Source organism: Dasypus novemcinctus, chromosome 8, assembly GCF_030445035.2.
Source record: "Dasypus novemcinctus isolate mDasNov1 chromosome 8, mDasNov1.1.hap2, whole genome shotgun sequence".
Lineage (NCBI taxonomy): Eukaryota > Metazoa > Chordata > Mammalia > Cingulata > Dasypodidae > Dasypus > Dasypus novemcinctus.
Genome location: NC_080680.1, coordinates 1,451,873 through 1,523,961, shown reverse-complemented (window position 1 = coordinate 1,523,961; position 72,089 = coordinate 1,451,873).

The following is a 72,089-nucleotide window of genomic DNA, read 5'->3' as shown; positions in this document are numbered from 1 at the left end:
TGTGATTTCCTTTTAAACGGTTAATTATTACACCCCCTTGCTAATGATAAGGGGATGGTCCCCAGGGGTTATCCCACCTGTGGTGGGGGTCAATGATGAGGACTTTTTTGAATATCCAGGGCCAAGGGAAGGTTCCGGAAAGAGAAACTGGGACCTCAAGGTTAAACTCAAGGTGCCAGCAAGGTCTTGCAGCCATGTTGTCTGCTGGCCATGTGGTCTGCCAGCCATGTGTCTGTCAGCCATGTTGTGGGTCATCTTCTCCTCTGTTACCCTGTACTAACCTGCCTCATTATGAATGAAAGAATGAATGAATGATTGGTATACTTTTTCTCCATGTTCTTCTACCTCAGAATTTCTGTAAGTTTACCTGATTACTTTGTTAACTAAATATTATCTTGGTATTTTGATTGGAATTGTATTAAATCTATAGGCAAGTTAGTAGTTAAGTCTTTATAACTTTGAGTGTTTCAATTCATAACATTTTTATGTCACTCCATTTATTCAGGTTTTGTTTAGATACCTTTACATTTTTGTTACATTAAAACCTAGCCATAGCTATGTGCTTTCTGTTTTGTAAAGTTCCCTTTTCTCATATAGTTTCTAGTTGTTATCACTAGTTACAAGAACACTATTGATACGTGTGCATTGATCTTGTAGCTAACAAACTGGGAGAACTCATATTATTTCTAATATCATGATTCTTTTTTGGATTTTATGTATAGACAAATGGTAGAGTCTCTACATTTTGAAAATTCTGACTCTTTCTTTTGAAACTTTTCTCACATTTCTTTTTCATGTCTTATTGCCAAAACTTCTTATACAGCATTCAGGAGGTGTGGTAACAGGCATTTTTGTTTTGCTCCAAGTTTGATGTTTATAGTGCTTTTTGGTAGATACTTCTTAGCACAAAAATCCTATTTAGTGCTTGGCAGGTGGCTTCATTGTTGTTATTGCTGTTGGTTGTTGCTTACTATACAAATTAGTACATATTGCACCAAATGTCTTTTTCTATATCAATTTGCATGCCAATTTTTTGTTAATGCTATTAACCAATAATTTATACCCTATATTAGTATTATTTGGAAAAATCCTGGCAATCTTGTGCTGAAACCTATATAATGAAAATTTATTCTTCTCTTAATACGTTGCTGAATCAGATTTGCCAATGTTTTAATGAGAATTTTTATATTTGTTTCTACAAAATGTGAAAAGTCTTCCATTTCATTTTCTTATACTATCCCTGTCTAGTTTTGGCATCAAATAAGGGGAGATGGGTACATATAAATCTAATTGGAAAATTATCCAATCATTAATATTGAGAAAATGCTTTTTGAACAGATTTAGTTTGTGAAGATTTAAGACAATCATTTGGCATAAAAGGATGTCAGAAGCATTGTGGCAGTTTGATATTATTCATGAATTCAAAAAAGAAATATTGGTTATGTTTGTAAACTGGTCTGTTCCTCTGGGCACGATACCCTTTGATTGTATTAGCTTCAGCTGAGATATCTGATTAATTATGTTAAGATTAGGGCTTTGATTCGACCACATCATTAGAGTGCAACTCAGCATTGCTTCTTTGCCCCTTTGGTGGGCTGTTAAAACAGACTACACACCAAAGTAGATACACAGAGAAGAACACAGAGGAAGAGAGGCAGCTCATTAGACAGGATCCTGCAGCCTGGGAAGAAATGAGTGCTGGGGAGAGAGATGAGACTTATGCCAGCCTATGGCTGAGACTGAAAGAAGCTGGGACCATGGAACCTTGAGAGAAAAGAGGAAGCTGAATCCTCACAGACATCATCTGCTATATTATGGAAACATGTGAAAACAGACTTTGGGTGAGAAAGTACCTCTTAAGTAACCTTGAGTTGGACTCTATATGGCCTTGTGACTGTAAACGTGCACCCCAAATAAATACCCTTTATAAAAACCACCAGATTTCTGGTACTTTGCATCAGCACCCCTTTGGCATATATATTATTATATATACATTATTATAATATACTTAAGTATATATATTATTTTATAGGACACATATATACACATAGTAAAAATCAAACAATGAAACCACCACACAATTAAACCTTGACCAGTCCATTGTAAGTTCATCAGTGTAAAAAACTTGGTTTCTATACTATGCCCCAAGTGACTCATATTTACTAGCTTTGTAAACCATTAAAAAGTGATTTATTTACAAGTAATGCATCATGCTATCACCAAAGAGTTAATTCAAATCAGATCAAATGTGTTGTCACTTAATCCCTTAACATTAGACCTGAAGCCAATGCTAGTGATATTTAGTCTTGGCTTGAGCTGATGGCTGCTTATTCAGGTCCATGCATATTCTCATGTATGTTCTGATTTTTGCCAAACATAATGTGGAGTGAGTTGCTGAATGGTCTGTCTTGGGAGTACAGGCTCAGGCACCACGGAAATCTTCAGCAAATGACAGTTTTATGACTTTGACAGCACGAAGGGTCCACAAGAGCAGGAGAAGAGAGCCCATCATGGGCAGTCTCCCTGGAAGGCCAGTTGCTTGGGCCAGGGTTGGTGGAGAGCAGTCCTGAAGGCCCCACTTGGTCTGAGAGGAGAGACCCTGTGCTGCACAAGTCTTAGGTATTTGTACAGCCCAGGGAGGGCTTATCAGAGTTCTTGCCCTGATAAACAGCTGAAACTGCTTATTCCCAGGTTCTGGGTTTAAGGTATGGTCAGACCTTTCCATTAGTGAGACCTACCATCTGCCCCGGGGCTGTGGAAGGGAAATACACTGAAACATCTGAACACTTTCAAAAATGAGGCGTGTGTAGATCAGGCTGAGAGATGGCCTCTAGGTGTGTCCCTAACTCCCCAAGAACATCGCCAGATGTATATTATATTAGCATACTTTCTAAAGCTAAAAGTTCAAATCAGGGGCTGTTGTCAGGTTTCTCTGATAATACACCTTTTTCTAGATGTTTTATATGTGCTAGAATAAGGAATTTATTAAAAATTCTTTGATTCTTCAAATCCAATTGTCAAAAAAGTGACATTACACATTAGCCTTTTCCCTGATAACAAAGAGCTTCTTTGCTAGTAGTTTCTTTTCAAATTATCTTTCAAGCAACTTCTACCTTACCCTTTGCTTTCCAGTCAATTATGAGGTGTGTCAAGGGACTTGAATATTTGAGAGATTAATATTCATTGTGGATTTTTAAAAGATTGCATTATAATTCTTATCCCTTGCATTGACATAATAACCTTTTTATCTTGCTTTGTGCAGCCCATCACAAACTTCATGCAGAGTATGGAAAATAGTTCAATTTATTTAAGGGAAATCTTGAAAATACATTTTGATTGAGTCTCTGTGGTGGGGTTGCTCTATGCATGCATATTCAGTATTTCAGAACTCCTTCTTCTACTAGAGTTGTGGTACCATCTAAAATCGCCATCAAACTCACTTTTATTTTTAAAGATTTATTTATTTATTTAATTTCCCCCCTCCCCCAGTTGTCTGTTCTCTGTGTCTGTTTGCTGTGTCTTGTTTCTTTGTTCGCTTCTGTTGTTGTCAGTGCATGGGAAGTGTGGGCAGCGCCATTCCTGGGCAGGCTGCACTTTCTTTCACACTGGGAGGCTCTCCTTACAGGGCGCACTCCTTGCACATGGGGCTCCCCTACGCAGGGACACCCCTGCGTGGCAGGGCACTCCTTGCGCTCGTCAGCACTGCTCATGGACCAGCTCCACACGAGTCAAGGAGGCCCGGGGTTTGAACCACAGACCTCCCATGTGGTAGACGGACGCCCTAACCACTGGGCCAAGTCTGTTTCCCAAACTCACCTTTTAAAGTGCAGTGACTGATAGCAGCTATTATAATGCAGATAATTTCAGAGAGGAGAAATACTTAAAGCTATTAGTAACCACTAAAGTCAAAGAGCAAAAGTTCCTAGGACGCACAGAAGGCATGATATGACCTTATAGATATTTAGGAAAAATCACCTGTATACCAGAAACTGATAGACATTTGCACTCAGTATTGCACAGGCATTGGTTAGTGGTGTTTGTTTTTCCCCTCCTTCCATCCTATTTTTGCCTTCTGGCATCTGAACTCGTTTAAAGCAGACACCAGCAAACTACTTAACTTTTTAGACCATATAGCACCAGTATTTCATTGAAAAATTTGAGCCATGTCATACTGAAAAAAATTTCCAGTGTCAATCTCATGAGCAAATGGATCAAGCAGTCAAAACTACAGTAGGGATCTTAAGGTTTTCTTACATTCTGTGACCATTTAATGGGACTCCTTCTATCTCTCTCTGTGCTGCACTCCTAATTGATTTTGTTTTAAAATCACTTCATGAGGCATGCACATCCTAATAGGAGAATAGATATCTAATAGGAGAGTGGATATATTACATTGGTGGGCACACAAGTCTAAGAGGAGTGAAGGCATCTATAATGAAGGGCAGAAATAACTAATTGGGGGGCATACATATTTAATAGGTGGGCAATTATATCTAATTGGAGGGCACACATTTATTTTGAGTGCATGCATATCTAATTGAAGGCCATGGGTATATATAATTGGTTGGCATACATATCTAATTGTGGCCATGAGTATTTAATTGGATCATATATATTTCTAATTAGGAAATAATGGTTTAAAAAAGTAACACTTAGGTACTGGGTGTGGAAGTTTCTATGAAAATAAGGATTATGTAGTTTCTTTATGTGGGACAGGGAGAGATAAAGATAAAATGACTGTCCTCAAGAAGCTTTCTTTATCACAGGATAATGTAATAATTAAAGCTATAAAGATTAGAAAGTTTATAAAAACTAATCTTCTCTATGTTTGTCCAATATATTTATCATTATATCTTGTTACAAAAGTAAACATTTTTTTACCATTTAGATCCTTTTGCTTTATAATAATTAAGCTGCTTAATTATTCCATAACTAAAATTATTTAGATTTTAGTAAATTAATATATCATCTCATGATTCAATCAATAAAAGCAATAAAGAGCTTTAGAAATCTAAATGATCAAGACATTTCTGATATATCAGTTGCAAATGCCTGTATCTATATTCTGGAATGGCTTTTCACCTATGTCTTAAAATGTGTCTGTTCATTTAAAAAATCTCATGATATCAAGGAACATTTAAAAATAATTGAAAAAAAAAATTGAACTGCCAATATACTTCAGAATATTCCTTGTAATAATGTGACTGTGCAGACAACAATATTATAAGTAGTTGAAAACTTTAAAGTTCATTGAAGTCAGGAGCCCTTCGGGCATTGAGAACTTGACTCTTTTCAGGTATTTTGTTTTTGTTTGTTTATTTCTTTGCTTGCTTTTGGGTGGCTCTCTTTTCTTTGGTTTTTGCTTTCCTCATTTAAAATTATAACAACATTTGAAATGATGTTTAGTTGCCCCCTATGATACTTTCCATTTGGGCATGTTCAAGCTCCTTTTTAAAAATTACCCTGGAGGACATGGTCCCATGGACTCTGAGATATATACTCACACGCTGAAAAGGGACTCAAACAAAAGGACTCTTACTTTGTCAGCTTTGATCAACACCTATTTTCTTCTATCAATATTTTAGGTTTTCAGGAGACATAATCATCAGTAGAAGAGCTTTTTGTTCATCGATGTATTCCAAGCATTTACAAGACAACCCAGCAAACATAAGCCTTGAATAAATATTTTTGTAGGGAAGGGAATGAGGGAGGGAAGAAGGAAGGAAGGGGGAGGGAAGGAGGAATTAGGAGGGAAGGAAGGGAAGATTAGGAAGGAAGGAAAAAAGGAATAATTTGAAAATATGTTTATGAATGTCTGTACTATTGATGTAAAATCAATAGAAGGAAAATTAAACATCTGTTTGGAATTATGACATCATGGATGATAAATTCACTTTTACCTAAACATATAAACAGTACACAGCTATTGTTTGCTTAAAATGTTTTAAATAGATTTTCAACATTTTAGATATGATTATATTGTATGCTTAAATTTGACAGAAAATTTTATTCTGTATCATATCCTAGAAAACGACTGGATTACCTACCATGAGTAAAAAATAAGAGTTTCCGTAACTTACAAAAACCAATGTTATCTATCAAGAACCATAAACAAGATGGTGAGCCTGAAAGTCACTGCAGATCACTGCTTCCACTGGAGCCTTCTGTGACATGCAATCTGTGATGTCAGTAGAGTAGCCGCTTACCTCATGTGGCCAGGGAGCACTTGAAATGTGGTCTACGTGACCAAAGGAGTGGGTTTTTCATTTCAGTGAACTGAAACCTCAGGTTAAGTGGTGATATGTGACTCGTGGCTGCTATATTGGACAACACAGCTCTAGATTAGGCAATGTGGCTCTAGATGGTTGATATGTCTTAGTGATATGGTTGATGTGCCTTAGAAAAATACCACTGTACACTGCAGATCAGACTCTAAATGAGCCCCACCTCCCAGTTTTCATGCTGTTGTGTGATTCCTTACCCTCTTAAGTGACTTGCTTCTAAACTATAGAGTATGGTAATGTTGATGGAAGGTACATGATTATGTGTACATGGTCACATGACATAAGACTGCAACTCATCATACTTAAAGACCCCCACACGCTCTCTCTCTGGCTTTGATGTAGCAGGCAGCCAGGTACCATGCTGGCGAGACCACATGGCCAAGGACTGGTGGTAGCCTCTAAGAATGGAAGGTGGCCTCCAGCCAACGGCCTGCAAATGCCCCCTGTTGTCAGTCAACAAGAAACTCAGGCCCTCAGTTCTGCAGTGACAAGGAACTGACTTCTGTCAACAAGTGTGAGCTTGGGATTGGATCCCTCCCGAGTCCAACAACCAGCTGAAATCTCATCTCTAGCCGGCATCTAGACTGCCGCCTGCCGAGGGCCCAGCGAAGCTTGCGTGGACTCCTGGCCCACAGAAACTGTGAGATGACAAATGTGCATTGTTTTCAGCCAGTAAGTGTGTGATGCACCAAGAGGTGATTGATGCAAATGTCCTCCAATATTTTCATCTAAGAGACAAGATGTCTTCGGTGTAACAAACCCTGTAATTATTCTCATTGAAACTTGTGGTAAACACATGATGAATTGCTAATAGAAGTTAGTCCACTCAGAGATTTGCTGGGTCTTTCTGTTTGTGCTTTGGCCTGTGCTCTTGGAGCGAGTGAGGCTGTCCTCTTATCTGGATGCATTGGCTTGTGACAGGGCAGCTCTCAACCTCTGCTCAGCTGAGACCCGAGAAGGGGGTCATAGATCATATCCCCTGTCATTGCTGTAATGTTAGTCTGAGGCCATTTCAAGTCAGCCAAGCCTTGTAAACTGAATTTTAGCTGAAATAAATGGAATGAAGTCTTTCTCTTATAAACAGAATCTAAACTATGATTTAATAAGTGTTAAACCAGACTGTCAGTTAACCTTCATATTAACATTCAGGAGATTAAAAATACTCCTTACTATTCATTTTATCATATGGAAGGGTTTTGTGGTTTGTGGTTTTTTGTATATATTTCATTCAACTTTTCAAAAAAGTTTGCTCATGTCCATTATTTGGGTTCTTCTCAACAATAAAAGCCCTTTATTGACTGAATGCAATGCTTAGGAATGGAATTGACCAAGCAGTTTAATTGCACAGGTACTTCCACATTGACTCTTTAGCTTGACTTAGCCCTGTGCTGGCAGGGGAAATGTTGAATACCAGGCTCACCACAAAGGAATCAAGGTCTACCCAGAAAACTGGTCTCTGTAGAGTTTCCTACATAGTTATAAAGTTTGACAGGCTCAGATATTTCTGGTCCATCAAATTGAAGGGAGCTTATCAAACCTTTACTGAACAATTCAAAACTATCCAACCATTTGATCCCTTTACTTTTCACCCATCACCAATTTGCAGGTTTATTTCTTACTTATTTTTGTGAAAGAAGTAAGAGATAGAGCAGCTATTATGGAAAAGTGATGTGAGAGCAACTAGAAAATCACATGAGTGAAGAAGGATATTTTAATCTTGCAGCCAGACAACTGGTTTAGGAACTGATGGGTTCCTAAACCAGAAAATCATTTAGAGATTAATACAATGGAATACTGTCATTTCAAAATCCCAAACAGCTCAGGTTTAGAAATTCAGTGAGGCTTAGACATGACTACCTGGTTATGAAACGCTTTGCTGTCCTGCTTAAATGTTTCCAGTTTAATTAAAACCATGTCTTGGAATAATAATCTTGGAAACACTGCTAGTATTGATGGCATACAGGCAGAAATTTGATTGATGCACTTACAATTACTTGTTTTGTAAAATATATATGTATTATGTATCTTAGAGAGAAAAAGTGGTAGGATTTCAGACAATTAATCATGTTGCTTCTGCAAAGATCACCATTCTTCTTATCAAGATTTATGCTCTCACTTGTTGGAATCCCACAAAATCAGTCCTACTCAAGCCTTTACCAGTGAAGGCTCTTTTCTAGCTCTTTGCCAGGGTAATGTCTGACCTAACTTCAGAGAAGAATTCCTTGAATATCGAAGTATTTTCTTTGATAGCATTTATCATATCTTGCAAATATATATTTATTTGTATAAATTACATTTTAATATATGAATTATAAGCTCCATGGGAGCAAGAAGTGTATCTGTTTTCACCCCTCTATCTGTGGTTTCTTGTACATAATTGGTGCTTGATGATTATTTGGTAAATTGATGAGCTGCTCATCAATTAAGTAAACCAGTGAAAGTCACCAGGAGCCTGGCCACTGCAGAAGTTCAAGAATGAAGAAACCTAGGGACCCTTAGAATAAGGAGAATGTGGCATTCCTCCTCCTGTAATTCATTATTGATTTTAAAATACCACATAATTTTAAATTTCAAATAATTTAAAAAGAAAATTGAGTTTAAATTCTATCAAAGCACTTCAATGATGATTATTGACTCAGCACAAAACATTTAAAAATATTCCTCATTGACTGTTGGGAATAAAAGAAACTGCCCAACATTTAGAAATGATTCTGGGAGGCATAGCTTGAAGCACATGAAGTTTTAAACAAGCCACAGAACGTTATAATTATTCTAATTATATGAACAAAAATATAAAGTAGATCAAAATGTTATGGCCTGTCAATGAACTCAAGTTCTAAAGGTGATTTGGAGAGCTTGGTAGACTTGGGAGGAGTGTTGGGGAATGCTTTATAAGAAAGAAACAGACCTTTGGAGGCAATTACAACAATTGAGAGTTAAATAGTATAGCAGAGATTAGTTTCCAGCAGCTTTGTTGAAGTGTAATTGATATAACAAATGGCACACATTTAAAGTATACAACTTGATAAGTTTTGACATACTTGTATATCCCAATCATGATAGCTCTTGCATTCATACTGGTAATAATTGCTCTCCTTTGGGTCCAAATTCCTCCCATGCTCCAAGAAAGATATAATTTTCATTGCATGGTAGGATGTAGTCCAAATTCCCAGGGGATCTGTCCAACTCCATTTTTATGAGGAATGGGAATTTCTCATGATGTCTCATCACCCCACAAGATGTGCCAGTCCAGGCTCTGTTCTGTGAGGGTACAGGTGTCCATTACTGTTGGCTCCTGAGCTGCTGATGGGACAGTGGGCAGTCTCCAGAGTCCCCTGTGTGTCATTTGAACTGGGTGTTCGTTAACTGATGGACTGACCACTGGAAGCTGGCATTGGCCTTGACAGGCAGGAGAACAAGCTCTGGACAAGGCATTGGTTTCCATCCAAGCTTTGGCATTCTGCAGAAGGACCTTGCCACAGGCCTGTACCCATAGCCTGCTGTGGTCAAATGTCCCCTGTGGGGTGTTTGCCTCCTCATTAGCCTACCGGAACCCCTCTTCTGATGTCCACTTAGCAAAAGGAGTTCACTGGGCCTCTGGCTGTGCTTCCATCCCTGACTTTTCATTTCTGTATCTTTCCTTATCTGTGGCGTTAACTCTTTTTTTGAGCCCAACTATGCCTTTTTGTTATTATCTTTAAATTTTTTTCTCATTTATAAACCCCCAACACTAAATGTCATACTCTGAACAGAGCAGGCACCTCATAGCTAATTGTTGGTTAAAAGAATGAATGAGCTCTGGAGTTCAAGGCCATGTCAGTTGACCCTACTTTGGAGTTTGTGTTCTTGAGTGTGATGGAGTTGGAATCAGATGTGACCTTTCTACACATGCCTCTTCTGTTACTTTTACTGGACCTGTGATTGGCATTTGGGTTGGTGTATACTCAGGAGACCTGAATCTCTGAACTGTCCATATGATGGCCAGGCCCTGGGCCTCAGCTGACTTGCAGCTCCTACCCTCTTGTTTCTTGGACTTACCCTGGCCAGCTGACAGGGAGGGAAAGAGGGTCAACCACCACATCAGGGAGCCAAGAGTGCCTACAGCTGCAAGCGGGAGAATTTCATCCATCATCCATGTGGAATCTAAACCCCCTCTTGATGTAGAGGGGAACTGGACATAGCCATCCTAGGTCCACAGGATGGAGGAATAGAGTATGGATTAGAGTGGACTTACTGGTGTTCTGCTGGGGAACTATTGTGATTAGTAAGGGAAGAAATTGTAGTAGTGATGTGGAGAGGGTGGCTGCTAATGGTTAGGAGAGGGAAGAAGAGATATGGTGTAGGGGCATTTTCAGGATTTGGGGTTGTCCTAGGTGATGCTGCAGGGACAGATGCTGGACGTTGTGTGTCCTGTCGTGGCCCACTGGGTGGACTGGTGGTGAGTGTGGACTACAATGTGGACCACTGTCCATGTGCTGTAGTGGTACTCCAGAATGTATTCGCCAGGTGCAGGGGATGCCACAATGATGGAAGAGTTTGTTGATGTGGGAGGGGTGGCATGGGTGGGGTGAGGGTATATGGGGACCTCATATTTTTTGAATGTAACATTTAAAAGAAACTAAAGAAGAAGAAGAAGAAAAAAAAGGATGAATGAGCTGCAGAGTCTTCAAAATATTCAAACCTCTGAAACTACCATGATATTTTTCTTTTGCAGCTTTTCACAATCAGACTTTTGTTGATGTTTTATATGGTAGTGTGAACATTTGCAACCAGGTAGTAGTGACTAATCCTTCCCTTTGGCCCAGCTCTACCATGAACACTTGAAGTGCATTTCTTCATTCAATTTAATCTGCACAACCACCCTGTATAAATTCTCTGTGTTCCTCCATCTATCACATTGGCAGGATAGAGTACCAACACTCCAAGTTCTTGACACGGCATTTAACAGTCAATTCACTGCTGCTATTATTCTTCAACAAACTTAGTCTGGAGTGAAAAAATAATTGCAAAGGGTGGTGGGGTGGTTATGAGATTAATTCAGTAAAGGTGTAGCCCAGCCCAAGGATGGGTCTTAATATTATGCCTGGAGTCCTTTAAAAGAGAATAAAATGTAGACACACAAGGAGGGAAAGCCACAGAGGGAGCAGCCAGAAGCTGAATATCAGCACAACCTGGAAAAGAAGGGAGAGGCCAGGAGAGGCCGCCATGTGCCTTGCCATGTGACAGGCTAAGGACCAAGAATCACCAGCAGCCAGACCTGAATGCCGCAGTCTCCAGGGAGAAAGCAACGTCTTGAGGATGCCTGGATCTGGGCTTTCTTTTAGCCTCACTCCATAAGCAAATACATTTCCATTCTTGAAGCTGAACCATTGCTAGTCTGTGATTTAGCAGCCCAGGAAACTAAAACAGGTGGCCTAGAGAATGTAAAATTCACCCATTTCTCTGGGTCCTCTAAGTCTCTTTTTCTATTAAGCCAGATGAAGGCTGACAATAAACAGGAACCACATCATTTTGGCCCTGTCAGAGATGATTTTCTGAAACTCGCTTTTGTTTTCTTGCCAGGGCCTGACTTTGAGGAATGTTTTAAGAAGCCACCTTATGAAACACCTTCCTTGTTTAAAATGCTCACTGTCAGCCTTGGGGTCCATGAGGAGAACAGGGCTAGAGCTGAGCTATGGCGGGGGTCCCATCACAGTGGCTGGGGTGTCCCCACTGGACTGACTCCCAGGAAGCTGACAGACCATTACCTGGCCACTTCTGGCAGCTGCTGAAGACCAGGGGTCATCTTCTGTTCTGTTTTACCTTTGCCAGATTTTCCTCATGTGGGTGTTTTTGTTTGTCTGTTCTTATTGTAAAATCTAAGGGGGATTATCAATAATAAAACATTGAAAAGATGGGCATACATTGTCATGGAAAAGATAAGGGAATATAAATACTGAGATAGGAATAAAGTGGCTACACAGTCTAAGAAGAGATAGGCTTTTAAGGTGTAAATATAAAATATTTTCAATAATGAAAGAAGCAGCACTTTTTTTAAAAAAAAATAAGAGAGTATTCAGATAGTAAGAAGTTAGAAAAATTTACTACACTGTCTTTTCTACTTCTGTCCTTGTGATTTATCTCTTAAGCCATAAATATTATTAAAGGGAAATGTATATTTTAAACACCAAAAAGGATGGTTATATTTAAGCAGGGAGTTTCTTAAGCCTCCTGCCGACATCTTCCCCTCGGCATTTCCCCTGACAACAGCTCATAGAAAACAGTCTGAGGGCGCGTGAGCGTCGCTGGAATTGAGATGCCTGTGTGACCCTGGTTTCCCTGTCTCAAGATGTCTAAAGGAAATGACTTCTTTATTGAAGAAAAGGAAAACAAAGAAGGCACAGATTCCCCAGAATACTGAACTAGAGGACTCTCTTAGGAAATGATTTATTTCCTCTAGGGAAGGAAGTAGTTGGGGCTCTGAAGTCTATCTTCTCCTGGAGAAGTAGTTCTGAGTGCCATTGTATGGAAACGTTGCTCTGGAGAGATGCCTGCTTTCCTTGAGACTATGATCATTTCCAGGAGCTGGACACTCCCAAAAAATGCAAATTCTTAGCATAAAGTTGCTATACTTTCCCTAGGAAATAAAGAGCAACTTTCATGTCTTTTAATGCAAATGTAAATTGGTATTCTAAGGTGATGTGGTAGAAATAATTATGAGCTGTTATTCTAACAAGTTTAAAAGAAGAGTGTCTACATTTTGCCTTTACTAAAATTGACAGCATGGAGCAATCAAGTAAATTGAATTATTTTACCTTGGTTAGATGCACAGGGCCATCCTTTACACTTAGCTCTTCTAACATATTTAATATAAAATATAGAAAGAAGTACATGCAATTTAAGTAGATTTGATAAAGCCTTATAAAATACTTGGGCTCTATATTAGTAAAAGTGTCAGTCATGAAAGATTAAAAAATCGTATGGCCAAGGGGGAAAATTACAATTTATGAAAACTTAGCTTGAACCAAATATTTGAATACCCAAAAAGAAAAGTCAAGACAGCTGAAACTTAATTAATGTGAATCACAGAAGGGAAAAAATAAGAACATGTGTTAATGTCCAGCTCTTGGCCATTTAATGTAAATAAAATACATTGTTTACAGCAATTGCCATCCTGAAAGTATGGATCCCTAAATTAAATATGGTTTCATTTGTCTTCTCTTGAATCATAATTTTGACAAATAAAGCATGTGACATCCACATAACATAAGTACTTGAAATGAAAATTTCACTTAAGATCAAATGACATTTAAAGCAATTTTTAATGAATTGAGATTAACCTTTTGTCAATACAGGTGTTTAGGCACAGGAAGCTGAGTATTTCACACCCATCTCTTTATTTTGGTGGATTCATTTTGGCCATTAGTGTCTCCTTTGTATTCCCTGATGTGTTGTAATGCCAGCACCAACCCTTTCTGACCAGAGGACAAAGTATGCCACACCCACAAGTCTAAGATTATCTGGAAGGACAAATCAGACTCTAAGATGGAGTCGGCAAAGCTTTCTTGGTTGTGCTGTGATGCTTGGGCTACTGGACGGCTCAGCTCAAGGAGGTGAAGTTGGTTCCACAAATCCACAAATTCTGTATCAGTCAACTACGGCTGTGTAGGAAACCACCCCAAAACTCAAGGTTTAAACAGTATCCCTTACTATGTCAGGAGCGGTGAGGCTGGGGACAGGCTGATGTCACCTGGGCCTGGCTCCTTTTGTCTGGACTCACTCTTCACTCTGTAAAAGGGCTCCTCCATTTATGCTGAGAACACATATGACCCAAGGGGCACATGATGTCCTCCTGCCCTATCAAAGGGAGCCTCTTTCCCACAACTCAAATGGGCACAAAAGAAAATGGTTAATTTAGTGTGAAAAGGAATAAAGCAGGAAGTCAAGAAGCATCTTCAGGTATAAAAAAATGAGGACTTAACCAATAAAAAAATGTGTGACAGAAAATAAATAACCAGAGGATAAAAGAGAACAGGAGCAATAGCTACACCACTATCACACTACAGTGTCCCTTGCAGGCATTAATAGAGCTACAGGTGCTTCTGGGATGGCAGGTTCGTGACACGAAGAAGCTACTGCTTAACATGGGACCTGGTGGTCGCCCAGGTCGGCTGCCTCGGTAAAGAATTTTGTCTTATTTCTCTCCATTTGCTCACTCTTTAAGAAGGAACATTTTACATCGTAACCTCAGGGTACACAAGAGTTTTCACTTTGTTTTGTTATGTTCTGCTTAATTTCCATAATACAAGCATCTAGGTCCATCTGTTCTACTTAAATTGGCTGTGTTTGTATATATATATGCATCTGTAAGTTTATCTGCCTGACTCAATTTGCCACTGATGCTTATATACCAGTTTCCATTTCCTATCCTTGGCTATGTATATAATTTTAGTCTTTTACAAAGATACTTAACACCAAAATGTAGATTTTACCATGGAGAAGTGAGACAATATTTGTAAAGTCTAGAGAAGGTCCGAGGTAGAACTGCTGATTGAGTTTTAATTCCTGTAGTAGTTATTTAATTACTAATGCATAATAAATTACCCCAAACCTAGCAGTCTAAATGACGAATATCTCTTCTCAAAGTTTCTGTGGGTCAGGAATCGTCGCGGCTTAGCTGGGTGCCTCCAGCTAGGGGTCCCTCAGGCTGCAGGACTGCGGTCCTCTCCAGGCTCCGCTCAGGCAGTTCCTCGCACGCCTCAGAAAACCCACTTTTGAGCTCAGTTGAGGGAGTCTCTCCACAGGGCTGCCTCAGAGCATGGCAGCTGGCTTACCCCAAGGCCAGCCAGCCAAGGGAGCTCGAAAGAGCCAGTCTTTATACCCCAGTGACAGAAGAGACAGTCCACCACTTCAGCCATGTTCCACTGGTTAGAAGTCAGCCAGTGCAGTTTATATCCAGCAGGAGGGGACTAGATAAAGGCATGAGAACCGGAGGTGGGGTCACCGGGGCATCTGGAGGGTCCCCCAGGCATCAATGTCCATGTCACTGTGGATCAGCTTGCAAAGAAGGGTGTTCAGGAGTGTCAGCAGCACCAACAGAACATTCCATCTCTTCACTCCACAGAAAAAGGAGACTAACCGGGAGGAATGTTTTTAATTAAATCCCAATGAGTTGTGAAGAGAGTATAACTCGGTTAATGGTCTTCCTATATCCAAAGGCAGAAGGTATAAATGGAGGGGTGTCCTCAGAACGGAACCTGAAGAGAAGGAAGCCAAGGAGCAAGAATTCTGCTCTTTGTCTAGCTGTCTCCAGGGAGGTCCAAGAGGCCCTGGACAGCTCTGCCTCTTGGGCACCATGCCCCTTTCATGCCACTGGCTGCAAAATCACCCCAGTGGTCCACTTGTCTCTCTCTCCATGCCCACCATGCAAAGGTAGATTGTGCGAGGTTCTAGGTCAGATTTGTGCGAGGGTTGAGGATCAGTGTCCAGTGATCTTCGGCTTCGCTTCACTTTACAAATTGTTAAATTGGATTTCTGAGGGTGGAGTTAGATTATGAGGTCCCCTGAATGAGGCCAGAATGTCTTATGAAGTTTTCCCATAATCAAAAATGCTGGCAGTAAATTCAGAGGACCTGGAATTATATGGATTGAGAAAATATAACATAGAAATAATAGGGTGTTTATTCCATAAGACCTAGCCAAAGTGTCAGAAATTAGCATGTTTATAAAACCTCAATCTCCGGTTCATGCAAATTCAGTAAATGTTAACCTTTTCCAATTTAGGTGGCATATCCTTTGCTTCTACCTGCTGACCTACAGCCCTCCTTTCCCCAATGCACATTCCTCCTCTATTCCTTCCTTGACCAGAACATTACAGGATTTTAGTGGATACTTTCTGGACTGACCCTAGGCTCCATGAATTCACAGTGTTTTCTGTGTTTCCTTTGACTCAAAAAGAATCATGTCAGTGTCTGTCACTTTAGATGATGAAACTCTTCCTTGGAGATATATATATATATATAATATATATATATATATATATATATATATATATATATATATATATATATACAGTCCCTGGCCCTTTAATAAAAACATTCAGTGAATTAATGAGGCCATGATGTATGAACCTGCTTGATGACCCATAGTTGATTTCCAAACTGGCTTTTCCCAGAAGGAAGTGGGAATCATTTCTCATGGGTTACCTTCAGCCTTCATGTAAGGAACAACCTCAGTGAAGTTGAGTCACGGAAGCTACCTCTTCCAGGGTCTGAGCAGATGGCTCATCTTGGCGGGTCCATTTCACCAGCTGCTCTTCAGCTCAGGTCTCTCTGGCATTCACAAAGTGATGCAGATGGATGGCTTTTCCCTAGAAAATCATAGTCTGTCCTACCATGTGTGTGTGCATGCCATCTAGGCCAATGATTGAAAATCACTCTCTCTTTCGCTATCTCAGATCAATGCAGTGACTCAATTCTTACCCACTCCCCTTTCCCCCAAAGTGGAAAAATATCAAGAAGCCAGCTGTGAGGGTGAGCCCTTCTAAAGGGGTCCTTCCAACGTAAAATCACGGGCGTTGCACATGGCCATAGGCACCAGAAGTTGACGAGCAGAAGGGAAAGCAGGGGCAGGTGGCAGAAGTTGACCCAGGGCAACTCATGTAAGCCATGAAATAACAGCCAAAAAGGAGAGGATGATTTTAACACTCCACATTGTTACTGATAACATTTGTTATTCTCTGTGAAAGTTATTGCAATCTTTGGGAGAATATATAATTCAGTCAATTCAAGAAATAAAATGCAAGCTTTATCTTTGGAGACAAAGATGTTTTGCCCAGAGATATATTATCACATTATGACTGCCCAGCAGAGAGGTTAGGAGGAGAAGCCTATTTAAATTGGTTCTTTAATTTGTCAAACTAAAATTTCACTGCAACTCTAGTCTTTATAGTAGAGCCTTTTCTGAATGTGTGCATCAGAAAAGCTTTTGAACCTCACATTCTTCGCTTTCATAAGACAATGGATGCTTGCTGTTAATAATTATTTCTAAAATATCAGTGAATATGATTTGCATGAATTTTATGAGAAATGCATTATTCATGATAACATAAAGGAAAATGTTTCCTCATAGAGCTTCAATAAAATATTTATTGGATATTTAGAAGACTTATTTGCAAAAAATTCAAATAAGAGGCCTGACATATGGTTAAGTAAAATTTATTTCAAAATTGTTTCAAAATGTTTGACACTAATTTTACTAAAACTGTATCAGCTGAAAACTATCTGCCTGCTTTGGCTGCTTTAAATCCCTTGTAGGTTCTGAAATAGAAATTATTTAAGTGAGCAATTCACTCTCATGTACTACCAGAAAGCTAAGTGTAATTTATATCCTCTTTTAGATATGTTGTATATAATATACTATGTGTTTGGTCTTAATCATTGTTTACATAAAATTTTATGATTATGTGGTTATCCAACATGCTCAAAATTGGTACATCAAAAAATGAATTCTTTTCCTTTACACACTCCTAAAAGCAAAATATTCGATTAATTTGAATTAATATTTTGTAAAGATAGGGCAAGCTGCTGAACTTGACATTTATGCTAAAATCACTGTCTTACATTACACATGCCAAAGGAAGACTGATAATTTCTCAACCCAGGTCAGAATAAAAATAGATCAACTTAAGTCAGAGTTAATGAAACTTTTTGCTTTTAGAGTGAAAACCAACAGAAATTTGGAAGTGGCTTTAAAGGCATAACAGAACAATTTACATTCATATAAAAGTTGATTTACAGATATATGCAGTAAATGGTCTTTAAAAATTTTTTTTTGTTTACATATTTTGTTCTGAAGGAAGTGGGAGGAAGGAAGGAAGGAAGGAAAGAAGAAAGGAAAGAAGGAAGGAAGAAGGAAGAGTATCCTTAGTTTGCCAAAGAGCTGCTAATGCAAGAGTACCAGAAATGTGTTGGCTTTTATAATGGGTATTTGCTTGGGTAAAAGCTTACACATCCAAGGCCATGAAAAGTCCAACTCAGGGCACCATAAGAGGTGCTTTCTCACCAAAGTCAGCTGCCATATGGTGGGTGGTCTCTGCCTGGTCAATCCTTCCCCTCTAGGCTTCCTCTCTCAGGCTCATCTCCTCTGCTTTCTTTCTGATTTCAGCTGCAAGTTGGCATATGATTTGTCACTTGGGCTTCATAGATCAGTCTAGGCTATTCTGCTCTCCTCCCAAGTTCAGCTGTGAGCTATCAGACATAAAGCAGGGCTGGCCTCCTTTTGAGCTGCTCCATGGGTCCAGTCTCTTGGGGGTTTATGCTTAGTCATTCTCTCTTTCACTCAGCAGGATCAAACACGGAATTTCCCTTTTATCCTCTGTCTCTGTCTCTGTGTCAACCTCAGTCATGTCTCACTGACATAGTCAAATCAAAAGCCCTGTAACAATCTTAACAAGTAACCTAATCAAATGCCCTTCAATTGAATTTAATGCAATCAAAAGAGTAATACCCAGAGATATAAATTAGTTTACAAACATCACCTTTCTCTTTCTGGGAGTCATAATTTCAAACTGCCACCTCAACTTGGTGAAAAAATACTTTCATTAAAGTGAAAAATCGTTTCATTCACTTTATGGTTTTTATTCTTCATAAACAGAGGTAACAATTCATAGTGTGATTAGAAATACTCTGAAGTTGGTCAATAGCTGTGACTGATACATGTTTGTGAAGTAAGAAGAGTGCATCAGTCTACTTGCCTTTCATGGAAGTAGATCAGTCATTCTTTAATGGCAGGAGATGATGAGTTGACTTCTTTTGCATACCATAAATTTTATCAAATGCCATTAGAAACCTCAGGTAGACTCCAAATGAGGGACATTCTACAACATGACTGGCCTGGAATCTTTACAAATGTTAAGTTCAAGAAGGCAAATAAAGGAACTCTACTGACTTAAAACAGAATAAAAAAAAATGACAATTTGTGATCCTGGATTGGGTGCTGGAACAGAAAAATCAGTAGCTGTGAAAGGCAATATTGGGACAATTGATGGCACCTGAATAGGGACTGAGAATCAAGTGATAATGTTATACAAATGTCCAATATCTTATGTTGACCAAGAAATAACTAAATAAGCCACAAGGCAATAAAGACATTTATTTGGGATCTCAGAATTGCAAATTGAGGTGTACAGATTCAGGTAGCAAACCAAATTGTGTCTCATTGTGGGGCTTTCAGGTAGGGTTTTTAAAGAAAAAAAAGATTACATAAGTTTTTTATGATTGGCAGATATTTGGAGCACTCCAAATGTCCTTCAGATTAGTTGTTTATATTGTGGGTTTTTTATGGTGTCCATATGTCCTCAGGGTTTTGAGAAACATTTGCTGCTTATGACTCTGCTTAATTTGGTAGGTTGTAATATCTGGCTGAGATGTGCACAACAAGAACTTCCTGAATGGCCTCCAGAATCTATTTTAAAATTCTTAGCCATAGTTACTCTATTTTGTTTTATTTCCTTCCATCACTCATGGCTAGGGAAGAGATTGTCCATGCTCTTTAAAAATACAGAATAAAAAACTTAGGGGAAAAATGAAACCATGGGCAGACCAAACCCAATTTGTGGGGTTGTCCTCTGTTCCTGCAACCTTTTCTTCTGAGCTTCTTTCACTGCAGGTCGTATAACCTGAGCATGCACAGAAACACAGACTCTTGTCCTTTAGACAACCTTCGAGATACCAGGAACAGAGGTAACCTCCCTCTGAACCAAGATTACAAGGACAAGGAGACATTGGAAGCAAATTAAATGAGAGAGGTCCTTCAATAAGGAAGATCTGGCCTAAAATCCACTCTACCACATATGGACTACTTTGTAATTAACCAATTGGACCATGCCAAGTCAATCTTCACCACTTCTGTCCCCACTTTTCACCCCCCATTCCTAAAAAATCTTCCTTAACTCTCAGAGCAGAGACAGATTTGAGTCTTGCCTCCTGTCTCCTTGCTGGCCATCCTCATAATAAATCCCTTTCTTTTCTCAAAATCCTCATGTCATAGTATTGGACTCTGGGTACATCTGGCTGTGAGTCCTCGTTCAGTAAAAAATGAGCAACATACAAATTTAGGATCTGGAAAACAAGCAAAGAATAGTTATTGCAATGGGGCTGGAGGCAGGAACAGAAAGAATGAGAAGAGGGAGAGAGAGAGAAAAAGATGGCAGTTCACTGCTCTACTCTTAAAGTGTGCCATACTTTTGAAATTAAATTAACATCCAAGTTAGCCAAAATACTGTATTTTATTTACCTTTGTCCAGTGACGCCTTCAGCCATTTTCATTGCACAGGAGATCTTAGAAGGCTGAGGACACATCTGTGCTCAGGAAACAGAAGATGTAAGAGAGCTGCTGAGAGAGCAGGATGCTGAGACCAGGAGAAGTCAAGCAGATTACACAGTGCAATGAAGAGGGAGGAAGTACATTTGATTCCTTTCATCATTGTAGAGGCTGAAGAATTTACTGGGGTCAGCCCATCTGTGTTGTAGTTTCATCTTTTGAATTAACACACTGGGCTTCCCTAAGTCACAACACAATTTTTAGATGTGACATAATGTGGTTTGATAAGACAGTTGTCACTCCTTCAGAACCAAGGTCATCTGCCAATGTGCTTCACTCAGTTTGATTCTTAAATATTAACTTATAAGGTCTAAACTAGCTTAAAATACCAAATAGATCAAGTTCTCTGAAAAACTGCAAGTTAATAGTTCCCCATTAAAATTTAATTTAAATCCAAACCATAGAACTGTAGTATACAATTGGAATGATCAAAGGCAATGTTTTTTTAACACTTTTAGTTATGTTAATAGATATTTGTTTTAAAGGGAAAAGTCACCTCTCTCATATAAATGCAAAATAAACACATGTCAAAATTTTTACTTAACACAAGGGAACCAGTAAAATGTTACAAACAGATAAAAAAAGAATTCAAAACAAAACAAAACAAAACAAAACAAAATACCACACACACATTCATAGGCCATCAGGAATGTGAAGATGAGTTTACAAAATAGATGCAAAGTTGCTCAATATTCACATGATAATATTCAACTGCATTTCCAGGGACAAAATTTGCATTTCTAAGGCAAGAATAATTTGCATTACTATCAACATTAGACAACTTACAGAGTTGTAAAATATCTCACAGAGAGTGAAAGCTGGAGATAAAACAAACCATGCTAGACAGGGCACCCAAGTAATCCTTTTTGCCCATTTCAAAGTCTTTTCCAATTTTTTTCCTGACAGTTGCTTTAGGACACAACCGCATTCTGCAATAAATATTACATGAGCCATTTATAGATCAGTTTTCTGTGTGGCTTTGTCATCTAGGGATCTTTGTCAAAAAGAGGCAAAAATAGTTTTTTTGACTTCAGCACACTTTATTCTGGGCATCTATTACACTCATTTGGCAAAGGTGGCTTTTTTGTAAAAGATACTATATTAGTAGATGAACATTGGAGTAGCTACAAAAATTTTATTTTATTTTGATTCACAAAAGTTAAAATCTTATATGCACTTATGGTAATTTTGGTAAGTAATTTAACTATATCAAAATAAAATGTTGGAACCAAATAAAGGAGAGAATATTTTGCTGAAATTGCACCCAGGAGACCTGGTCATTTTTATCCAACCCACCATGACCGGTATTGAGGGGGAAGGGGGAAGAGCCGTGACCTTGGAGCCTGACGTTTCCAGCTCTGCTACATCTCTCAGGGAAAGCTTGGTTCAGTCACTTCCTGTCTCAGAACCTCATCTTCCTCACCTCTAAATTGAGCAGGAGGGTAGGACCTACCTCAGAGAAGTATTGTGAGCATTGAATTAGTTAATATGCACTTGTCCTGTGAGCTCTAAAATCCATCTTCTGTGCTTCCTGGGCGTCTGAAACCAGGAGGGCTGATTCTGTTCCCTGCAATCCAAGGAATTCTTCCAACAAGGCATTCGCACCCCCGGGCCCCAGGACCACCAGGGCCACCCCCACTCTTGTCCTGCAAAGCCCTCCCCACAGCCCTCTGGCCCCTCCCCCTCCTAGTGCAGCCCCCGCTCCTGTGTGGCACCAGCGTGCCCCCAGGCTGGGGGTCCACGCGGCAACTGCCTCCTGTCCACTGCTGCGTGGGGCATCCCCGGGACCCTCGGGCGGGGATCCCTCTCTCGGGTGGAGAGTTGGTGATTCCAGCAGCACGACGCCCTCGGCTTGCTCAGGAAGTGACAGCTATTGCTAGGGTGCTCATCATCCCTGGGCCGGACAATGAAGGTTTTACCCGTAAATCAATCTAGGTTGAAATAACAGCGGGATGACAGTTTAATCTTTTAATCCTAGCTCCAGCTGACTGCTGCAAAATATTCCCCCTTTTTTCCCCCCGATTTCTGGATTTCATGTGCCATCTCCTGATATTTAAATTTTGGCAGCAAATTTAAAAATGAAAATAATTCCTTGTGGGGCAAACAGGACACAGGGGTCTTGATAAGACCTGAGAGCGTCCACTTCCTGAAGGAAGTCCTCAGATGGGAGTTTAAATGCTGTCAAGGCAATATAAGTAAATAAAATAATGTTAATTTTGTCTGTAAGGAAAAAAAGAAAGAGAATGCTCCCCTCTCGTCTCAGAGTATTTACTTTAGGAAACTCGTAAGTTCTTTCCCTGTTCACTGAGATGTGAGTAGATCCCCATCAGGGCTTCTTGTCACTGTTTTAAGCCAAGAACCCAGGAGCTATCTCTCTGAAATGTCATCATCAAAGAAGGCACCCTACCTCCCAGTCCAGGTTCCAAGTTTTAAAACTACCTCTTTTCATAAAGTTCTGAGAAGTCTATTTTTTCTTTGATGAAGGCAATTAGCCTCTCCAGATGGCCACGCCAATTGCCAGGTGAACTTAAGATGAACTGTGTGTGACAAATGGTGCTGTCAAATCACCTTACTAGTTATTGTCTATGTTGGGAAACACGAATGCGATGGTTTGTACCTGCCTGGCCATACGGATGAGTGCAACTCCTTTCCGTCTTTGGAAACTCTCTAGGTTCTGCCTCTCTGCCTACTGCAGCCTAGCTCAATGCTTATTCAAGAGGGGAACTGTTGACTTTCTCTTCTGCTTTTGTGGAGAGGTTTTCCAGGTTGGCAAGTGATGTGGCTTTTGTTATTTCGCTAGCACTGCATCCTCCCTGTGTGGTGTCCAAATGACCATAGCAAGCAAGCTTTGCAAGTAGAGCAGCTACCTCTGTGGTCTTTATCATTTACCTTCCTTAACTCTGGCTGTAAAATGAGATACCTCCCTGAGATGTGGATACCTGTGGCTTCCAGGATGCTTACTCACTGCTTGTTTTGCATCTGCTGACTTGTGTGTGTCGCTAAGCCTAATGTGATGTGAACAGACCAGGTGAGGAGGACGCAGATTTAAGCCCAGTGTTCTTTTTACTTAAAGTGTTGGTCACAGTTTATCATAGACAGACATCTGTCCTGAGAAATACTTTCCTCTGTCGTGCAGAAGGTCTCCTCGCTGGTCCCCTCCCTTTGCATATCACTGCTTTCTAAACACTGAGATTCTCTCTTTTTTCCCTCCTTTGCTTCAAGAGAATTGGTCTTTCATCACTGATGCTGACTTTCAAGCTCCAAATTACAGATTCCTTCTCTGTTAAAACTTTGTTAAAATTCCAGAAACTCTGAGAGCTCTCCTTTCAAATCTGCCAACATTAATCATAAAGTATTTGAAACATGAAAAAGGGGTAACTTTATAAAACTGCACATCCTAACTATACTAGTCATTTCTCTGGTGAAGCAATATGCCCCCCAAAAAAGTAAAATCAACAGCTCCGCAGCATTTTCCGCATTCCTCCCCATGTCTCTTCCTCTGGCTAGAATCACTCAGGTTCCCTTCTTTCCCCCTTCCCCCCTCACCTGTCCTTTTTAACATTAAAAATCACATTCACAGATATTGTACTCTTATTTCCCACATTCACCCCCAACAATAAAGGTTTAATTTTTTTTTGAAGTCAGGAAGATGTCTTAGTTCTCCACATTTTCTAGAGTTGAAAATACCATCAAATGTAAGTCACAGCACAGAATAAATGCCTTTTTAGTAAAAAGAAGAAAATAAGCAATACCCTGTGGAAATGTATCATTTGAAAGATGAAACCTGCTTTGTGAAACAGTGAATTATGCATATATATTTTTATCTTCCAGAAAATAGAGTACATTCTTTTACCAGCCTGTAAATAGACAGTGTGTTACCAGATTTTGTCTAGGTTCTTGACTATGCTGCAGAACTGAATTTCAAGAGCACGTCAGGTGAGTTATTCAGGTAGAGAGGGATGAGAAATGGGAGAAAATAACAGATCAGGGATCCCAGGTAGAGAGGAAGGGGCTGAAATATGATAAAGTGGGCTGATTCACAGACTACATTTCCCATTGTAGATTTTTTTTAAGCTTTATATATTTGTCCCCACCCCCGCCCCCACCCCGGTTGTCTGTTCTCTGTGTCTATTTGCTGCGTCGTCTTCTTTGTCTGCTTCTGTTGTTGTCAGCGGCATGGGAATCTGTGTTCCTTTTTGTTGCATCATCTTGTTGTGTCAGCTCTCCTGTGTGCGGTGCCATTCCTGGGCAGGCTGCACTTTCTTTTGCACTGGGCGGCTTTCCTTACGGGGCGCACTCCTTGCGCGTGGGGCTCCCCTACGCGGGGGACACCCCTGCATGGCAGGGCACACCTTGCACACATCAGCACTGCATGTGGGCCAGCTCCACAAGGGTCAAGGAGTCCCAGGGTTTGAACCGCGGACCTCCCATGTGGTAGACGGATGCCCTAACCACTGGGCCAAGTATGCTTCCCCACATTATAGCTTATAAATGCCCAGGTTTTACTTGTGTGGTGACTGTGGCAGGGGAAAAACGGCGAGAGCAGGGTGCAGGGGGCAGGAACAGAGGTCCAGAGGTGAGAGCAAGTGTTTCAGGTCCTGCATCTGCTTTTTGAACCATTAATTACTCCACCCCTTTGCTGATGGCAGGGGAGGAGTTTCAGCTGCTGTCTGTGTTGCTTGATTGCTCCACCCACAATCCCCGAGGAGGCCCAATGATAAAGGCCTTGGGGAATGCCTGGGGCTTCTACTGGCTGCCAGGGAAATGGCAGAATCTTGTGTGTGTGTGTGTGTGGGGGGGTCTTCCAGCAGCCGTCTTGGGGTTTTGAGGTCCATGTGGACTCCTTGCCAGGTTCCAGATCCATCTATTGATTCCCCATCTTACCAGCCAGCTTCAGGTGGTCTAACACATTATAGGTATTTCCTTTTGAGAATCTACAAGGAGAAAAACAGTCTCCTAAATTAGGACTCTTCGATATCAAAGAAAAAAGATCATAGTCGCAGATTCAGAGGGGAAGAAGGAAACTCGGTCCGCCAGGTCCCTCCCGTAACCACTTCTTCTGTGCTCCCAGGGATGTGGGTGGTTTGAGGGCAAGAGCCCCCCTAGAGCGCATCAGGGGACCGCTCACCTCAAAGGGGTGTTTGCTGCAGCAGGAAGAACAAGCGTCTTAAATATTCCCCTGCAGCGGCTGGCCAGGCCTGGTGCTCTCTGCTGGCAGGCAGCGCGGAGGAGGCTGTGAGAGGCGTCCGCCAAGCACTCACCTGACCTGGTTTTCTTCTTCCCCCTGATGATGTGGCTGGGATTATCTTTCTTTGATTTCAAAGTCATTACGAAACAGTGCATCTTCAAAATAATGTGCTCAAGAAAAGTCAACGATCACAGAAGTACGTTAGTTTTTATACAAATGGGAGTTCTTAGCACCGGTTCCAGTGGCTTCCACAAGAATCCTCTGGTGCTCGAATCTTCATGTTTTGACCCCACCTACCCCCACCAGGTAAGTGTTAAGGCCCTCTCACTAAGACGCTATGGGTTTTTCTGGATTTAAATTATGCAAGTGCCCTCCACGGTGCTCAAGCTGAGTGAGGTGGGTCTTTGGGGGGTGGGGAAATGTGGAGGTGGGGACAGTGCTTTGTTCCATCCCAGGAGCAGGTGCAGGTCCACTAGTGTCTTCTTTCCCTGTTCAGCCTACCACCTCCCCTCACATTCTTACTTTCTCCTGTCCCATTCTCTTCCTATTTCTCTTTCATTATTTCCTCCTCCTCCTTGAAACAGCTCAAAGACTGTAGGAAGGAAAGTATTTTTCTTTTTCATTAGGTAATTCTAGCTCCACTCAAATTCTTCTGTGAAGATGTGCATCATACAACTGATGAAATAACAACCCTTTGTCATCTCTTTGCCCTTTCCTGTTTAAGAAGTTAGCCAGCAATAGTGAAAACTGAATTAGGGTTTTTGTTAAGTGAGGTCTGCTAGAGAAGTGTGTGGTCCAATAGCCTCATAGTGCTCTTCACAACTGAGGGTTATTTGTTTCAAGATGTAGTTTGTTGTTATCTGCCCACTAAAACAAAGCATTTCTTTGATGAATATGAAAATGAATGTTAATGCAGTTATATTACTTAAAATATATGAAGAAAGTACACTCACTACAGAAAATCATGACTTTTTTGAATTCTTATAGGTGAGAAGCAGATTATTTGAAAAACATATACATACAATCGGAGTTCTGTGATGACTTTTTAAGATTTAGTTCTCCCACAGAGATTGTATGATACAACAGATTTTTAAAAAATGTACTGTGTTTTTTTCCTCACAGAGGTGTTTTCTTAAAACACCACATATAAAATTCACACCAGATAAATTGATCGGGTGAATAAATCAAAAGAAAATTTGTTCTATTTGATGCAAACAGTAGAAATGACTATTAGTCAAGTTTTTTCTTCAATTATATCTATCCCTAAAGCTATGATTATTTTTTGCAGAATTTTTAAGTAGTAGGTAGTATTACAGCAGTCATAATTAACCAATGCATAGCCTGATTTCCAATCCAATAGGTGCTCATCAAACAAGGTCAGCTAATAAACTTCAGTACAATGGGCTTGCTGTTGTGGGAAACTGCCAAATGAAAATAATTAAATGATGGCAACAGGACAAATTACTCTGAGGCCAAGCAGCATTTGCAAAATCTTGAATGCTAATCTATAACTCTTAAATAGAGCTGTTCAGGAATCTGAAAGTCAATCCATTGATCTGAGAGGAAGAAACCAGTCAAGTGAATAAAAACTCCCTATACTGTAAGGTTTTGTAACATCTTCATTTTTTGCATGAATGCATTTTTCTATTATTTTCTCCTGTCTCCTTCTCTGACAAGGTTCCGAAAACTACATTTTACATTTTTTCATTTCTAAGGCTGACTTCACCTAATTCTTGCCAGAGATATTTTTTCTGACATAGATGCTCCCTTAGGGATGTGATACTGACTGAGGTGAGCAGCCACTATGATGGGCCAATGATGCTACCTTCTGGCATTTTTGCTCTGGGTCATTGTGTAATCATCTCTTGTTGAGTGCAGGCTGGTTAAATGGAAAATGGCAAAAGTGATGGGGTGGTACTTCTGAGTTTAGGTAAACCCAAGCCCTATATGCTGTAGGGCTGATTCACCTGTGCTTGGAGAGACACTGGTTGTCACCCATGTCTAAACTCTGGGGAATTCTACAATTCTGCTTATCTTTGTGTGTCTCAGGTTTCCCATAAGCCAGGATGGGATTGCTTCCTTTTGTCTGCTTCCTAGCTTCCAGAATTGTGTTCCTGTTCTCTTCTTTATTTTACTATAGTCTCATGGATCTGTGTCTTTTTTTAAAATCCATTTACTGTCATTTTAGAAGGATTTGGTGAAATAGACATAAATGATGCATTCCACTGAAATTGAACTGGAAGCCCTTGATATTTCTTTTCCTCCTCTCCCACTGTCCCCCCCTAGGTGTAAATGAAGGAAATTGGACACACTCCTAATAAAAACACAAGGTTCAGATACAGGCACTCTTTGCTAGGACTCTACTGGGAATGCAAAATGCCAATATAATATATTACTAGAGTTTCTCATTGAATTTTTCACATACCTTATATCTAAGTTTTCTCCCAAATTTAATATTCAGAAGACACCACTTCTAACATTTCCCATATTTTTTGGTGCCTTGAATTATTCTTCTCTCAGTTGACATCTTCTAAGGTGAGATGGTCTCTTGAGTGTGCAGTTCAGATTAAATACAAGTTTTAATTTTATTTCTCAAAACTTCGAATTTTGGTACACAGGTTCAATTTAAAGTAGAAATTCTGCCAACTTCACAGTTTATTAAGCAATAAATAAGTAAGTAACTGAATAGATTTGTCTACTGAGTTGTAAACATGCAGGCTGATTTTTGTCTGTGTGTTTAAAATTGCTTATATCTGTCTATTTTCAGAAGAGATCTGTGGTGGTTTAACATCAAGAGGCACAAATAAAACTGGGCCAATGAAATAATATTTAAAATAACAAAAGTCCATTAGTTATAATAAAAAACAATCCAAAGAACACCATTTTACCAGAAACTTAAATTAGGTTTTAAATGTTGCATTTAAGAATATAATTTGGCTCAGAAATTTCTTCTAAAATAATTTAAAAAATTATTATGGAGTACTATTTCTTTTTCTCTGATGCAGAGCCATAAACCTTTTGGATTTTGTTCATATAACTAAAGTGTTTAATTAATGGCTAGAATTGTGTTCAGTTCTCTCAAGATTGTCTAACTTCCTGTAAATAAACCTGTCCTGTTTTCATCAGTAGTCTTATTTGGTTTTCTGCATTTCATTTTTCAAAATGCTATCTCTATGGAGTCTGGAAGATAGGTTACCAGGAGTTAGAAAGAGAGTAGAGAGTGGTAAGCTGATGCTCAATTTGGACAGAATCCATGATAAAGTAGATGGGGGTGGTTTGGCAGTGGATGGGGGTGACGATGGTACAGGGATGTGAGTAGGGTCAACAGTGTTGGAGTATGAGGGTGAGCAGTGTAGGGAGTTCGGAGGGCTGGAGGAAGAAACAGGTGAACTCTGGGGAGCTGGAGGTCTTTGATTAAGAAAACAATTGTGAGACTATTCTTTTGGCAAATATGGCAGGGGAGGGTCACTGGTGCAGTGTTGGTGGTGGAAGGATGTGTGGGGAAGGGTGAACCTAGGGCCTGCCTCTACAGAATATGAATGTGTACATGTGGACATAAGGTGCTATCTCAGTGGGTGAAGATCCACATAGTAATCAACAAAATATTAAACTCTCATCCTGAGGAATCCTGCTACATTCCCAATTAGAGGGGCAAGAATCTTTGAAGTAAATAGGTAGTGACTGATAAAAGAAAACAGACCAATATGCCAAGCCCTCAATATTAATGATTGTAATTATGAACCTTATTCTTGTAAAATTTAAACTTAGCATCATAATATCTATTGTCTGAGAGTTACTTCCTGAAAATCTCCATATTACTTAAATATGGCCTCTCTCTAAGCAAATAAACATGTTACCTTCTCCCCAGCATGGGGCATGACTCCCCAGGATGAGCCCCCCTGGCACTGAGGGATTAATAAAAGTGCTAACTAGTGATGCATTTAGAAAATGACCTATACAAAAAGGGGGAAACATTAAATACAAGAGTTTTTACAGCTAAGAGATTTTCAAGTGAGTTGGGAGGTCACTCCAGAGGTTATGCTTATGCATGTCTAAGGAGGATCTCACTAACTTCACAGAAAACAATGCCTCAAGTAGGGGTGCTCCTGGGGGCTCTAGAGATATCTGCACACTAAAGGCAGGGCAGACAAACCCAGAAAATCAGCTCCCTGTCTCTGGGCCTTAACTTGAATATATGACAACCTATTTTCCCAACAAAACAGAATTAGTCTCATTTATAATTTCCTTAAACATGGTTCTTCTTCACCTTTTATTTGAACCTTTAATTAGCACTAACCCCATTAAATATATGTCTTAGAGACTTGTCTTTTGTCTGTTCACATGTCAGCTTAATATCAGCAGAGTTACAGCCAAAACCTACTCTACAGTTCATTGGACTTGCCCAGAACAACTGACAAAATAATGATTATGGACAATGCCCATCCCAAAAAACAGAGAGTATCTACAACTGCAAGCAAGACAGTTCCACACCTGTCCCATGGGATCTAAGCCCCCTCTCAATAGGAAGCACAGTGGGCATCACGATCCCCAAGTCCTCAAGATTGAGAAGTGAACAAATATAAGGAGGGAAAACAGCTATAGACTAACATAGCCTTATTATTATTCTAGTAATGAAGAACTTATAGCATTGGTATAAAGGCAATGGTTACCAGAGGTTCTGAGCAAAGAAAGAGGGAAGAATAGGCAGAACATAGGGCATTTTTCACCTCATTAGAATTAAATGCAAACCACAATGTAAACTGTGGACCTGGTTAGTAGAAATGCTCAGTATTAGTTCATCAGTTACAGCAATACACCATACTATTGTGAGATGTTATTAATAGGAAAAAATGTGGGAAGGGGAGGGGTGTGATATAGGGGAGTCCCTTATCCTTTTTTTTAACTTAAAAAAAATTTTAATGAACATGCATAAACAATAAGAGTATAGTAAAAGTTGTGACCTACAAAACAAACATACATAATATCAAACAGGGGTCCCATACATCAACCAACACCTGGCATTGTAGTGAAATATTCATTACAAATTATGAAAGAATATCATTAAATATTACTACTAACTAAAGCCCGTATCTTATATTTGGTTTTTCACCCCCAACCCACCTTATTTTTTAAAATAAATTTTTATTACAAAAGATGTGAACTTACAAAACAATCATGCACTTGTGTAGAATTCCCATGCAACACCCCTTCACCAACACACCACACTATGGTGGAACATTTGTTATAGATTATGAGATAATGTCATCAGCCTATTACCACCAACCATGTTCCATAGCAGATGTTTGACATATTTTTTCCATAATCCCCCATTATCAACACAGTACATCTTTGGCATTGATGAAAGAATATTACAGTATTGCTATTAACTACAGTCCATAGGTCACACTGGTTGTGTTTTTCTGATGCTTCTCCATATACATAACACACTGCAATAGTGACATACATCTGCTGTAGCTCACAGAAGGACATTCTTGCAACTATACCATCAACCACAATTCTCATTCACCTCCAGATTCGCTGTTCTACAGTCCCAAGATTATTCCTTAGCTTTCTTTCAGTTGACATTTACATCCCTAGACTACCCTTTACAGCCACAATCTCATTTATAAGCCAGTTGCTGTTCACAATAATGTTACCATCAACTCTATCCATTTTCACATGTTTACAGTCAAGTTAATTAAAACTTCTGTGTACATTAAACATCAATAGCTCTTCTAAGCCCTCCCTTTATCTCCTAATAACCTATTTTCTAGGTTTTAACTCCATGAGTTTATTATTCATATTTAGTTCATATTAATAAGACCAAGCAATATTTGTCCTTTCTTGTCTGGCTTACTTAACTTAGCATAATGTCCTCAAGATTCTTCCATGCAATTATGTGTCCCAATTTCATTCCTTCTTACTGTAGCATAGTATTCCTTTTTATGTATCTACCACGTTTGGTTTATCAATCATTGGTTGCTGGACACTTGGGATGTTTTCACCATTTGGCAACTGTGCATAACACCATTATTGGTGTGCAGATGTCTGTTTGTGTCACAGTTTTTAGTTATTCTGAATATATTCCTAATAGAGGAAATACTGGATCATATGACAGTTCTTTGCTTAGCTTCCTGAGGAACTATACTGTCTTCCACAGAGGCTGCACCACTTTACAATACCAGCAACAGTGAGTGACTGTTCCTATTTCTCCACATTCTTTTCAGCACTTACTGTTGTTTGTTTTAAAATAATGGTCATTCTATGTGGTGTGAGATGATATCTCATTGTTGTTTTGATTTGCATTTCCCTAATAGTTAGTCATAATGAACACTTTATTCATGTGATTTTTGGCCATTTTTATTTCCTTTTGGAGCAATGTCTATTTATTTTGCCCATTTCTTAATTGGCAATTAATTCTTTTACTCTTTACTTGTGCAATCTCTTTATATAGAATGGAAATCAAACCCTTATTGGATATGTGGTTTCCAAACATTTTTCCCCAGTGAATGGAATGGCTTTTCAAGTTCTTGATGAAGCTCTTTGAATCACAAAAGTGCTTAAGTTTGAAGAGTTTGCATTTATCTGTGTTTTCTTTCATTGCTCATGCTTTTAGTATAAGGTTTAAGAATACACCACCTATACTTGAAGGTGTTTTCCTACATTTTCTTCCAGGAGCTTTATGGTTCTTGCTTTTACCTTTAGGTCTTATATCCATTTTGAGTTAATTTTTGTGTAAGGTATGAGATAGGGTCCTCTTTCTTTCTTTTGGATATCGATACCCAGTTTTCCTAACACCATTTGTGGAAGAGAGCATTTTGCCCTTGTTCGGTGGGTTTGACAGGTTTGTCTAAAATCACTTGACCATACATGTGAGGGTCTATTTCTGAATCATCAATCAGTTCCATTCGTCTTTGTGTCTACCTGTAGCCAGTACCATGCTGTTTGTACCACATTAGCTAGGTAATAAGATTTCAAATCCAAAAGTGAGAGTGCTCCAACCTCACTTTTCCTTTCAAAGGTGTTTCCGACTATTTCAATTCCTAGTCCTCCAAATAAATTTGATAAATGTGTATTACATTGGTTTAAAAAATGCTTGTTGAATTTTTATTGGGATCACATTGAATTTGTATATCAGTTTGGGTAGAATTGACATCTTAATGATATTTAGTCTTCCAATCCATGAGCATAGAATGTTCTTCCAGTTTTCAGGAATTTTAAAATTTCTTTTAACAATGAATTGAGTTTTTAAAATACAAGTGCTTTATATACTTGGTTAAGTCTATTCCTAAATATTTGTTTCTTTTAGTCATATTTGTAAGTGGAAATTTTTTTCCTGATTTCCTTCTCAGAATGAACAATAATAGTGTATAGAAACACCGCTCAATTTGTGTATTGATCTTGTATCCTGACACTCTACAGAAATCCTTCATTAGCTCTGACAGCTTTGTTGTAGTTTTGTCAGGACTTTCTAGTAAAGGATCATAATATCTATGAATCCTGAAAGTTTTACTTTCTCTGGTTTGGATGCATTTTATTTCTTTTTCTTGCCTGATTGCTCTAGCTAGAACCCAAAGTGGTATATTTAACAAAAGTGCTGATACTGGGCATCCTTGTCTTGTTCCTGATTTCAATGGTAAAATTTTCAGTCTTCTACCATTGAATACAATGTTAGCTTTGGGTTTCCTATATATGGCCTTTATCCTGTTGAGAAAGTTTCCCTCAATTCCTATCTTTTGCGGTATTTTTATCAAGAAAGGATGCTGCATTTTGTCAAATGCCTTTTCAGCATCAATAGGATCATGTAATTTTTTTTCTTTGATTTATTAATGTGGTGTATTACACTGATTGATTTTCTTGTATCGAACCACTCTTGCATACCTGGTATAAAACCTACTTGGTCATAATGAATAATTCTTTTAATGTGTTGCTGAATTCAATTAACAAGTATTTTCTTGAAGGCTTTTGCATCCATATTCATTCAGGAAATGGTTCTGTAATATTCTTTTATCATAATATCTTTATCTAACTTTGGTATTAGGGTGATATTGGCATCATAGAATGAATTTGGTAGTGTTCTTTCTTGTTCTCTTTTTTGGAAGAGCTTGAGTATGATAGGTATTAAATCTTCTTTGACTGACTGCTTTATGGAATTCACGTGTGTCTTGGACTTTTCATTTTAGGGAGTTGTTTGGTGACTGTTTCAATCTCTTTACTTGTGATTGGTTTGCTGAGGTCTTATATTTCTTCTAGGGTCAGTGTGGTTTGTTTGTACCTTTCTAAGAATTTTCCCATTTTGTCTACATTGTCTAGTTTTTTGGCATAAATATGTTCATAGTATCTTATCTTCTTTGATCTGTTTTATTTCTGTTGGTTCAATATTAATGTCCCCATTTTTATTTTTTACTTTATTTGTTTGCATCTTCTCTCTTTTTTTCTTTGTCAGTTTACTTAAGGGTTTGCCAATTTTTTAATCTTCTTGAAGAAACAACTTTTCATTTTGTTAATTTAATTTTATTTTTTGTTTTCAATTTCATTTATTTCTTCTCTGATCATTGTTATTTCATTCTTTCTACTTGCTTTGGGACTAGTTTGGTCTTCTTTTTCTATTTACTCCAGCTGTGCAGTTAGGTCACTGATTTTAGTTCTTTCTTCTTTTTTAATGTAAGCATTGGGGGCTATGAATTTCCTGCCCAACACTGTCTTCAATGAATCTGATAGGTTGTTTTCTCATTTTCAGTTGTCTCAAGATATTTATTGATTTCTCTCAAAATATTTTTCTTTGACCACTAATTATTTAAGAGTGTGTTTAATCTCCATATATATGTGAATTTTCCCTTTTCTGCCTCTTCTTGTTTTCCAACTTTATTCCATTATGATCAGAGAAAGTGCTTTTGTATAATTTCCACTTGTTGAATTTATTGAGATCTGCTTTGCATCCCAACATATGGTTGATCCTGGAGAAAGATCCATGAGTGCATGAAAAGAATGAATATCTTGCTGTTTTCATGTGCAGGGTACTGATATATCTATTGGGTTTAGTCCATTTATCATATTATTCAAACTCTTTCTTTATTGATCTTCTACCTAGATGTTCTATCTATTGCTATGAGTGTTGTATTGAAGTCTCCAGTTATTATTGTAGAGATGTCTATTTCTCCCTTCAGTTTTGCCAGTATTCACTTCATGATTCTTGTGGCATCTTTGTTAGGTTCATGTATATTTATGATTTTTATTACTTACGAGGGAATTGCCTCTTTTATTAATATATAATGTCTTTCCTTCTCTCGGATAACAGTTTTGTTTTTAAAGTCTATTTCATTAGATGTAAGTATAGCTTCTCCAGCTTTTGTTTTGTTTTGTTTTGTTACTCCATGCATGGAATATCTTTTTACAGTCTTTCACTTTCAATCTATTGGTATCCTTATGTCTAAGGTGAGTCTTTTGTACATACCATACAGATATCTCATATTTTCTTATGCATTCTGCCAGTCTATTTCTTTTGATTGGGAAGTTTAATCCATTAACACTCAATGTTATTACTATAAAGGCAGTTCCTATATCACCCATTTTGACCTTTGGATTTTATCTGTCATATTTTATTTTCACCACTCTTTTGACAATTTTAGCTACTTTTACTGATATAATCTTCATTTCTAGACTTTCTTCCAAGCCTCTCTCTCCTTTTCTTTTCAGGCTGTCACATTCCCTTTAGAATTTCCTGCAAAGCCAGTCTCTTTGTTATAAACTTTCTCAGTTTCTGTTTAACTGTGAATATTCTAAACTTGCCCTCATTTTTTGAAAGATAGCCTTGTCAGATGTTACATTCTTGGCTGGGAGTTTTTCTCTTGCAATATCTTAAATATATCATAACACTGCTTTCTTGCCTACATGGTTTCTGATGAGAAATTGGCACTTAATCTTATTGGGTATCCCTTTTATATGATATATCACTTTTTTCTAGCTGCTCTCAGAATTCCTTTGTTTTTGGCATTTGACATTCTGATTAGTATGTCTCAGATTTTGTCTATTTGGATTTGTTCTGATGGAAGTATATTGTGGTTTTTGGACATGGATACCCATGTCCTTCAATAGGGTTGTGAAATATTCTACCATTATTTCTTCAAATAATCCTCTGTCATGTTTCCTTTCTCTTCTCCTCTGGGACTCCCGTGGCATGTATGTCTCTTGTCTGTTCAATTTTTTCCATTCTTTTCTTCATCTGTTCTTTTGTATGTTTACTTCCAGAAGCCATATCTTCAAGGTCCCTGATCCTTCCTCCTGCCTCCTCAAATCTGCTATTATATGCCCAAGTATATTTTTTTAATGAGATTTTTTTCTCCCTGTCCCTCTCCACCTCCCCATCCCTTCTGTTTTTGCTGTCTGTGTCCATTTGTTGTGTGATCTTCTGTATCTCTTTCTTTTTATGATTTTTCTTCTAATCTTTCTCCTCTTGGATTCACCGGGATTCAACCCTGGGGACCTCTGATGTGAAGAGGATCCCTGTCAATTGTGCCACCTCAGTTCCTGGTCTCTGCTGTGCTTCACCTTGACTGTCCCCTTCGTCTCTCTTTTGTTGTGTAATTATCTTGCTGTGTAACTCACTTGCACAGGCACTGGTTCACTGCACAGGCACTCAGCTCACCATGTGGGCACTTGGCTCACTGCATGGGCACCCAGATCACCAGTGGACACTGGCTTACTGGACAGACACAGTTTCTTTTCTTTTTCACCAGGAGGCCCCAGAGATTGAACCCAGGTCCTCCCATATGCTAGGTGGAGGCCTTATCACTTGAGCCACATCTGTATTACCCTCCAGTGTATTTTAAATTTCATTTACTGTGACTTTCATTCCCCTAAGATCTTCTATTTTTCTATGTATGCCTTTCAGATTCTTCTTTGTGCTTGTCCAGTGTCTTCTTAATATTCGTAATCTCTTTAGCATCTCATTGAATTTATTAAGGAGATTTGTTTGAATGTCTATGATCAGTTGTCTCAGCTCTTAATGTCATCTGGAGGCTTACCTTGTTCCTTTAACTGGACCATATCTTTCTGTTTCTTGGTATGAATTGTAACTTTTTGTTTGTGTCTTGGCATCTGGCTTACTAAATGTATTTCTTCTGCGTGCAATTTCTCTCTTTAGTTTAGGGCTTTCTTGCCCTTTCTCCCTTGCTGGTTGAGTAGTAGGAGCTGAGGATGTGGTTGGTGCTGTAAGCTGTGGAGGCTGAAGCTGCCCACATTGCCCCGGGAGTCATTCAAGCTTCTCCCAGGAGTAGGATGGAGCTGCAGTCATGTATAATAATCCAAGTTGTACAAGTTGAGGTGGATTCTAGTTGCCCAGGGAGACTGATGAAGTTTTACACCCATCTTCCATCTCTGGGTGGGGCAGGGGGGCATATGGAGCTTTAGGTATGGACAGCAGTCTATGCCATGCATGTTTAAAATGAGCACAATTGCCCAGGTAGACTGATGAGCACTGCCCACTCCCACCCCCACCAAGGGTAGGGATGGACCGAGAGGCTGAGGGAGTACTGTCCCTTCTGCCCTTTGGGGGTGGGAACATAACCACTGATGCCTAACAGTTCATTTGATGTAGGCCAGAAGTCCCTGCCATTGCCAAGAGAGGCTGAGGAAATATAAGGCCCCTCTTATCTTATTATGGCATGGGGGTGATCACATAGGCACCTAACAGTCCAGTCTGTGCAGGCTGAAAGTGTCTGCCATTACCCAGAAAATCTGAGGAAATATAGCTCCCCTCTTATCTTACTTTGGGACAGGGATGGAGCTATAGGTATTCAGTCTATGTGGGCTGAAAGCACCTGCAGTTACCCAGAGAGACCTGCAGTTACCCAGAGAGACAGGTCTCCTAAGTTACTTCCCTGCTGGAGGCGGAGCTGGAGCCTAGGCTAGGGATGTCGTCCAATCTTGGTGGAAAGAAGCCAGTTCCTATCAGCACTGTGATTTTCAGCTAGTGCCACTTCCCCCATGCCAGGAGCAGAGTTAAAATGGTGGCTACCAGCCTCTTTCTGATTTGGACAGGTTCAAACTATAGTTGTTCTGAAGATTATACTTCAGCCAGCCTAATTTACTAATAAGTAGTTGAAGTCAGTGGCCAACTGGTTCTTCCACCCCCATTTTTTGAAAATGGAGCTTTCTACTCCAGCCACAGAATAGCTTCTAAGGGGGCTTGTACCCCCAGTGGAGGGTGGGCACCAGTCTCTATGGATGGACCACTCTACTCATGAATCTTCTCTGCAGATGGGCAGTCTCCTCCTTCTATTCTTTCAAGGATATTGCAGGATGTTCTTCTGGTCTCCTGGAGCCCCCAGACAGGTACTTTAGATAGCTCTGTTTAGATTACTGACTGCACTGTAGGACAAACTGACTCTTGGGGCTCCTTATTCTGCCACCATCTTGCCCCTCCTTAATGCTACTTTTTTCCCCTTACACTCTTGAAGTAACTTTTCTGTAATCTAAAACCTTTTTAGAAATAAAGTTCATTATATGGAAAAAATGTTATCTCTAGATGATTTTTGTGGTTATAAATTTTTTATGAAGTAAAATAATTTTAAAAAGCACAGTGACCCTGGCCCTCTGCAATGGAGCTGAGGGTTAGGAATGGGGAAGGAGAGACAGTTCCATACTGGAGAAAAATTAATTAAAGTAAATTATCTAGAATGATAATTGATCATACACAAGAAATAAGATTTAGACATTTCTTAATATTCATTTACTACTTTGTGAAATTTTTCTTAAATTATATCTCACACTTCCTAGTTTTGTTAGATCTTGTAGAATAACTCTTGGTTCCTTCAGGGTGTCAGGTTGAAAGTATTTTTCTATTTTGTTTTCTTTGAATGAGCACTATCCTTCAAACACAGAATATAAAGTTGCCTTTCCTTTTCTTTTCCTCTTTGCATCTCTCTCCTGAGGTTTTTACTTCCCTAAGCTTGACTTTAACTTATTCGCTTGAAAACATGTGGCTGCAGGATGCTGATATTTTCTTTATCTTCTTTGTCATGTTTTGATGTAGTTTCTGGACATTACAAATGTTGTATGCAGTGTTATAAATTTAATTCCTTTAATCACTAATATGTAATCCTTCTTGATAACTAGCTACTTGGGATTAATTTTTTAAGTTGAGAAATTAAGTAGAATATTTATATCTGTCTTCTCCATGCCTAATAAAATACATGGTTCTTTAAATACAGTGAGCAAAGAAATCCAAAGTAGTGAGTGCTTTAAATGCAGATTCTTGGGCAGCTTTTCCTTCAGAAGTCTTGAACTCAGGCTTGGAATCCTTACTTGAATGGATGGCACTTGAGTTGATTTTATTGCCAATTAGACAGAAGGAAAACTCTGGAGGCATGTGCATGTTTGTCATCCTCTTACCAGGTGGCCTCACCTTTTTCCTGCTGGCTGACAGAGGGGGCAGATAGTTTGATGTCATCAGCATGTCCTAGCAGCTGAGATGCAAGTTGGGCCAGAAGGACCTGGTCAATTCTAGTTCTCCTGGAGAAGGAGATGCACCTCAGAGCCTGGGGTGTTCCCTGAGGCCCTGTTTGGCCCTGGACCCTGAGCCTTGTCTCATTAGCTGAGCTGGACTAGACTAGCTGAAGGTCCTCTGCAGGCTTCTGCTTGGCTTCTTTAATGCCTGCCCATCTATTCTAACTGAATTTTGGCTTGACTTTCTCTAGTTAATTTATTAGCTGAACATTTGCTAAGTTCAGCCAATTTTATTCATCTCATTTGTAAATTCTTGGTTTACTCTAATTTTAGAAACCTTACATGCCAAGTTTAGCAGTATCTTTGTCACCTTTGCATAGAGTTATCACTCTACTTGAACCCATGCATGGTATTTCTCTAATAACCATCTGGCTATTTATTGTCAGCACACACTCCTTCAGAGCTGTTTCAGAGGATAGTCAGTTGTACACACATTGTCCCCAACCCTGCTCATCCTGAGGGAGGAGGCATTAGGAATGAGAAGAGTTTGTGTAAGTCAAAGAAGGATGGATTCCACGGCTCTGCCATCTGCTTCACAGATGCTGCTGCCATTGATCCATGCTCATTTATTGATTTATGGACGTTGTCATTGTTTGATGACTGCCTAGCATCTGCAATAAATCACACCCTCATTTATTTACCTAACCGTGTTTGATTCAACCATGCAAACATTTTTGCACATTAATCATGTATTTAAAAGATGACCGTTTTCACTGAACATCTGGCTGAAAAGCATTGGACAATATAGAATGAATGACTGTAAACATAATGTAACTCTTGCAGCTTTAAATACTTGATCAATGAGGCCACAATGATGACTTAATTCCTATTATAGACCCTAGATCTCTGCAGGTGCACAGAGGAGAGAGAGCTGCCAAAGTGCAAAGGAAGCTGGCATCATTATTCCAGGTTTTCACAGGCACCTGTTTCAAGCCATGTGGTTACCTAAATATTTGGTGCTAAGAGCACACAGTTAGAAATGATTCACTGAACAGCAGTGACCAAAGTGCTGAAAAGTAATTTCCAGTAGATGAATCTATTTAAAACTTTGTTCTGGGACAGGAGGAATACTAGATAGAATATGTGAAACTTTTGATACAGATCCATGTAACACAAACTAACTTTTCCTTGTTCAAGTTTTGTAAGCACCACCTAAAGAATCATCTGATAGTTAACCAAAATTTAGGTAAAATGCCATACTCAATGCTTAACATAAATCTCTTAGAACTGCTCTCTTAGACCCCAATGCCATCTTGCTTGAGGAAGCTATATATTTTATTGTTCACTGTCCACTGCCTCCATTCCAGGATATGCTATTGCTACTTCACTTCTTATCCAAAATGTTTGTATGTTACTCACTGGATTCCTCGCATCAATCAAATGTCCTCCTTTCTTTTCTCCACACTGAAGTCAGAGTATTCTTTGGAGGATTCGTATCTGATAATTTATTCCCCAACACATACATCCACATCCACACATTATTAAACCCATTACTGGCTTCTCACTGGTCCAAGGATAAAGACCAACATCCTTCCATAGCTTTTGAGGCCAGGACTGTGACCAGATCATCCAGCAAAATGCTCTTCCTTCCTCCCTCTTGGAGCCACCCAACCTCCTCTCCAACACTTCATGCTGCTGTCAGCATGAGCCTTTGTGAATGGTGTCCCTCCCTGCAGAGCCTCACCTCTCCCCCAACCACCCCCCGTTAATGTTCACTTCTCACCATCTCGACTCAACTATCTCTTTCTCAGGGAAGCCTTTCCTGAAACCCTTGCCTAGGTCAAGTTCCCCTATTAAATGTTCCCAGAGAACTGAATTTCTTTTCATCACACTATTTATCTCAAAATATATATTTTTCATTCATTACTTCATTTAATTACTTGTCTCCTTCACTATGATTTATCTTCTTAAGAGAAGTTGATATAGTCTCAGTATATTCTCAGCATTTATTACCATATTGCTAATATAGGGTATACTCAAAACATATTTTGAATGAATGAATAAAGGGGCTTTCCATATCTTATTATTAATATTTCATGTTGTTAATAAAATACTGACTTTTTAAATAACTTTCACACACAGTGCAGGCATAGGATTGTGCACCCAGCCTAACAGTCTTATAGATAGTTTTGAACATGCAAAAGCATAGGGAATGCTATTCTCTATAAGTCCTTTTGGAGGAAACTCTTGAAGGTAAACCAATTTTCTTCCAATCAAGGGTGATTGGGAAAACTAAGGCAAAAAGATTGGTGGTGACCTTTGATTATATTAATTTTAAGACTAAAACAAATATAGGGATCAGGTCCCAGGACATAAAAAAAAATGGTACATGCCCTGAAAAAAGAAATGGTACTCCCAACAAAAACTTACAGGTATGTTGTTGTGCCCATGCTGTCTCATGAGTTTATGAGGCACTGCTGAGTTTCATTCTTTCATTTTCCTCTGTTCTTTGGATTTGATAATTGTTATTGAGTTATCATCTAGTTCCCTGTTATTTTCTTCCGTCATCTTGAAATTGATGTTGAGCTCCTCTAGTGAATTTTTCATTTCAGCTATTGTAATTTCAAATTTTCAGACTTGATCCATTTTAAATAATTTCCTTCTATTGGCAATCTCCATTTATTTATTCAAAAGAGATTGTTGTCACAATTTCCCTTAACTCTTTCTTCAGTTCTTTGAGCATAGTTATAGCTGTGTTGAAGTTTCTCTGCTAATTATAACATCTGGGAGTATCTAGAGATAGTTTACATTGAACGTTTTCGTTATTTGAGTCTGGGTCATGCTTTTCTGTTTCTTACATCTCAATATTTGCTGAAAACTGAACATTGTATATAATATTTTGAAACAATGCTGAAATCTGATTTCCTTCTTTAGGGTTATTGTATTATTGTTACCACAAATTTTTTTATCTTGTCTGGGCTAAATCTGTGAATTTTCCCACCTGTGTTTTCAGCATCTTGTGTCTTCACTCTGTTTTTGTTCTTATATTCTTATTTCTACTTTGAATCCTGAATTCCTCGGCGTCACCCTTGTATCTGCATTGCTTAGTCATCCCTATGTCAGCTTTGCCAACTTTTGAACAAAGGTTGTAATTAAACATATCAAGTCCATGAAATACCCTCCCTCTGCTGATGTGTCTGTGGAAGGCCAGAAAAGTGCCTTCAAAGTCCAGGCCATTTACAGTGTTGCCTCGCTTTAACTTTCTGTTGAGTCCTTTCCCACCTCCACTGTACCGGGATCAGCTAGCATGTGTGGCTGTTGGGTGCCTTTGATCTTCTCTGCTGCCCCTGCATGTGCAGCATCACTCAGGAATATTTCTGCTCCAGTCATGACCACAGCCTCAGGAGGGGTTGCCGTTGGCTGCCCTCACTTGCCTGCCTCTGAGACTGTCATTTCCACCAACACTGTGAGCCTGGCTGCCCCCACTGCTCCAGATCAAGAGAGCAGCCCTTGGCCATGGAGGAGGATGTCGTTCCTTGTGACCTGCTGAGTGAGAATCTCTGCACCAAAGGACGCTGGGCCAGAACAGATTCTCACTGTTTTTGCCCTAAATTTGGCATTTTTCAAGCATCAACAGCTCTCAGACTGTTGTATGCCTTTGGTTAATTTTCAGAGGACTGAACATGTTTTTGTGAATTTTGTCCCTGCTTTTGAGGGACATGGAGTGGCTGATCTCCTTACTTGGCTATTGTTGGGAATTTTGATATAGTGTATTTTTCTTTAGTTTTAAAGAAGTTTTAGATTTTACAAATGTTACATTGAAAATATAGGGGATAACCATATACTCTACACCTTCCCCCTTTCACATTTCCCCTATTAATAACACCTTTCATTAGTGTGGTACATTTGTTACAAATGATGAACACATGTTGAAGTATTGCTACTAACCATGGCCTATATTTAACACCATGAATTACACTTTGCACTGCACTATTTTATAGGTTTTGACAAAATGTATATTGGCCTGTATCCATTTATTGCAGTGTTGTGCAGAACAATTCCAGAACCCTAAAATGCCCCCATGTTACACTATTCTTCCCTCTCCCTTCCCTCAGAACCTCTGATGACCTCTGCCTTTAAATCAATGTTACGGGTTCTTCCATTCCTAGAATAATAATGTCTACTTTTGTTACCGAATTTTATCTAGGTTCTTGGCTATGCTGAAGAAATGAATTTCAAGAGCACGCTGGGTGAGTTAGGTCAGTAATTTATTCAGGTACGGAGGGAAGAGAAATGGGAGAAAATAACAGAGCAGGGGTTCTAGATAGAGAGGAAGGGGGTAAAAAGGGATGAAGAGGGCTGATTCTCAAGCTACAATTCCCCATTAGAGATTATAAATCCCCAAGTTTACTTGCATTTAACCACATGGCAGAGGAAAAATGGCGAGAACAGTGCACAGAGGGCAGGAATGGGTCCAGAGGAAAGAGAGCCGGGTGGGAGCACTCAGGCTTGTGCCTGACTTCATGAATTATTAATTATTCCACCCCTTTGCTAATGGCAGGGGAGGGGTTCCAGCTGTTTGCTGTTTTGTTCAATTACCCCACCCATCAATCCCTTAGTGAGGACCCAATGATAAAGTCCCTAGGGAACATCTGGGGTTTTTCTTTGAATCCAGAAGTCTTTGTTTTGGAGAGCAGAATCTTGAGGGTGGGGGTTCTCCAGCAGCCATCTTGGGGATTACTGATGTCCATGTGGTCTCTCTGCCAGGTTCCAGATCTGTCAAGTCTATTAATTTCCTATTTTACTAGCCTGCTTCACTTTGGTCCATAGTTGCATTCCCCACTTATGTTTGTTTATTCTTCAGTCTTGACAATTTTGGGATGTTGATGCCCACTCTGTTTCTGATTCAGAAGGGGCTTAGATCCCATGGGGCAAATGGATGGAACTTTCTTGCTCGCCATTGTAGATAATCTCTGTTTTTTGGGATGGGTGTTATCCATAATCATCCTTTTGTTAGTTGTCCTGGGTGGTTCCAATGAACTAGAGAGTAGATTTATTTTTAACAAGTTAAAAACTTTCCAAAATGAAATAATTTCAGAAAAACAATGTGTAAGTAAGCTAAGGATGTGTCGTTGCCACAGGATCTCCCATACTGTTTAATTATGAACCTGTTCCACAATTAATTTTAGCATGGTTTGACTCTGTTTCATTCCAACTTCTGACAATATCCTTCTGTGAAATACAGTTTGAGCAACAGTTTCCTGATAACTTCTGATAGCAGAGAAGAAATCTAGAAGGAAGGACAGAAAAGACCTGTGGTACACAGAGAGTGAGGAAATGCTGAGAAGTTATTATACTACAAGGATGAACTGGGTGAGGACAGAGGCATGCAGTGTCTTCAAAAGTGGTTGAAGAATAGAAAAACAAAATAAAATATTGACTCATCTTCACTGTTCTCTATTTCTGAATCTTCAGTAACTTTTAGTCTATCTCCATTAGCATCTTCAATAATCTCTTAACTTCTTTTTCACCTACTTTTCCATTTCACACTGTGCTGTGTTCAGAGTGTGGTCCACAGTTCATCATAATAAATGAAATTTCACTTCTGAATAAATTATAAAATTATAAATTATTGCTATAATTTACTAATTCTGTTATTTTCTATTCATCTCATTTTTGAGATTTATCTATTTTTTTATTGTAATGACATTTTGTACTTCTCAGATGTCCAATTAGTTATTTTCATATCCCACCAGTCTTGTGTTATAGTCCAGTGTTACTATTCCAGTGTTACTTCTTCCTTACTTCCTTTTTGCTTATAAATATGTGGTTGCTGAAATTAAGATGGAAACTGGTTTCATTTATGATTTGTTTGTATGGATCATGATCAGAAAGTGACCTGTGAAACAAGAAGCAGAAATTCTCAGCCAGAAAACCCATGTGATGGTAACTCAGTTGGGAAATTTCATGACTTCTGAAGAGGGTCTTTGATTTTCATAGACATGGAATTGGATATTTGAGTAGAATTTATCCAATTTAAAGGGAAAAGGTTGGGGGGCTAACATTTGCATTGCATTATTTGCAGAATTTTAATTATTAAACCTTTTTTTGCTTTCCATTTCCATGTGGCAGATAACAGTGAGGAGCCAAATGCATACTACAAATTCAGAAAAATACCAGTCTTAAGGGAAAAACAATCTAAGTGCTGAGCCTGAAAATAAGAGCCATTGCACTGGTGTTGAAGAACCTGAGCGCTACCTGTGCGGCTCCTTCCTCAGCCTTGAGGCCCCTGTGGCTACAGGTGGGACGCTGGGCTTCACCCGCAGCCACCTGATTTCTTGCCAGACTACTGGATACTCGTCCTTGTCAAGTCGCTGCCATTGAAAGCAAGCAGGTTTCAAATCACCACGAGGAAGCTTTAAATCCACATCCCCAGCAAGACATGATTCTTAGATGCCCAAGTGACAGTAGCATATGACTTGTCAGAAACTGACTCCTGTCTCACATTCAATAAAAAACCTTTCTGAACCAAACAGCATGTCGTCTGCTGGAAGAAATGATTTCTATCAAGGCTAAGAAATGTATTCCTCTGAGAATCCATTGTCAGTGTCACATATAGAAAGGATTATAGTCATCCCCAGGAAAATAATGCCCCAGGAAGATACAGTGCCACCTGGACCAGTGAAAAGAGGGCTCTGTAATATTTTTTTTTTCCACTGTGATTAAATGACTCTTTTGTTGAGTTTCTCATTAACAGTTTTTAAAACCATGGCTTCATTAATTAATTTAAGTGGGTTTTTGCCAAAAACAAAGGAGAAAGTGAAGCTCATAAGCTCATGTTTCAGGTTTTAGTTTTATTGAGTGTAGACACGTAGTGAAAACATTTCCTGGAGAGGTGAAACCTTTTTCAAAGATTTGTGTTACTGTATTTTTGTCAGGAGTCTGTGTGTCAGGAAAGCTAAAACAAACAAGCAAAAATAAAATAAAATAAAATGCTTTGTGAACAAGAAAGGTGTTTTTTTTGGTCTGTTTTTCTTTTTCTTTTTCTTTTGTTCTGTCTGTCTGACCTTGCTCATTGTTATTTCATGGTAACACATCCTATGATATTGCTACTGCGCTCACCCTGTGATGCTGCTCCCATGGATCTAGACTTCTAGTAGAGGTGCTGGGGTAGTCAAGTGATGCACATGCATTTTGTCAGATTAGCAGCAGCAAAATTTTGGTACATTCTTAGCTTTCTTCAACTGAGCTGGAAAGATCCACCCAAACCAGCAGGCTTTGCTCACCTTTTTGCATTACACTAGAAACAGCAATTCTTCCCAAATTCTCTACATGTTAAAACAGGAAAACTGAATGGAATGTGGAATACTAGATTGGATCCTGGTGTGGTTTTAAAAAAAAGAGGAAAAACTGGTGACATGCAAATCCATCTGTAGTTTAGTTAATATTGCACAATACAGATCCTTTAATTTTGACAAATGCACCATGGCTATGTAAGATGTGAAGATTAGGGGAAGTTGGGTAAAGGGTATACTCTCTGTAATATCTTTGTAACTTTTCTGAAATTCTAGAATTATTGCAAAATAAAAAAAATTATTAAAAATAAAAAAGAAATTTCTATCAGCCCCTTATTCACTTCTAAAGACTACAGGGTCAAGTCCCAGAGGATTTTCCCCAGTTCCCTACTTTATTTTTTAATATAATGAAACATTTTAAACAAACAAGAAAGCACACATCACCTATATTTAACAGCCATCAACATTTTGCCATGATTGCCTCTTCTAATCTTAGTTGCGGCGGCTTGCTCGGTTGGTAGAGGTGGGGTCTGGCTGCAGAGGAGGGGTTGGTCCAGCTTTGGACAAGGGGTCGGTCCCGCTTGGGACGAGGGGTCAGTCCGGCAGCAGACAAGGGATCAGTCTCACAAGGGGTTGCGCGGTTTGGCTGACGGGGTCGCCCGGCAAAGCCGGCGACGAAGGGGTCGCCCGGAGAAGCCGGCGATGAAGGGGTCACCCGGAGAAGCAGGTGACGAACTGGGGACAAGGGAGGCCAGGCCCTTGTCGGGGGCTCTCAGGACTGGAGGGCGCACGGCAGAAGAACTACCGCGGAGACAAGGTAAACACGCAAGTCCACTTTATTGAGGGAGAGGCAACAGTTTTATAGGGGCTGGGGAAGGCTGATTGGTCGAAGCCACGCCCTGTTCTGATTGGTTGCCGGCAAAAGGTCAGTGGGCGGTACTGGACGGGGGAGGGGTGGTGGTTAGGGATTGGCTGTCGCTGTTGCTGGGGGAAGGGGCAGGGTTTAGGGATTGGTGGCTGCTGTTGCTGGGGTGGAGGGCAGACTGGATTTTTCCGCCCACGCCTGGCTGTTGCTGCTGTCGGGGGAGGGGAAAAGGGCAGACTGGAATTTTCTGCCCTGCGCCTGCGTAGGGAGAAGGAAGAAGAAGGGTGCCACCCCACAAGGCATCGTGTGGCGCCATCCGGGAGGAGGGGCGGCCGCGGAAGCATGGCTGCCGAGAAGGGGAGACCCGAGGGCACTCTGCGCCCATGCCAAGCTCCCTTCAGGGGTGGCAGTGAGTCCGACCAGCCACCCTATTATGGGGGCAGTGGCTTGGCCTGCCGCGGCTGCTCCCCCGCCAGGCCAGCAAACCACACTTCAGCCCGAGGGGTGACCGCACTTAGTTTTTGCAGAAACATTTTAAAGAAAACTCCAGACATCATGCCACTTTATTATTCCTAGATATTTCATTGTGCATACTTTACAAATGGGCCATTATTTTTCTTTCAACATATCTGAACTATCACGACACCAAAATTAATGCTTACCATCGCATTTCGCAAGTTGATCCCAAAATGCTTCTGGCTGGTTGGTTCTAGCCAGTGTCTGGCAAAGGTCCAGGCACTGCCTTGGTTGGCTGTACCTTTTAAATCTTTTTTACATAGAGCAGCAGTAGGGAGAATTCTAAGACGGCCCCACCTTCCCCCCTCACCCCCAGTGTACCTGCTCTGCATGATTTTTCCGCTTGCGTGTGGTCTGGAGCTGTGAAGATGATGGAATACCACTCCCACAATCCAGTTTCATTATGTGGCAAAGGAGAAGGGAGGTTGTAGATATAAGTAAGGTCCCAAATCAGGTGATTTTTAGTTGCTCAAAAGGGAGGATAGCCTGGGTAAGCCTGATTGGATCAGGTAAAAGCCTTGGAAGAAGGGACTATCCCAAAGAGAAAGACATGCTCCTGTGGGCTTTGAAGAAACCAACAGCCGTGCTGTGAAGGGCCCGTGGAGGGCGGACTCAAGTCTACAGCTGTGAGGAGCTAGATTCTGACGACAGCCTGGGTGAACCTGCGGGAGGACCCAAACCATGAGCTCCAGACCAGAAGCCACCCGGTGGACACTTGATGCAGACTTGTGAGACCAAGGAGAGGACCCAGGTTCTGTTGCCTAAAAAGTTTCTTCAGTTTTCCTGATGGTTAAAAAATAAAGCCACACACACATAAATATACCTGTTTTAAAAATTTATTCCTGTCCCCCCCCCCCCAGTTGTAAGCGTCTGCTCTCAGTGTCCATTTGTGTTCTTCTGTGACCACTTCTATCCTTACCAGTGGCACTGGGAATCTGTGTCTCTTTTTGTTGAATCATCTTGTTGTGTCAGCTCTCCATGTGTGCGGTGTCATTCCTGGGCAGGCTGCACTTTCTTTCCCGCTGGGCAGCTCTCCTTCCAGGGCGCACTCCTTGTGCATGGGGCTCCCCTATGTGGGGGACACCCCTGCGTGGCAGGGCACTCCTTGAGGGCATCAGCACTGCCCATGGGCCAGCTCCACACGGGTCAAGGAGGCCCGGGGTTTGAACCCTGGACCTCCCATGTGGTAGGCAGATGCCCTAACCACTGGGCCAAGTCCGCTTCCCACAAATATACCTTTTTATTTCACTTAATGAGAATGAACATAATAGAAACACTGACAGTAGAAATTAATAAACTGTAATAACATATGATGTTTAAGGCTCTTTAAGCCTACACCTATAAAACATTAAAATTGCAATCATGAGTATTTACCTTTTTAAAATAAACAACAACAGGAAATCATGAGGTATTAGTTAACTAGAAACGCAACACTGAGCAAACAGGGTATTAAGGCAAATGGCGGTTTCTCAGTTAATATCTTGGGTTTTTGACATGCGCAGATGTTTTCTTCCATCCCACTGACTTAGAGACAGCACACGCGCATATGCACACATGCACGCACGGATGGCACTGCTGGTGCTCCAGCCTCCACCACCAGAGCTCGTACCTGTGGCCTGAAGCCTGAGGACCGCGACTTTGGAGAAACTGCAGGAATTGGCTTTGAGTATTTCATTTTAAGAACACTTGAAGTGGGTTTCTCTAATGTATAACCTGGGCATGAAAGCATTCATTGGAGGGAAGGAAGATGACCCAGGAGAGATCTACTTCCCATGTTGAGTGACCTGCCTTAGAACCTGCACCTCCCACTGGCAAGGCCTTGTGCGGTCACTGAAAACTTCTGTAGGTGTTACTTGATTCATTTCTCGTTATGTCCTGCTTTTCACTGACAGCAATGTGAGGCTCACATAGGCTCAGGCCTTGTTCCACTTCCCGCAGATAGGTACTTGAACCCGCTCTTTTGACTTCTATCCAGCCCAGCATCTTCCCACAAGTAAAAAGCTGTTTCTTTTGTCTTTCTACATCTTGTTTTTTTCCAGGGCAGCCCTTTGTCTTTGGCCTCCCAACTCTCTGTCTAGGCCTGGTCTTGTCCCTGCTGAGGAGGCCAGCAGCTCCCTTGTCTACTGGACTCACGGCAAGTCCTCTTGGGCTGCGGTGATCACCTGCGGACTCTTCTTATGGATGAAGCCTTGGTGGGACGCAGCTTCTGCCATTCACTTCTCTCTTTCTGTTTGACGTCTGTGTCTTAAGAAACACATCGGGTTCTTCATGTAGCACCCTGGAAGTCCCTTTTATTCAGTTCACATGGTTTTGGCAGAAAATAACAATGTCAAAACCTCCAAATTGGCATCTAGGCAGAAGTTGAATTCCTAGGGAATGATACTCCTCTTTCTCTACACTCTTTATATGGCACACAGCAGCGGCTAGGCTATCGTATCTGTACCGGCTGGTTTATAAGGTATATTAGCTTGATTTAGGAATGTCTATTTCTTGCTCCCACCAGTTTCACTGTGTTTGAGTGAATCTTAGGGGACTGAGTCTCCACTGGTCTCAGCATTCCCAGGGGCTTCTGGAAGTACTACCATTTTAAGATGAAGTGTCAGGCTTCTTCTGGCAGAGGAATAACAAAGAGAATCACCCTCTAACTCTGAAGAGCTTTGACCTGGAAGTGTCACAGTCATTTCTGGTCATAGGCCATTAGCCTCAAATTTTCATGATCCTCTGTACAGCTGTCAAGGTTCTAGTGGACACAATCTGCTGTGTTCCAGGAAGATGAGGAGAACTGGAAACACTTAAGAGCTCTAGAAATGTCACACCATGGTCCAAACTTTCTTTACTCAGTGGTTGTGCCCAGAGCTCTTCTCTTAAAATTAATCCCAGGTTAGTTGACCTGAAACAGAAAATTATCCCTGCCCCTACACTATAATCACGTTTGTAAACATATGTTTTCCCTTCGATGATCTTTTCAAGGCTAATTTTGTGGTATTCAGTAGTTTGGTCAAGCAAGTGCTGGCCTGAATCCTACTCTGAGGGTATTTCACAGATGGATTTAAATCTTCAGTCAGTTGATCGCCTCTGTGGCTAATTGCCTCTACAATAATTTAAGCAGATTGCCTTCATCAATGAGAGGAATCTCCTTGTCCAATCAGTTGGGAGACCTAGAGGGATATCTGAAGATTTCAGTGTCAGAAAGAATTTCCTTCTCTGCTTCAGCTGGCTAGCTCCTCCTGGGGAATTCAATGTCACCTTCATCAAGGTTCTAACGCATGGCCTGCACTTTGGAATTCAGACTTGCCAATCCCTGTGGTTGTGTGAGCCAATTCCTATAATAAAAATCTCTTAATATTTACACACACACACACACCCTCCAGGTTTTCTGGAGAATCCTAACAAACTTCCTAAACCCGCCTCCTTTGCTGGCTTCATTTCTTCTGCCTGATTTCTCTGGCAGGATTTTTTAACTCTGGAGGGGAAGCATCTGGATTCTGAGCCCCCTTCTCACGTCTAAATCTCCACTCTTTTCTGTGCTCTTCTCCAGGCATTTGATCTGAGTTATCACTGGTCTGCCAATGATCCCCCAGACTTTATCTATTGCCTTCACCTTGACAGCTACATCCAACTCATATACCCATCCACATGTGGCTGTGTAATAAGCACCTCAAACTTAACATGGGCAAATGGAGCTGTTAAATTCCATATCCCTAAACCCCACTGCTGGGTTTAGGCTGCTGGGTTTAGGCTATCCTGCTGTCTTGCCCATGGTAGCAAGTCATACCCGGTTACTCACACCAGAGACCAGGAATTTTTGTTTATTCCTCTCTTTCCCTTGCCCATCCTGACTTAATTCAATTTATCTGGACATCTCTCCAATGCCACATCCATCCACATCACTCTGTTTCCACCATTGTCATTCGAGTTAATCCCTCCTAATCTGTAGCCTGGGCTCTGTAATAACCTGTGAACCATTGTCACCAACCTCATTCTTCATCGTCCATTCTTAAAGGAGCAGCCAGAGTGACATCTTAAAACCTGTCATACCCTGTTATTCCTTTGCTTAATAGATGTTCATAGACTCCCATTGCATTTCGAATGAGAGATACCTCTTTTCACTGGCTCAGCTCACATAGCCATGTGTGTTCTGTGTCCCACCATTCTCCCCTCCTCCAATGCCCAATCCTCATTGGCTTTCACTGAAATCTGCTCCTACTGGAACTTCTGGCACCTACTCTCTTTATATTATCTTTACTGGTACCATCTTGTCTTTTCTCTCTCTGAGCTGTCCTTTCTAAGTAACCTGATCTAAAGCAGCTCTGCATTTCTCTCTTGTTTCACTGCACTGCCACTATCTGATATTGTTCTTTGTGTATATGTGTCCTTATCTGCACTCTAATATTCAAGCTCCCTGAGAGCAGTGGTCCTTCCTTTTTCCTTTGATGTTCTGTCTCCAAGTTCTCATTAAATAGAGAACGAGCAAGACATTTCCTGCATCAAGAGGAAACCTATTGTGAATTTGATGTGCATGCCTCTGTTAAATATATGGATATTCATAACCATTAAATAGTATTATTTTATGTCATTAAATTTACATAAAAACCATCATCTATTTTATAATTTTGTGCGTGGATGTTTTTTTCATCATTAATGTTGTTGAAATCTACTGTTACTTGTGAATATATGTGTGGGGTGTTGAACATATAAATTTAATTTTTTAATTCATGTATCATTGTCCATTTCATGATTGTAGCCCTTTTAATTCATCAATTACTCTATCAATGGGTATTTAGATTTTTCCCAGTTTTTCTCTTTCACACAGGATTCTTCTATGAACATTCTTCACTTCATCTTGTGCCCATGGGAGGGTTTCTATAGGAATATACCAAGGAATGGAACTGCTATAACCCTGGCTAACATAGAAATGTACATGCCAGTTTGATAGGGATACTGCCAAACTGATAGGTTCTTGTTTATATGAAGCTCCTCCAAGATGACCGTGAGTTCTCTGAGGGGAGTGGCAAATTACATTTTACTACTCTTTACAATCCAGAAACCATCCACCTAGCCTTCTGGCAGGTGATTGCTCCACAAAAGCACAGTAGACTTGACTAAATATATGAAAAATAGTGATCAGTCAGTATTAACCAGATGGCTTCCCCCTTTGGGAAGTTAGCGGGCTGAGCTCCCTACAGTGTCAGCCATCTTGGCACCTCTGCCTCTGCCTCTGTCCCTCTGCCCCCAATTCCTTCTCTCCTTCCCTCAAATCTTTGTTTTGTTTGTTTCAATTTGACTTGGTTTCTCAGATTAATGAGAGGTGTGAGGAAGACAATGCATTTTGTTTCAGTGTTTTCTATTAATGTTTTAAGTGATTTTTATTTTTTACTTCAGGTCATCAGAGTGATTTCTTTGTTAATGTCTTTCTGATGCTCAGACAGGATATATATTGCTCCAGGTAAAACACTTTTTCAGTTCAAGTCTCAGGGTCGCCTAAAATGAATTTTATCCTGTGAAATATGTAAATGCTTAAAATTTAGTATGATTCATTGCTGGATTGATGTGAGAGCTCTCCCACCCTCATTAAGTTCAAGTAATTCTTAAAGTTTACATTCATTTAAGTCACTTGCTTGAAGTCACCGTGACCCCAGAAAAACAGAACAGAAAAAATGAAGAGAGAGAATGTGTCCAAAGAAGAGCACTATGAGAAGTCATAGAATATTCATGTTTGGCCTAATAGCAACCACCTCAAGATAACATCATTACCCCCCAAAATGAGGCAAACAAGGCGGCAGACTTGGCCCAGTGGTTAGGGCATCCGTCTACCACATGGATGTCCGTGGTTCAAACCCCAGGCCTCCTTGACCCGTGTGGAGCTGGCCCATGGGCAGCGCTGATGCATGCAAGGAGTGCCGTGCCACCCAGGGGTGTCCCCCGCGTAGGGGAGCCCTACACACAAGGAGTGCACCCGTGAGGAGAGCCGCCCAGCGCGAAAGAAAGTGCAGCCTGCCCAGGAATGGTGCCGCCCACACTTCCCGTGCCGCTGACGACAACAGAAGCGGACAAAGAAACAAGACGCAGCAAATAGACACAGAGAACAGACAACCCGGGGGGGAGGGGGGGCCGGAATTAAATAAATAAATAAATCTTTAAAAAAAAAAAGGCAAACAAGTATATTTATTAAGGAATTATTTGAAAACTCAAGATATTTTTGAATCATTACTATGCCATTTAAATCATTACTTGAACCTTTCAGAGGAGAAAAGAAATACATTCGTGTCTCTTACTTTTAAGATTTAAGAGAAGGAAAAGAGTTTGGGTAAATGGGAATCCTTTATATTTTCCATGTGACTTTCCTATAACTTAAATTGTCTTTGAAAATAAAGTGAAGAGAAATAAGACAATGGATAAACATACAGAAGAAAATGTCGCTGTTCATAAAAGATAATAGATCTTATGGTGATGAAAGACACACTGGAGATTTTTTTTAAAATTTTATTTGTTTTTTATTAATATTATTTTATTTTCTTATAATATTTATCTATTGAAATTTTGGCTTTATTTTGGAGGAGGTTTTGGATTGCAGAAGGGTCACAACTGTGGCAGGAGAGGATCACTGGTGCAGGGTGTCGGTGATCGGGAGATGTGTGGAGATGAGTGGGGAGCGGAACACCTGGGGCAGACTCTAAGGCATATGAATTTGTTCAAGTGGTCATAGGGTGTTGGGAACTGAGGCACAGTGATCTCCCAAGGAGAGATTTGCTGTTTCCATGCATTTGCTACCCTTGCAACCTAAGGAATGCGGTAATTAAGAGTTTCCTGCAACAGGATAAAGCTGTGACAGGCTGAAAGAAAAGATGAGCAGATAACACTTGTGTAGTAAATAGAACACTTAGACTTTGTACCTTGAGATAAGATTTTTTGAGTTCCTTAGTAATGCTAATAGTTAAACTGCCTGTTGGTGCTTGTTGTCAGGTAGACTGGGGTAGATAGAGAGCCCCTTGTAAACAATAAAGTTGTTGGATGAGTCTCTACGTGCAGACCCACTGATCCCAGCTCTCTCCTTCTCTTCCTTTCTCTTTCTTCCTTTCCTTTCCTTTCCTTTCCTTTCCTTTCCTTTCCTTTCCTTTCCTTTCCTTTCCTTTCCTTTCCTTTCCTTTCCTTTCCTTTCCTTTCCTTTCCTTTCCTTTCCTTTCCTTTCCTTTCCTTTCCTTTCCCTTTCCTTCCTTCCTTCCTTCTTTCACTCTCCCTTTTCTCTTTCTTTCATTCCCAATACCCTTTGGATCCAAATCTCCAACATCTGGTGCCCAATGTGGGGCCCGAAGATGTCAGTTATTGCTACATAAGAATTCTTGAAACAGCAAATCTCTCCTTGGGAGATCACTGTGCCTCAGTTTCCAACAATGGGGTATTGTTTCAAGGGTCAGAGAGTCACACAGGAAGTGAAAGGATATTGTATTCCCATCCATGGAAATCATGCCACATCTTCTAAAAGAGTGGTAAGAATCCTACAAGTACATGGGCAGTGCCTAGGCAAACATGAGAGGCCAATATGCCAGGCCTTTGATATTGATGATTGTACTTATGAACCTTGTTCTTGTGAAATTGAAACATAGTCTAGTATTATATATTGCTTAAGAGTTACCTCCTGAAAGCCTCCTAGTTGCCCAAATGTAGCCTCTCTCTAAGCTAAACTCAGCATATAAACACACTACCTTCCCCCAGTGTGTGACGTGACTCCTGGGAATGAACCTCCCTGGCACCAAGGGATTATTAACAAGCACCAATTAGCAATGCATTTGGAAAAAGATCTTGAGAAAAAAGGGGAACTATTAAATACAAATGAGTTTTCATGGTTAAGAGATTTCAAAGTGAGTCGGGGTGTCATTCCTGAGGTTACACTTATGCATGTCTCAGGAGGATCTCATTGACTGCCACAGTAAACAATGGCTCAAGCAAGGGGTTCCCAAGGACTCTAGAGACATCTAGACACTATAGGCAGGGCAGGCAATCACAGGAATTTGGCACCCTGTCACTGGGCCTTACTTTGGAAAATATGCTTGCAAATATAATAGAGTTAGATTCATTTATAATTTGCCTACACATGGCTCTTCTGCTCCTTTTATTTGAACCTATATTTAGCTCTATACTTAACAAATATATCTTCAAGAGACTTAAATCTTTGGTCTGTCCATGTCCCATGGAGTGCTTCTGAATCTCAGCAGAGTTGCAAAACCTACTCTCCAGTTCATCAGAGTTTCCCAGGACAATTAACAAAAGGATGATGATGGTCAATGCCCATCACAAAAAACAGAGTATCTATCACTGCAAGCAAGACAGTTCCATTCATTTGTCCCATAGTATCTAAGCTCCCTCTCAATCAGAAACAGAGCAGGCATTACCATCCTCATGTCCTCAAGACTGAAGAATGAACAATCATAACCATAAGGAGAAAATGCAACTCTGAAATAAAGTAGACTTAAAATTATTCTAGCAATGGAAGAACTTGTATCACTGATGTAAAGGCAGTGGCCCCCAGAGCTTCTGAGAGGAGGAAGAGAGAATAGTTGCAACATTGGGCATTTTTAGGACATTGGAATTGTTCTGTATGACATAACAATGATGGATACAAGCTACATGCTGCCAAAACCTATAAAATTGTGTGGTACAAAATGTAAACTATAACATAAACTCCAGACCATGGTCAGTACAATGCTTTAATATGTTTTCATCAATTGTAACAAATATACCACACTAATGAACAATGTTGTTAATGAGGAAAAGTGGTGTGCTTGTGTGTGTGTGTTGGGGGGGTGTTAATGGGAATCCCCTGTATTTTGATGTAAAATTTATGAAATCTAAAGCTTCTTTCAAAAAATTTTTTAAAGAAAGTAAAAGAGAAAAAAAAGAATAGTGTGTCTCCTCCACTCAGTCTTCTTGACTCTCCCATTTCTAAATATTTTTTACTTTCCTTTCCCTATCTTTATTCATATTTGTTGAAATCAAATCCATCACTGACCATTTTCATTTGCTGAATTAGTAAAATACCATGTCTCCCATAAGTCTTCACTCATCCTCCAGCACTTTTTCCCATCTTCTGTGAGAATAATATTTAGCTATGTATCTTGTATTGAATTGTTTATTACCCTCAAGATTTAAAAGTCACTGAGAGAATATGCTGTATCCAATGTACCAGACAAATCAAAGAGGAAAGCCCAATAGCCTAAGATAATAAGAGGTGAATTAAATCTACCAGGAAACTAAGTTCAGGGGAGTTGTGAGGCAGAGGGCATTGCCAAATGTTAAGGTTTCAACATGATGACAAGGAAGTGATTACAGAAAATGTGGAATTTTTTTTTTTAAAGTTTGTTAATCAAGGTACACACAGATAGGACCCCATCACATTGTCTGTTGAGTTTAGTTTAGCTTTGAGATGAGAGTCCTGAAAATATTTCTAAGCAACCTTAGCAGTCACGGAGAGGGTGAATGAAGATGAGAATTTGGCAACAACCTAGGGGACCTGAACTGGATGAGATAAAGGCAAAAAGTAAAGCAATTAACCTTCTTGAGGTGGCCAACTATTCTTCTGAGACAAGGAAGAAGGAAAAGTCAGTAGATCAAAATAAATATAGACAACAGGTTGTAATACCAAAAATCAAGCTGTCATAGTCTCTTTGGAGTGTTCAATACTTTTGTTGTTGTTTGCTCGTCCTGGATGATAGGCAAGAATATTATTTTGGGAGGCCTACTTAAAATGCAGTTTCCTGGGCAACACTCCCATATATATTCAATGAGAATTTCTGAGAGTAGAGCTCAGGAGCTGAGTGTAACCAACCTCATCCTGATGCTCATGAAGGTTTACAGACCCCTGGAAGGTCCAAGCAGGTGGAAGAGCAAGTGCACGCAAAGACAATCTTGAGTGTGTTTTCTGATGTATCACAAAATTAATACACACAAAGCTCATGCAGGTATATTCCATATGGGAAAAAATTAATTTTTTATGTGTCATCCTCTCTGCACTTGATTCCTTTTCCCATCAGCTTACAAGTTATGAATCTTCTTAGACAAAACAACCATAAATATAAAAATATAGTGAAACATATGAAAGCCTACTTATTGGGTTCTATATTAAAAATAGACAACCAATGTATATACCTGTGAAGATAAAAATGGAAATTGTACATGCCAAGGTTTATCATGGGAATCATATGTATAAATATTAATACACAAATCAAAAGAGCTTTTAAAAATTTCAGCACAATATCATTGACGTTTTTATAGCTTATATTCACTAATATGTGCTTGGTTAAAAACAAAATTACCTATCTAGTCTTTAATTAATGTCTTCTTGTTTTATTCAACCTTTCTTTATTATAAATATCTTTGATAGAAACATCATTGTTTATGTACATTTATAAACATGTCTGATAATATTTTCAGGAAATATATTTATATGTGCAATTATTAACTCAAAGATGAGGTATATTGTTTAGTGATATTTTATAATTGCTAGACAATATGATGTCTAAAAGGTTTTATTCCAATTGTTTTAAAGAAACCAAAGTTTTTTATAAATTACAGTTTTTACCTAAAGCATCGAGTCATGGTAATATATGACATACATCAGAGCAAGTCTTTTATTTATTTAAAGACTTTCTTAGAAATCACAGTAGAACAGGTTATAGAATGAGGTGGATATATTTTAAATATATCAAGCCATTACAATCAACAGGGCTTGTTGAATTGGTTACAGTTGGAGAAACAAGATCCTCAGGTGCTCTGGCACAGGGTGGAAGTTTAAATGGTGCTGCTTTAATGGAGTTAGAAAGCTTTATAGGAACTTGACCAGCTTAAATCTAGATAAGGTGTTTCTTTGCTTGTGTATTTGTGTTTTTTAAAGGAAGTACTGGGTATTGAACCCGGGACCTTGCATGTGGAAACAGGTACTCAACCACTTGAGCTACACCTGCTCCCCAAGGATAAGCTGTTTGTAAAGGAACTGTCCAGCATTCGGGAAATGCCCACCTGGAAGTTTAGTCAGAATGTGGAGGCACATTTGGAGAGCGGTCCAAGCTAGAGATGGAGATGAAGGAGTCACCATCATTTTAGTAGGTGAACTGTAGGAGCAGATGACATTCTCAGGGAAAGTGTCCAGTGAGAAGCAGACGGAGATCCAAATTCCCAAATAAAGGGATGCCATTTAATGGTGAGACCACGAAGGAGGTAAAGAAGAGGCCATAGAAAAATAAAGCAAATGAGAAACATTTCAAAATATAAGTGTTGCACAGATTTGCCACACTCTCCACAGAGAGTAAGTGATATAGGACAAATGAGAGAAAATGTCTGTGGTTTATGAGAGTGAAAATTATATTGGGGAGACCTGATGGATAAACAAGAAGAAAATAATCAGAGATAAGTGGAGATTAACAGAATGACAAAAGAGCATGACCCAACTATATGCTGTTTACAAGAGATTCATCTTAAATTCAAAGACATAAGTAGGTTGAAAGTGAAAGGATGGGAAAAATATTACATATAAGTGAAAAATAAAGAAGAATTGTGGTAACCATTTTGGTAATGAATGTGGTAATAGTACACTAAGAATATAATTAACAGCATTGAATCATATATTTGAATAGGGTTAAAAGGAAAAAATTTCAGTTGTATAAATGTTACTAGAATAAATTTTTTAAAAAATCCATGGTACTGCACAATGCAAACAATGAACCTAGGTTCAACCATGGACTATAGTTAATTGTATAATTTTAAAAATATAGTATAATTATAAAAATGTTCTTTTATTAATTGTAACAAAAATAGCACACCAAAGCAGGGTGTTAAAAATAGGGTGCTATATGGAAATATTGTATTTGATGCATGATTTTTCTTAAACCTGCAATTTCTCTAATTAAAAATAAAATCACTGCCTATGTTTAACTATTTCATATTCAGGTTTATGGAATTTCCCCAATGTCATCTAATATAGACGTAACTTTTGGGGTTAAAACTTTCTTCTCTTAGGACTTTGGGTATTCTAGGTTACTGCTTTTCAAATTTGAAATCCCTGAAGAATCGCCGAGGAAACTTGTTAAATGCAGATTGCAATGCTGAACATTTTAGGGTCTAGAGTGATGGAGAGGCTTCTACCTCCGTCTACTCACAACCAAAAGTGGGCTTATTAAAAAAGGAACAAAAGCTAATCAGCACATTCAGCTCAGTAAGTACCCTCACCTGAAACTCAAGAGTCCATGCAGTGACCTGCTGAAGGCACGTTTAAACTTTCCTCTTTCTAGATATTTCCTTGACATTGTTGGCTTTCAGAAGGGTGGTTTCAAAGTCAGGCCACAATATTCCTGCTTGTTTTTGAGAAAACAGGCATTTATGCAAAGCTGCATTGGTACAGATATTGAAGATTACATTTTGTCTAAACTTTGTATGTGTTGCATTATATAAAGTTTAAAATGCATCCCACCTGATATGGTACTGAGAAGGAGCTCCCTAAAGGAAACTCTCTCCCATTCAAATAAAACTAGACAACTTTGCACTGTGTATGAAATTTGATTTCAGTGTCCATCAAGCCATTTTCTGTAAATGCTTCGATCAGCTACACGAAGTCCCAAGGTCAAGACTCTCTCAAGCACTGTCATACGTGAAAGCCTGGCCGGGTGGTCATTTCTGATGACTCTGGGGCTGTGAGGAGAAGTGTTCAGGGGCATCACCTCTTCCTGAAGTCTGTCCAAGAGACTGTTCACTGGTAATGGGCTGCATCTCCCATTAATGACTTCATGCATTATTTCCCCAAAGTATGCTGCCTAATTTGAAGACAGGGAGATGCATTTAACATGGTATAAACTAAATGTTAAACATAATCAACAGCATTTTGATTTAAAAATAATAAATGGGTGGGCTCTAATGTACAATATATACTATTTAAAGAAATTGTACATCACACAGTGATGTGAAATGTCTAGTATGCAGGAGGGCATTAGAAGATATTTCTGAGCTGGGATTGAGGCCAATGGCATGATTTTTTTGTTCAAAGATTCCATTTTGAATACAATCCTGCTAATGAGCCAATTCTGAATCACTGAAGTGTCTCAGTACAGCTGCAGCTAATCATCTGACAGTGCATCATTTGGCAAGAATAAACAGCCAAGGCCTGTGATAGTTCTGGAGAAATGGAGGCCACATGGGTCTGTGTGAAAACCTGAAAACACTAAGCACTCAAATGACAATGTAGCCCTGAAGGTGACACCTCCATGTTCCCCATAAGAGGAGAAAAGTAAATACTTTGACCCACCTGAATATATAAATCATTAAACACACAAATGAAGTACATGTCTACCTAGGCTATTTCATTTATGAATGTAGATTTACGTTGACATTTAAAGTCACACAGTACATAAAATAATGATAATTCTGGAGTATTATTTATTTCATGAAATTGCTTTCATTCACTGTGACATTTCTTTACATGAGGCTTTTATCCTGACCTTGACCATGTTTTGAGTCACCCTAAAGTCTTCCCAAGGACTTCCTCCTTTTCTGGCTAAGTGGCTCTTGGGTTGCCTTTGTGCGTGATGCCACTGGCTGATGTGTGTGACTCTGTTGATGATGCTGTCACTGGAAGTTTTATCCTAAATCACAAGTTCTTGCGAAGTGAGATTTCACTTCTTTGATTATTTCTGCTTTTCAAGTCTGACTATACAAGGTTTATTTACAAAAATATCCAATTTGCAAATGAGGGGTCCTGTGAATAACTACAAAAGTTGTGTTAAACTTATTTGATTCCAAATCCATTTTAAAAATTATTTTAGGTTATCTTTGCAAGCACCCGAAACTAGCATTGTTTTTTTTGGTCACGTGTGTGTTTGTGTTTGTGTATGTTTTCTATCAGGCTTATATATGTTCCTCAGATAGTACTATAATAACTAGGGGGAAGCGGACTTGGCCCAGTGGTTAGGGCATCCGCCTACCACATGGGAGGTCCACGGTTCAAACCCCGGGCCTCCTTGACCCGTGTGGAGCTGGCCCATGTGCAGTGCTGATGCGCACAAGAAGTGCCCTGCAATGTAGAGATGTCCCCGAGTAGGGGAGCCCCACGTGCAAGGAATGCACCCCATAAGGAAAGCTGCCCAGCGTGAAAGAAGGTACAGCTTGCCCAGGAATGGCACCACCCGCACGGAGAGCTGACAGAGCAAGATGATGCAACAAAAAGAAACACAGATTCTCACACCGCTGACAACAGAAGCAGACAAAGAAGAACATGCAGCAAATGGACACAGAACAGACAACTGGGGTGGGAGGAAGGGGAGAGAAACAAATTTAAAAAAATCTAAAAAAAAAAATGAATAACTAGGAACTTCCTTGCCTCAACATTCACCCTTCTCCCCTGGAATATTGTCTTTTTTAACAATCATATAGAGCTTATGACGTGGCAGGCAGCCTAGGAGCCTAATGATACTAAATCCTTTACTTTATTAGGATTCTAATCTGTATCTACTCTCTTTAGTAAGTGATATTTCCTCCAAATAAACACTTACGTTATATTCTTGTTCTGAGAATTTGTACATTTGAGAGCAAACAAAAGAGATGCAGTACACACAAACATCTACAGAAAATCAAATACGCTTTCTATGCAAACAATCCCTTTTGAGACTCAAAAACGGTTGCGGAAGAGATTCAGGTTTTGGCATCTCCATCCTCATGTTAAGAAAAGAAGTGAGCAGCTAACGTTCATTTCTCTTCCTGCATGAGCTGTGGAAGGACAGTTTGCTGAAAGAATAAAGCATGTTTTATCTTCACTGTTTCTCCCTCCTGACTTCCAAAGAGGTTGCCAAGCCCTTTGTACCGCCTTGCCTTTGAGAAAGGTCCTATCCTTGTTTGAGGTAGGAAATCCTGAAGATAACAGCCGTAGCTGGCTTTTGTTTTCTGGCTCCTGTGCTGTTAATGGAGTTCCACACAGGAGGGAGGGAAAGAGAAAGAGAGAAGGGGGAGATGGGAGAAGAGGGAGTGATTCCCTGGAGAAGGCAGAGTTGCAGGTTCTGTGAGAAAATGGCACCTGGAGGAGGTGGCAGGATCAAAGAGGAGCATAGCTGGAAGCTGGGAGAAACTTTGCCAAATATTCCTTCACCCATCCTTGTGTTTCAGCTATCGCCTGCTGTGTAACAAACCACCCCAAAATGAAGTGGCTTGAATCAATCACAAGCTGTGCTCAGCAACAGCCCACTAAACCAGTGGGAGTCACATACGCCGTGCTTCACCAGCTCTTGGGGAGAAAGCTCCTTGACTTCAAGGAACGGTGCTGGTTCGGATCTGAGGTCTCAGCTCTTGGTGGAGGAAGGCAGCAGCCGAGCTCAGACCTTCTTCTCCAGGCACCACACGAGCTCCTGGCTTCCTGTGCTGTCCTCCAGAGGAGACTGCCTTCACTGCCCCGTCATAAAAAAGGCAAGGCTGAGGATGGATTTTTCACGAGGCAGTTCACCAGACAGTTCTGTGACAGGCATTGCTGAGACTTTAAGACAGGCGGTGTGGAGCCAAACGGGATTCCCCTCTCTATGGAGTTGATCTCACAGGAGTGTGCCTGTTAGTCGATTTCCCTGCTCACGACAGTCATATTACAGCAATATTGCAGCCTCCTCAAATTACTTCTGGAAACACACAGAATATCAGCCTGCACGATGAGGGGGGCTGCTCTTTGGACAAGTACTGTCCCTCGTGCTCTGCTAAGCATCTTGCCTGCCTTGACCCATTTTACCCTCTCAGCAGTGTGACTGGGAGAACTGCTTGGTCTTTGCTTTATCAGCGATGAGCCCAAGGCTTTACGAGGTGCTCACAACCATTCTCCAAGTCTGTGCTCAGGACCGATAAATGAATCAGAGTAGCTCTTTTTCATCGTGATAATTTGACTTACAGCACATGGAGAGCATCTGTCAGGGATCTCACTGGAAGATAGAATCTTGTTCAGAATCAAATTCCCTATTTCATCACAAACACTTAATTTTTTAAAAAGATGGTTATTGTTATACTTACTTACATCACATATTTTGCACCTGGTGAATCTCCAGGTCCTGGGTAACTAATTAGATAATTAAAAAATGGATGTAGACATGATTTCAGATTTCAGACTTTCATTAACTACTTGACATGACGGTTGTTTGCTATTGCTGTGGTTTTCTAGTGTTTAGTATTCCACCACACTGAGGCAAACTGGAAATTGAATTGCTTAGTGTGAAAAATTACTTTGGATGTGACTGTTTTTTAGAGCTATTTCAACATGTAAAATATTAAATAATGTTTTAGGTTTTTTCTTCTTCTTTGCTCTCTTGAGCCTAAAAATCAAGCCACCATGTTTTACCCGTGATAGCTATAAATTTGTGTGATCTTCTCTCTCTTGAAGAAAATTTCTTATTTACTAGTAAGACTGAACTCTGTGAGCCAGGTTTCCCAAGAGACCTTTGCTTTGGCTCCATAAAGTCAAACTTACTTTCTTAAATGTCATACCTGATTAAACAAACATTATTCTAAAAAATGACAATCTAGGCAAGGCCTTGGTTACTTATCCAACTTTTCCAATTATGTCCAGCTAAAAACGAAAACAGACTCTTATTAAACTTTTGCATATAACTATATTGCCATACAAAGTAAGAAGATTCCAGAAAGGGTTTTGAATTGGGGTGGGGGTGGGGGGCGTATAGGAGAGAGTTGGTAAGAATAAAGTATCATTTATAAACGTTTCATTATAGCTTACCAAGGCAGAATCTAACAAGTTGTTGAGTTACAGAGAGAAGAAAGAGAAAGGTCTTCTTTATCCAGAAAATAGAACATTTAAGCAGCCTCAGGAATATTCCAAAAACTGCAGTCATTTCTCATCAGCTCATTCAGCCCTGAGTACTTAATTCTTACTCCGGTGGATCTTGGGCTAGTGGTCTCATAAACCAAATTGTTTCATAACTGAAAGGACTTGTGGAAATCCTGATTCAGCCCACTGGAATGGAGTACAAAATAACTAAGCAATGGCATAAGAAACCTGTTATAGTTTGCTAAAACCTCCTGGGAGCAACACACTAGAAACTGGTTAGCTTTTCCATTGGTAATTTATCAGGTTAAAAGCTTACAGTTCTGAGGCTGTGAAAATGCTCAAGTTAAGGCATCATCAGAGATGCTGTCTCACCAAAGGTCAGCTGCAGCTGGTCCTGGACTTCAGCCCCGTGGCGAGGCCCGTGGCAGCTCTGTGGTCCCGGTCTCTGCCGTGCACTGCAGGCTCACTTCTTCCCAGCCCCAGCTGTGGGCGATCAGGCTATGACTCATCTCTGCCCTTTCCTCTGGGGTCTTATACCTTATACCTTCATGGACCTCTGTGACCTGCTGATTCCAGCCTCTGGCCTCTGGAGCCTCTCTCCACCTCATGGGGTTTCTCTGTCTGTGCTGTTTCTTCTCTGTGTGTCTCTGCTGCTCTCAGTCCTCTGTTTATAAAGGATCCAGCAGAGGACCTAGACCCACCCTGGGTCATGCCTTATGGGAGCCGTCCAATCAAAGGCCCCCAGCTGAAGCTCTCAGATCAAGCGCTCCCTCCCACAAATAGTTTCCATGCATAGGAATGGATTCACTTTAAGCACATGATTTTCTGGAGTCCGTAAAAGACTAACCTGTTCCAAATCTTTACCCACAAGCATATCTTTTGATATGCCAATAGTTGGAAGTACCATGTACAATAGTTTTCTATGGGATTCTGAAATATATTCTACTTTGTTGAAATGATGGTGCTGTCCAGTAGCTGACTGCAGAGCCTTCAGGCAAGCACTGAGAGCCACCAGGAAGGAATATTCCAAATTTAAAAGAAAGGTTATGGCCAAGTAGGCCTTTTAAATAATAATTTATTAGTTATATCTAGTAGTACTATTATGGCTAATAATATTATGTTACTAATGCCTAATATTAATTAGTCAAAGTACCATTAAGACTCTGAAAAAGAAGGAAAACTCAACAGAACTATTTTATGCTATTTCAGAGTTTTCTCTGAGGTTATAACATACTATGGAAAGGAAGGGCATTGACAAACTTCTGGGAACTTTCCATAAAACATATAATATATAGAACATTTATGTTAATGACAATTTACCCATAGAAATTTAACTCAGGGATGGCTGAACATCTCTTCCCAGGAAAATCATCAATAAATTCATAAAACTTAATTATTTCTAGATATCCTTTTTTGATAAGATGAAAGAATACATCTTTGTGAAATATCAAAATATTCTCTAGGAAATCTCAAAGATGGTACTATGTGTAAAAGATATCCCAAAAGTTTTATTTTAATTAATTCATATAATTAGAATTTTATTATATGTGTGATCTGATTTAGGGAGACAAAAAAAGTTGTCTGAAGAGATTTGGATACTTGTTAAGATAGGATTATGGGTACCTGAGAAATAATATCTGTTTACATGGGTTTTTTTTGTTTATTTTATTTTATTTTATTGACTTTGTAATAATATTACATTAAAAATATATATGTGAGGTCCCATTCAAACCCCCCCCCACCTCTTCCCCCCCCCCCCCCCCAGCAACACTCCCTCCCATCATCATGACACATCCATTGGATTTGGTAAGTACATCTTTGGGCACCTCTGCACCTCATAGTCAATGGTCCACATCATGGCCCATACTCTCCCCCATTCCATCCAGTGGGCCCTGTGAGGATATACAATGTCCGGTGATTGCCTCTGAAGCACCATCCAGGGCAGCTCCATGTCCCAAAGACGCCTCCACCTCTCATCTCTTCCTGCCTTTCCCCATACCCATCAGCCACCATGTCCACTTTTCCCAATCCAATGCCACCTCTTCTATGTGGACATTGGATTGGTTGTGTCCATTGCACCTCTATGTCAAGTAAAGGCTCAGATTCCACATGGATGCTGGATGCAATCCTCCCACTTTCAGTTGTAATCACTCTAGGCTAATCAAAGTAACATTAAAACATTTAAAAACAAACACAAATTATAACAAAGCTATAAAAAACTTTAGCTCTTTCATAAGTGAGGAACATTTATTTTTATGCTTAAATAATAAAGGGCATAATGAAGTCAACATAAAGCACAGAAAATTATTCTGGTAAATCTGGTAGAATTGTTGCTATCTAAGTAGACTATGCAGAAAAAAAGAATAACCCTTAGTGTTAGGTGGAATTCTAAAGTTGCCTGCACTTTTTCTCCTAGTTATGCAATCAAATACTAATCTAGGCATTGCTGTGAAAGGGCTTTGCTGATGGAATTAAATTAAAGTTACTACTCAGATGGTACACAGTGAATATATCCTCTGAGCTCAAACTATTGCTTTAGCGTATTTTTTCAAAACGATGTGATTTCAAGAGACATTTTCAAACTTCAAAATCTACTTAACTGGCAGTCGAGTAGCTTCCACCTAACCTTCAACTGGGAGTGATTGATCTGAAAGTTAATTACTTGCTAACAGGCAAATATCAAGAGAAGAATCTAATAGAATTCTGAAAATGCCTTCTAAGTGATGAATATGCTCAATTAAAGTCATATGCTAATAGATTGATATCAATCTTTGGCAGTATCTATCTGGGTGGAAAACATTCTCAAAGTTGGAAATACGTAAAATCTCATTACAGATTAGCAGTAATAGATGAACATTTCAAATCAATTGCTGGGAGAGAACACTGGCTTTGAACTCCAGTTAAGCAAATCATTAACTACACCCCACCCTACCCCCCACAAAGGAGAATTTCACTCTTGATGTAGATTGAATTGTGTACTCAAGTCTGGGTCTTGGTCTGCATTCTGGTGGTGTAGACCTCTTGAAGATGTGACTTCAGTTAAAGCGTGCACCCACTGAGTCAGGTTGGTCTCTAATTTGGATTACTGGGGTCCTTTATAAGCCGAAGGAAAGGCAGGTGGACAGAGAGTCCATGGGGAGGGGCCAGCAGCTGGAAGTCAATGGAACCTGGAGGAGAAGAGAGACGTCACCTCTGTGCACATTGCCAAGTGACAGAAAAGCCAGGCACTAAGGATCTCTAGCAACCAGCCCCAGAATGCCACTGACTTCTGGGAGAAAGCATTGCCTTGCTCACGCCTCAGTTCTGGATTTCTCCTAGTCTCAAAACCTGGAGCCCAAAATTGTTGTGTAAGCCAACCCATTGTGTGGTATTTGTTGTGGCAGCCAGGAAAGCATGAGAACTACTCACATTACTGGACCTGCATTATAAAAATTGTATTTGGTTATTTTTCTATTTTGAATTTCACTAATAAAAATTTATGCAGGGAAGCAGACTTGGCCCAGTGGTTAGGGCATCCATCTACCACACGGGAGGTCTGCGGTTCAAACCCCGGGCCTCCTTGACCGGTGTGGAGCTGGCTCACGTGCATGCTGATGCACGCAAGGTGTGCCCTACCACACAGGGGTGTCCCCTCGTAGGGGAGCTCCACGTGAAAGGAGTGCACCCCGTAAAGAGAGCCGCCCAGCATGAAAGAAAGTGCAGCCTGCCCAGGAATGGTGCCACCCACACGGAGAGTTGACCAGCAAGATGATGCAACAAAAAGAAACACAGATTCCCATGCCACTGACAACAAAAGAAGTGGACAAAGAAGAACATGCAGCAAATGGGCACAGAGAACAGACAACTGGGGGGGATAAATAAAAAATAAATCGTAAAAAAAATTTATGCAACTTTATTATCTCCTTTGTTATATACATATCTATGTGCTATTCTAGATTTTACCTCTTGCCCAACAGAATCTAAAATATTTATCTTGCTACATGCAAACCTCTGGTATAATACCTTGAGTGAGTTTAGCACAAAGATCGACTTCGAGCAACTGAGGACTAGGACTTCTGAATAGGGTTCTCTACATTAATGCCCTTGTCCCCTTTGCCGAAGAATTCCTTCCTTAGCTGGATTTCTTGCCGATACCCCAGTAATTATTGAAGGGTTGAGGAGAGAGTGCCCTGGCCTGGAGCCTCAGGACAATGCTGGAAACGTTACAGCATCTGTGCTGGAGGAAGAGAAGGATTCAGTTCATTAGCAGAAAAGAAGAGACTCAGCTAAAACCTAACCTAAAATGCAGACTTTTTCTTTCTATAGAAATGAAAGTGCTTCCAGTTCCCTTCCTGGGACTTATTGGTCTTCAGGATAACCAGATGCCAGTGACGCAGGAGGCTCCTGCCTGCCACAGTCGGAACCTTCCTGTGATTTATTCGTCCACAGCATGTTTACCTTAAAAATCAAAGGTCTCCATGGTTAGTGGCAGTCTAATGAGGATTAGAACTGTCTCGCAGGCTGCTCACTGTGATATTCAAGTAAGCTGTGAGGTCTCCGGTTTATTTCAGGGGCGACTGCTCCAGTTCAGGAATAACAAACCTGTGGAACAGCAGAGTTATTTCTTACATTAAACACTCACGAGGGAAGAGCCTTCCCGAGGCCCCCGCCCTCAGCTCCCCGAAGGGCCGCACAATTCCCATATCGCTCAGGCCGCCTCCCAACCCTACCTAGGTTTTATAATGTGTATTATACATATTTCCATGTTTTAAAATCCAGCTGTGATGGGTTGTATCGTCAATGCGGTGCAGGGCTGGGGTAGAAGCCCTCGAAGCCCATCTCCTGCTCAAAAACAAAGAATTAAAGTATTTTCAATTCTTTTTATTCTTTTTTAATTTTTTAAATTCTTTTAATTCTTTTTTTAATGTGTGAAGTTAAACATGGCTAAGCTATTGCTCAAGAAACAGATACCAGGACCCAAATTTGTTACTTAAACCCTGCCACATTACTGCTGATAGACAAAAATGACCTTGCCACAGTGTGATGGATTTAGACACAGACGTTTATTAATGACCCATTCTATGGTAGATATTTACACACATTATTTCATTCAAACTTTGGGACATTAATTAAGCAACAATGTTATTTATATTTCAAAAGAAAACAAAGATAGTAACCAAATTCAAGGAATGCATGTAAAGAATGGTAGAAATAGATAAATGAAAATCAGGGTATTTTTGGGTCAGAAAGTACAGAATCACTGATAATTACATGAGCAGTTGACAACTGCAGACTCTTAGGAAGGGAAGAGTAGCTTGGCATTTGATAGACACCCAATAAACATTTGTTGAATCAAAGGTGAAAGCAACATGACAAGTGCTGATATTTTCTAACAATGTGCCATTCTATGAGCATCTTTTGCATCTTAGCAAATATTGCTTCATCAGACGTCTCCCTGTGTTTGGAATGACTGTGAACTTGACTGATGTAGGTCAGGCATGTCTCAAGATGCAAGTGTATGTGTGCCAAGGTGACTAATGATAACTTAAGTATTTTTTGCAGGTCAGGTACTTTTCTTAACATTTTATCTGTATGATTTCATTTAATACTCTGAGGCAGGTAAAATTATTGTTCCCATTTTATGAAAGAAGAAATTGAGGCATGCAGAAATTAAGAACTTGCATAAAAACACACAGCCTGGGTTTAGATTCAAGAACCCTGTATTCAAAGTCAATAATTTTTGTGACTACATGACTGTGGTGTGCACGTATTTATAGCATTGTTAAACACAAACAAAGACCGTAGAACAGACTCTTGAGATGTAATGAGGGAAAGTCAAATAAATTATGGCATGTCTCTACTACGAAGGGCTGTGCAAGACTTTGTAGTCATTAAAAAAGTTTAAAGTGATGGGAAAATACATTCAAAATATGTAAGTTTAGAAAAGCAAAGGTATCCATGCAAAAGTAAATAATTTATGTAAAAATAAAAGCATGGAATACACGCAGCTGTATAATGGCTGTGTGTGGGCACAGTGAAGTGTTAACCCAGGAGGCCTGGATTGCCCAAACCCTGCACATCCCCACAAAGGATGTGGCCTGCATCTGGCTCCTGGAGCATGATCTCTGAGCCTTGTTCACCTGGGGCCTTGGTCCTGCCAGAGTCGTGGGACAATGTGGTTTCTAGGGGCTTTGAGCAAGGTCATAGCAGTTTGACCTCTGCAAGGGTTACGGACTGAGAAACTCAGTTGGTCACTTGGGTGGTCTGCATCTATATAAACAACACCAGCAAAATCCCCGGACACCAGGGCTCAAGTGCGCTTCCCTAGTTGGCAATACTCCACGTGTGTTGTCACACACGAGTGCAGGGAGAGTTAAACACTGACCTTGACCCCCAGGACTGGACTACTGGATGCTGCACTAGATCTCTCTTGGCCTCTGCCTGTGCACATTTTGTCACAACTGGTTTTAATCAGTATTCTTTGCTGTAATAAATTACAACTGTGAGTGTGATGGCTTTTCTTAGCTTGGCCAGTATTTCCAGTGAATTGCTGAACTTGTGTTTTGTCTTGGGAAATCCCCCACAACAGCATGTGTGTATGTGTGTGAGTGTGTTTAGATAGGCACATAAAAGCACAGAACTGTGGCTGACAAGTGCTTCCAAGAAATAAACAAGACTTTTTTGATCTTTGCAAAGAGGAGTAGAAGTGGAGGCGATGGGAAAGGCTTCTTTTGTGCTTTGATAGGCTTTTTATTGTTCAAATATTTCATAACAGTTAAATATCCAAGCTTGACTTGTGTAATTTAAAAAGACAAAACAAGTTAAAAACAATTAAAGTAGAGCTTATTCAAATTATTTTAAAAGACACTGAAGGATAAAAGATATTAGAAACCACTTTTTAAATTATTTTTAAGGATACAAAGCTCTTTTCATCACATAACAAATGCGTTTAATTAAATGTACTATCAGTGTTTGACTCAATGATATCAGAGACAGCATCCTCTTAAATGCTGTGTCTTTTGCAATGGTTATTTATTTGGCTCCTTTTTTCTGGCAAATGTCTTTACTTGTCACACATTGATGATTTGGAGGCTGGTAAATAGCTGAATTGTCTCCCTGTGAGACTCATCCTGAGCTTTCAACAGGTAGAAAGTAGCAGTAAAGGTTGGCTTAAACTCAGACCTACCACCAATGAGCTCTTCTTTTATCTTTCTCAGAGAAGGAGAGTAAAATGCTAAATAATAATATATTTGTGACTTGAAATTTTTTTCTCTCTGTTCTCATTAGTATGGTGATATGGTATTGGATTTTATTTTCAGTGATCAAAGCAGGTACACATATTTTTCTAACTTGCTCTCTTTGTTCT